Source organism: Argiope bruennichi, chromosome 8 (assembly GCF_947563725.1).
Source record: "Argiope bruennichi chromosome 8, qqArgBrue1.1, whole genome shotgun sequence".
In the NCBI taxonomy this organism is placed as follows: Eukaryota; Metazoa; Arthropoda; class Arachnida; order Araneae; family Araneidae; genus Argiope; species Argiope bruennichi.
In genome coordinates this window covers 7316569-7388657 of record NC_079158.1, presented here as the reverse complement: position 1 = coordinate 7388657, position 72089 = coordinate 7316569, and the positions used below count along the sequence as shown (strand labels likewise).

Here is a 72089-nt window from a genome sequence, read left to right as displayed (position 1 = left end):
TATTTATTAGATTCTTTGGGTGCCTTCAATGAAGTTTTAGTTGACAATGTGATCAAAGATATCCTGCGTTTAGTATTTTTATTTGTAGTTTTCAGAGCAACTGATGTTGTTGGAGATTTAGAAAAACTTGAACTGGTGGAAGGCATTGGATCCGAGACTTCCATTGGAATTTCTTCATCCTGGGATAGCTCCAATTTCCAATCATTTTCAACTTCATGGATTTTTTCAGTATTTTCAATTTTAACTAATGAATCCTCAAAAGATAAAACAGCATTGCTATTATTCAAATCAACTTCAACAGTGGTTTGAATATCAGCAACATCTGAAGGTTTGATTTCATCAGATTTTGGGGTGTTTTTACCAAATAAATGAATTTTGTGATCTGTCTCTTCCTTTAAAGCAGTTGCACCTTTGGCATCAAAAACCACCTCAATGGAACATGAATTATCATTATCAATTTCCATTAGTTGTTCATTTTTGGAGACAAATGACTCAGTAGCAAGTTCTTGTGGTGAAATTACTTCTTTTATAGCAGTTTTATCATTCTGTTTAGCATCTTTATTGCTACTTGATATTTCTGTTGAATGTAAAACATTAGAAGCAGGTTTTGGTTTGGGAGATATAAAGAAATTCTTAATTGTGCATACCTTGGGTTTTTTGTTTGATTTGGAATTATCTACAGAACTTTCAGAAGTTTTAGAATGTGTAACATTTGAATCACTACCTATAGGAACATTCAATGTCTCAATTTTCTCAGCAGGTCTGCTTTCAAGTATATTGATTGGCATAGCCTTTTCTGCAAGAACAGATGTTACTTTATCACCAGTATTTTGATCTATTATCACTTCTTCTTTAGGTGGAATATATACCTCTCCTAATTCACCATCTCCAAACACCAAAAAGGAACAATATCCATCAGTTGAGGAAGCAACTAGAATCTTTCCATCTGGTGACCAAGTTAAATCAGTTAAATGTGTATAATGAATATTAGATATATAAGCAAATGGCAATAATTGCTCAGTATCATATAATAATACAGATTCACAGGCAGCAACAGCAAATATCATTCTATAAGGTAAATCGATCATAGATTTGGTCTTAGGTTGGTTTTCTTTATCATCACTCTCTTTATTGGAGCCACGTAGTTTATATAGAAAAGGATTACACCTCACAGCAACTGTATACTTATCTCCAGTAGGTAATTGAATCACAGGCTTGTTAAGGGCATGCCTAGAAAAAATGTAAGTAGTATTCTGAAATTTCTCTTCATCTCTCTCAAGGATGCCAGAAGGAACTATGAGAAACTCACCATCAGGAGTGAAAGATAGTCTTCGAAAATAAGACTTCAATGTATCATCAAAAAATAACCTAGCTTTCATAGTACCTTTTTCTGTCGTAACTGTCCAAGGAGCTCTTTGAATTCTATAAACAGTTTTTTTTGTGTTAATATTATATATTCTCAAAGCTCGATCAGAACTAAGTGAAGCTACATAAGAATTTAAGGGATCCCAAGAAACACCTTGAACATATCCTTTTGAATCAGACAAAATGTGAACTTTCTGAAACTTTTGCATGTCCCATATAATAGAAGTATTATCCATAGATGCTGAAACCAAAAAATTTCCATCTGCAGACCAGCTTACATCATAAATGTCTTCCAAATGACCTCTCAACAGCTTTAGTGGAAACCAGTCTTCTTGGTTAATATTTTCTTCGTCTTTTGGGGTATCTTGGACCTCACGTTCCTTGAGCTGCCAAATAAACATAGCTCCTTCATCATCCCCAGAAGCAAGTAACTCGCCATCAGGAGAGAAACGAACAACATTTACGGATTTATTATGTCGATACAAATCAGAAGCACATTCAATCTTGATCGATTTGTTCTCCTGATATGTAACATACCATATAAGAACATGGGAATCCGTACCTCCACTTGCCAATCTCAGAATATTTCGTTTCCCTGGCTGAAAATCAATGCTCAGAACAGGATCACGACTATGCCACGATATTTGGGGAACTTGGCACTTCATTTTTCACTCCAATCAATATCTCATACAGAAGAAAGAATAACTAAAAGAACCAAACAACATAAGGAACAAGTTAGAAAAACTAGGGGGGCACACACTCACCTTGCAAAATATTCAGCAACCTTCCCGCTCAAGATCTTCCACGTGTTGCCAACAGATTCGTCAGTAATTAAGATGCATACGTAGCTTTAAAATAGTATAATGAGGCCATTATCAGAGCTCCAATATTTATAACTTTCTTTCATTAAATATATATATATATTTAACTTTATCTCAATAAAAAATGTTGATTACAAAATGCTGACGTCTTACAAAATATTCTACAATAAAATATATCTGTCAATAACCTTTCGTCATAGAAGTCTCACTTCACCATATAATTATCAGTCAGATTAGACGTTTTGTTTACTATTCCGGGAGGAAGAGGGTTGTGTTTTTTTTTCGGCTCTCCATTCTGAATTATTTTTTGGTGCGTGGAAGGAAGGCGGCTTGAAGAGAAGGCTGGGCTTCTTCGTGTTGTTGTTTTTGCCATTGGTTTGTTTGCAGTTTTATGCTTTTTGTTTTCTCTAAAAAAAAAAAAGTGTAATGGCGTTTCTGTTGGGGGTGGGTCCCTAGTTTGCTTTGCAGATTTTGCGTTGACTTCAAAGAGTTTTTTTCTCTTTATTTTTGGGGTGTCAAGGTGGCTGGCACTGGATTTCTGAAAAATCAAGGTAGGATTTTTCTAGTTTTTCTTTTTAATTGTTTCGGTTTCTGCTATTTTTGATTCTGGCTGCATCTAATTAGGTTCTTCGTCAGTGATGACGAAGAGGAAACCAGAAGACTTTGAGTCTGAGGGGAAATATAAGGATAGGAAAATAAATTACATATTAACAAATGAGTTCTTGGAGCATGATAAAGCCAACATTGCAATTCAAAGGGGTTGCCCCAAAATAAAATTGTGCATTGATAGTAATAATGGTCCATCGCCATGGATTAAACCCACAACAATCAATGCCACGTTCGGACCACTTACCCATAAAGAAGACACCTTTTCCCTAAACAAATACAAAAAATTGGTTCTAGTTACTCGGCACTTAAGCTCAGTAGAGAAAGTAACTAATTTTGTAAAGAGTGTTCCGGAAGCAAGGATTCGTATCATTGACACGAATATTGTAACAAAATACATCATCCGTGATGTTGAGACGGATTTCAGCATAGTGGAAATTAATGAAGAACTATCTTCACAGGATATTATCGCAACAAAAATAGTTAGATTTAAAAAGAAATGGACGGCAGAACCTATCCCAATTGTTCGTATTGAAGAAATTGGGAAAACAAATCGCTCTGAAATAAAGATCGGCAGACTCATCTTCAAAGTGACCAAATTTATAGAAAATCCTAAGGTTTGTTATAAATGTTTAAGATTCAGTCATACACAGCTCCGGTGTCAACACGATAAAAGATGTAAAAATTGTGGGGGCTCATATGCCGATGATTGTAAGTTACCCACTAAGTGTTTTAGATGCGAAGAGGCTCACGATGCTCTCGACAAAAGATGTAGTTTTTACAGTCTAGAAAAAGAGATTATAAATCTGGTCAGAGAAAAAGACATATCATTTCTGGAAGCAAGGAGGATAGCAAAATCGCAATCTTTTGCACAAAAGGTGAAGGGCGATCCGCCGGTCCAGTGTACCGAAATCCCCCAAAAACAAATAACGGACCTCTACTCGGCTTTACAAGACTTAACAAAACTAATTTCTGCTCTACTGCCCCAAGGGAATGAACATGTAAAACTCCAAGAAGTCAACAGACAGTGCATTGCATGTATTGGGGAGACTCAGGGAAATTTAGAGAAATAAGTTGAAGAGAATATTACTCTCCGGAAACAAATCGAGACTCAAAGGGCAATGATTGACTCGCTACAATCTAAAATTGCCCTTCTGGAATCCAATCTTGAATATAGTCACGTACTGAGCCCAGGCGTTGTGCATGATCAACGGTCCCTTGCTGAAATAAATCATTTCAGTGTTGCGGAAGATTTCTCGGGTATCGGTTAATTTTTTAAAAAAAATTTAAAAAAAAAAGGGTTTTTTTTCTCCATGAGGTTTATTTAGTGGAATGTTAGGGGGATCAAAAATAAGATCCCTTGGCTGGAGGCTCCCCCTTTTTCGTCGGCCCAGTGTTTAATTTTGCAGGAAACATGGCTCAATGCGTCTGCATATTTTTCTCTCAAAACAAAAAAATCTTTCGAGCTAAAAGACAAAATTTTACTAGAGGTGGACTGTTAATTGCAGTAGAACAGAATATTCCAGCCCAGGTTATTTCATACTCACTTCCTCCGTCAACAGTGGAGGTCTTAGCGGTTAAAATATGGATTGGTCCAAATTCTGTCCCACTCACGGTTATCAATCTTTACTCTCCTGGAGGTAAATCTGATGACAACTGGTTGGAATCCTTATACTCGCAAATCTCTTCTCCTTTCGTTTTACTGGGGGATTTTAATATACACCATTCAGCACTTGGGAGCGATCATTCATCTTCCGATGCAAACCGGGTTCTGGATTGGATTAGCACCAAACATATGTGCTTGCTTAACATGAAACAATATACCAGATACCAGGGGACTCAAGCCCCTTCGTTATTAGATTTGTCCATCTGCTCCGCAGATATAATCAATAAGAGTACTATAGAGATCTCTCATGATATGTATGACAGCGATCACTGCCCCATCTTTAATTCCCTTTGCAATTTAGATGCAAAGTCTCTCTATACTCGAAAATACATCAATTGGGGCCAATTCTCAAAGAAGGTCAATTCTCTTCTTCAAAGTCATGGGGATGTCTCTTCCCTAGATAGACTTACTTTCCAGGTAAGCGCAAACTCATCATCGTACTCGTTCTCTAAATCAACGCACACGTACTGTCCTTGGTGGGATGCTAGATGTAACTACCTTAAGGCTCTTAAAAGGAAATTGTTAAGAAAGGCGAAATCATATCCCTCCATTTTAAACTGGACTGCATATAAAGAAATGGCGGTAGTTCTCAGAAAGTACGTCAAGTGTAAAAAATGCAGCTTTTGGGAGAAAACTTGTCAGGAGGTAGCTTCTTCCCATAAGGCTTTCAGAATCGTTAAAGCCCTACTAAACAAAGATGAGTCTCCCTGTGAATCCAATCTTGTTCTCTCTTCGGGTACTACTCTGATAGCACCGATTGCTCAAGCAAATGCAATTGCGGCACCAAATGTGCGTATTCCTTTAGATTTTTCAGCATATGATCCTGAAAATTATGATGATATGAATTTGAACCACCCGTTTTCTTTTAGGGAATTTCTAATAGCATTAAAAAGAACGAAAAACAAATCTCCTGGCATGGACAAGATAAATAAGAAAATGTTGTCTTGTCTTTCCGATGAAAATAAATATAAAATTCTAGACTTATTCAATAACTTATGGGCGAACACGATGGTTCCAGAACTCTGGAGAATAGCGAAGATTATTTAAAACCCAAGAAACCTATTTTAAAACCCAAGAAAAATGCAACAGAGATCACAACCTACAGACCCATCGCGTTAACATCAGTATTGGGAAAGATTTTCGAACGGATTATTCTGGACAGGCTGTTGCGGTATTATTTGGAAAAAAGATTTTTCTCTCTTTTCATGCTGGTTTCCTCCCGTTCAAAGGCTGTGACAGCCTATCCGCAGCCCTTCTCAATAAAATTTTAACAGCAAGAGCTAATAAAAAGCTTGTGTATGGTATATCTTTTGATATAAAGGCTGCGTATGACAACGTATGGCATGACGGCTTAATGATTAAAATTTTACAATCAGGGATTAAGGGTAATATTGCCCTGTGGATCTCACATTTCTTACAAGAAAGGAAAGCATTTGTACCATGGAGAGGAGTGACTTCCTCGCTTTTTAAACACGAAAGGGGCGTTCCGCAAGGAAGTGTTCTTTCCCCGTTGCTCTTCACAATTTTTATGAATGACATATATAGTATTTTACCCAATGATGTTTTTTGCTTTATATATGCAGATGACATTTTTATATTAGTTGAAGAAAATAATATCGAAGAGATCAAAAATAAGATGTGGTTCTGTGTTACTAAACTGGAAAGCTGGTGCGACGAATGGCATATGGATATTGCTCCTCAGAAAAGTAATATTATAAACCTCTCATTTCGAAAATCGCCAGTGGGGTTTGTAGTCCTTTTTCGCGGCTGTAGTATCCCTTGGTCCAATAATGTTCGTTATCTTGGCATTCAGTTTGCTTCAACCTTGTCTTTCCGTTCACATATTGACCAGATCAAAACTAAAGCCTTTAAAAAGTTAAATGTGATCAAAAGTTTGGCATCTCCCAGATGGGGTGCAAACGCATCTAATTTGATAAAAATTTGTAAGGCGTGCATCACACAATCCATTGAATTTGGAGCGCATACGGTTGGCATGACTAATAAAGCTGGCTTTGCAGCTTTGCAAACGATACAGAACAACATCCTTCGTTTTGCTCGTGATCTCCCACGGTGGACACCTATCCCAATTTTATATAAAATATCAAATGAAATAAATATGAGACTTAGGTTTGAAAAGAAAAACGTGTTATTCTTTGTTAATCAGTTCTCAGCCCGCGAATACACAGAAGTGTCGAGATCAATTACCGAGGTGAGATCTGTAATCTCTAACCGCATTTTCCAAAGACTTCCCTGCGCAGGCACTTTAGAAGAATATTGCAATAAAAAAACCTGTCCCTGGACCAAATAATCCCGATTATGGTTCCGGTTAGTTGGGATGATTGTGAGCACTTCGCCATCAAAACCTATGACTTCAGCTTCCAACAAAGGAGCTTGGATCCGACTACCATTAAACGTTTGTTCGCCGAGTTCAAATCACACCTACCCCCAAATCAAATTATCCTGGCCACAGATGCATCCAAGAATGAGAATTCTACTGCGGTGGCGGCTATAAATTGCTCCTCGAATGTTGTCATTAAGGGAACGGTTCACAGCATTTACTCTGTGTTTTCAGGGGAGGGCTTTGCCATAGCTCTGGCTGTAATGAACTTTGTCAAAGAACATAAAGATTATATTTTATTGACTGACAGTTTATCTAATTTGACAGCCCTGAGATGCCTAAACTTCCAATCTCCCAAAAGTGCCCTTTTTGTGGCCCGCATTATATTTGATGTCTTAAAGATATGTTCCTTATTAGTACTGATATACACTCCTACCCACGTGGGAATTGCAGAAAATGAACGGACTGATGATTTAGCTAAGCAAGCTTTAACTTCTTCTGTGACTGGATCTCGCCCTAAGACACTTGTTCGGTATACGCTAAAATCGTACGACATAAACAAAACTTAGAATGGGAAAATTCTAAATACTATGAAAAATACAAATGGCTTGATGCTTTCAATTTTAAAAAACTCAATTTATCTAGACGTAATGAGGTTTTAATTTTACGATTAATATCTAGGACTCTTCCAGTCAATGCAGTTCTTCATAAATGTAGGCCCATTGAATCACCAAATTGTGCCCATTGCTAGATTCCTGAAACTTGTGAACATTTTGTTCTTTCTTGCAGTAGATATGAGACAGCGAGAAATTCTCTCCGTGCTAAGTTGGGTTGTGTTCCACTGTCTTTTGACTGGATTTGGGATTTCTCCGTTCAAGGTTGTGATAAAGTGAAGGCTTTGTTGGCTTTCTTTGTGGCTTCAGGTAGATTTTAAAATTTATGTGATATTCGAGTTTTGATTTTTGTGAACCCGGCACAAGCTAAGAATCCGTTCAGGAGCATAAGCCGGAAAACAAACCTCATTCCTTACTTCCTATCAGTCAGATTGATGAGTTTGAGTTTGAGTCAGATTGATGAGATTAAGTTTGTTCTCAGTTACTACGCAACAATTCTTGAAAAATTGTATCAGATTTAAAAAAAAAATTTTTTCCTGAAATTTAATCTTTTTAAAATTTATAAACTTACAGGAGCAGAAGGAGCGGACAACCTTAAAGCAGCATATAGTTTCCAGGAATACAGTCTCCTACAAGCTCTACGCGTTTGTTAATGCCAGAAGAGTTTGCTATGATAAAGTCCTTATTTTGAAGGAATCAGTAATTTTATCCCTTTCCGATGGAATAATTTGAATTCAGAATTTTATTACAGACAGAATTATTATACATGGATATATAAATACTATAAACAAAAATATCCATAAAAATACATTACAATTCCTACAACAGCAAAAATATCCATCAAAATGTACCACAATAGAATAAAACAAAGTCTGAAAAAAAAGCCGAAGAAAAAATGTGCGCAAATGCGGCTCAATTCAAGTTCACTTAACAATTACCAAATAAATGGTAGGTAACATTTCTGCGAAATTCTCGATTATCTAATAAGATTTACTTATCTCACTCCAATTGCGAAGTCGATTTTTAAGAACATGATTGATATGATGTGTCGTACAATGCAATTTTTAACAAATTCGTCTGTGTGATATTTCTTTCTTTCATTAATTATGAGCTTCTAATATAGAAATAATGGTAATTAATATGGAAATAATTACATTAAGGAAACAATGGTTTGCTTTTTAAATATAAGTTTGCCTTGATTTATTAGCTAATTATATACATATATATATTCTAGTATTCTGAAAAAAAATCTTTATTTGGGGTCCTCACCCCTTGATAGTTTTATCAAAGGAGAGAACTATATTAAAATAGAAATAAAGTGTACTTTTTACCCCAATAATAAGAGCCTTAATGAACTATGAAAAGCCAAAGTATTATATGTTATAATTACACTGAAGAATGGGGTCAATTCACGGTCACGTACCAAACAAACCGTTTCTGTTCAATTTTCAACCGTTCTGCGCATGTTGGGATGTCTGCCGATAACGTTGATGAAACCACTGTTTACGGCCGTATTCACCAAACCGGTTGCTAAACATCGGATCGTTCAACCCATGATCAACGATTAATCAATCATCAACCAATGATCATTGGTATTCACGAACGGTAATTTCACGACTAAGCATCAAGGTTACGACAATCAGTAAATGTTACGCTAGCCGATCAATTATTAAAAACTTCTGATTTTTTTTTGAAAATATTATTTTGAATTATTTTCTCCAAATTTTCTTAGTTATATAATTTTATTTCTTAGATAAAAATTTTAATTAGTATTTTCAATGGAATTATTGTTTTTGCATAATTAATTAACGTCGTTTTTTAATTCGTTTGGTGCTGCTTTATTCTTTCCTTTCCCAAATCCTTTTTTTTATCCAAAGGATACATTTTGACAAATGACTATGGCAGTGTTTTTGAAAAATTACATATGTTATTTTTTTACATATTATTTAAATATTATTGAATGTTGAATCTTATAAATATAATTCTTTTTAAAAATAAATTATTACTCTTAGATAAATTAATATTTTAAAGCTTACTAATAAAATTATTACATTTTTTTTTCTTATGTAATGATTTTTATTAATATTGAGACTTTGATGTTTTCAGTTTGCTCAGAGGAAAGAATATGAAATTCAAACTAGTATATATTGAATAAATTATGTTTACAATTTCAAATTATGAAATATAAAAGGTATAGATACCTTTTTTTAAATCTATGCAACTTATGAATCAGTTATTTCATTTTAATTTGTAGAGATCATTAAAGGAAAACAAACAAAATTACACTTTCATATTTTTTATTTACACATTACAAAAAAATATATAGAGATAAAATATATATGATAATTATTTGAAAAAATATGATCAAATGGATGTTTCAATGTACTCACTAATTCAAAAAACTATTTATCGACATTTATTTTTCTAGACACTTAGAAAAAATATAAACACAGTATGACAAGAATGTCCATGTAAATGATGAAATCAATTTTATTCAACAGAAACATTCTAAATACTATATAACAGTTGTTTTTTTATCACGAATAAAAACATTATGTTGAACAATACACTTTTAAAGCAGAACATTTATGAATTTTTTTTAAATGTCAAAATTACATTGATAAAAATCACATTGAATGAATATCATAAAATAAAACATACAATACAGTAAATTTAATAAACAAGAATAAGGTCATGATATATATATATATATATATATATATATATATATATATATATATATATATATAGAGAGAGAGAGAGAGAGAGAAGTTAAATAGGATATAAAGATGAGTTGGAAGAAACACATTTATACTTTTACAGAATTTTTTAATTCAAAATTAATATGTTAAAAAAATAGGAAAAAAAAAAGAGTGAAACATGCATGTAACAATGAAGTTAGGAATAAAAATTATATAATAAATGCTGATATGGCAATTGATTTTCAATGAAAAGACCTGTATTTATTAAAATAGAAATCACTGAGGTGCACAATGGTATAACATGATATTATGATTTCAGTTAAATACAGTCAATTTCAGTTTAAATACAATAAACTATTGACATTTCATTTTTAACAATAGAAAGTTGTTTGATATAAATTCACTTTGAATCCATCACAAATCTGCAAATGTAATTAGAAAACTAGAAATAATGCTTTCTGGAGTCATCCATTTTGCTCTTTTGTTATTAGACATGATTACCCAGGAATAACTGAATAACATGAATTACTAAAAGATAAAGAAAGCTTTAAGATTAATAATAAAAAAGTAAAACCTCATAATGCATTTTATTATAATGCCAAAAACTAAAAATCAAATGCAAAAAATATTTGATGTTAATTAATGGTTTTTATACTTAACTAATTTATATACTTAATTAAATGACATGTATTTTCAAAACTTAAATATATATACATATTTCTTATATATAGCATTCAATTTATCAAATTAAGAGCACTTTTAATAAAATACATCAATTATATATATAACAATATTAATTATTTATGTAATATTAATTATATATATAACATATATAACAATTATATTATAACAGTCAATAAGAAAATTCAATTTTCAGTAGTTAGTAAAGATTTCACTTATTAAATAAATCTTAAAGAAATTTATTCACTTCCACCTAAGTTTAGCATTATAGCAGTTATTTTTGCAGCAGGAGTTTGTTTACTTACATTAATTAAATTTAGATAAGATTTTTTAGAAAATGCAATGTAATATTCATGTAAACATTTTAAAACCTTCTAAGCATATTCAAATTTTTCAGAAATTTCATCAAATGAGAATAAAGTAAATTAGAAATGCTGTCACGATTTTGTTTGATTGTTTTTGTTGGCAAATCGCTTACCAAATTCTTTTTTTCGAAGAATTTTTCTAAAAATTTACTGGAGCATTTTCGATTACTGGAATTCCATTTACGATTTAATAAATGGATACACACTGAATGAATTCTTCAAAATGATAGGAGCATATCACCGACTTCGAAGCCTTGAAAAAATCTATATCAAAGCTATTAACCCAAGTCAGGATTGTTGAAAGGAAAATAAGAAAACATTTTATCATGACAGTCACTCTTGTGTTTTGCATTAAAACATCCATCAGCACACCAGTATTTCCTCTTTTAACACATAATAAGAGGAAAGAAAATGACTCAAAAATTTAACTTCAAATGTAAACAAAAAAAAAAAAAAAAAAAATCCGCTTCATACTTGGCGGAGAACGTTAATGGCAGACTAATCGACGAAAGCGGTGCGGATGAAACTTAAATGCCATGCGCGGATAGCTCATGACATGTGACTTTTACGTCACATGAATTGACCCCATTATCATCAGATTATAATTTTACAATCTTTCATCTAGTATATGACTGTATTCTTGCAATAAATAAAACAGATTAGGGAATCACGTTTTAAACATGTTTATCTTATTCTCCCATATCATGCTATTAAACAGTTTTAAAGCTATCATGCTAGCAACTTGTTAAAAGGCCAGTTTCGTTCAGAACACGGCGAAAGAATCTTTCTAAAAGTGCACTTTCTTTCACATGGGATTCCATAAGACGAAATAGAATGAAATTCGTGAATATTTGTTTTTCCATCTTATTAAACAACTTGAAAGTTTTCTTCATAATGCAAGAATATAAAAAAAAGGGCAAATTCGAAGGTCGCAGGTTGTATGGGAAAATGAAGCTTTTGTTATCTGATAGTCTTTAAAACTATTTTGGAAGAAACTTGTTAAATATATGTTAACCTCCCATACCATAATATTAAGCTGTTTCAATTTTTATTGAGATTAGAAGTATATGAACCAAAAGACTAGTTTCGGCCAGAACTTGTAGATGTATATATATCTAAATATGCATCCTTATCTATCTTAGAGTTTATAAAAGCATATAAGCTAAAATTTCTGCAATAATTTTTATCTTTTAATCATATATTTAAGCTGTTTTAAAATTTTCTTAAAATTAGGGAAATATGAACTAAAAGGACAAATTCATTTAGATTGAGCAAGATATATTGAAGAATCAACCTTTCGTATCCAGCAATCTGCAGCGGCCAAACAGGCGATAAATGACTGTTTGTTTCGCCAACTGGCGATAAGCATCAATCATACCTTTGGAGATGAACTTTGCTCTCCAACGGATACAAGTGACTCACTTCCTGCCTTCGCCAGCTGGCTTAGAACTGCTGCCTTGTGCTGGTCGATGGAATTACGGCCAATGTATCATATTCTATATTTGTTAATTTAATTTGTAATTAAAATTTATTTTTGTTATTTACATGACTGGTAGTTTTCATTAAGTAAAAATGTTTTAATACTTTAATTTAAAGTAAATTTGGCAATGCGTGTTAAACCACGCACCAAAAATCTATGAAACTGATTAGATAAAAACTTGCTGAATTGCTTGCTTTGGAATTTATAACAGCAGAGAGGATTAAAACTACTTAAATATGCGTATTTCCATCTCTTCTGTCATCTAATAAAGTAATTTCAATCATTTTTTCAAAATGGATTTTTAACAAAAAGTGTAAAATATCTTCAATTATTACTATGGATGTGATATGAGAGAACACTTTATTTGCGATTATTTACATAGCAAAGTTTCGAACGCATATTTACATCGAGAAAGCGAAATCTGAATTAATTACATTTTGGAGTGGAGTTGAGTTGCAACTGGTATGACGCTTACATAATCTCCCACCTTGCAATTTTATGGAGTACCTAAAATTGCAACAAAAGTTATAAATCGAGTCTGTTAGGAATTTTAATACGCCTTCCAGCTTTAGTGACAACATCAGGAGTTACTTTGGTTATATAATCATCATCTTCACTGGAATCTTGATCTGAAACAGCTGGAGTTGCAGGAAGTTGAGTGTTTGTGTCTTTATCCTTTTGCTGAGCAATGAATGGTAATTTTTCAGAACTTCTGATTTCCAAGGAATAAAGTCTCTGGAATGGTCTTAATTTTTCCCCTTGAGCTGTTCTTACTCTGGCGACTCTTGAATGTCCATCTGCTCCAGGGAGGACTTCAGTTACAATTCCTAAGGGCCAGTGAAGGCGTTTTCCATCAGTTTCAAGGAGAATTATGTCTCCAACATTCAAAGATTCATCTCGGGTGTGACGATCTTTATGCACTAACATTGCTAAGTATTCGTTGCGAAATCTCGTTCTTAAATCATGCCGTAGTTTTTGAATAAAACGTAATCTTCTATTTAGGCTTTTACTGTCGATATTGTCTAAATCAGTTGTATCACTACTAGGAATGCCTTGCAAGAAACAAGCAGGTGTCAATGGCCTTAGACCTTCTGAATTATCTTCAATATACGTGAGAGGCCTGGAATTTATTGTAGCTTCACAGTCACATATAAGAGTTTCCAATTCTTCATAATCAATACTCTTTCGGCCCAAAATTCTCCTTAGCATTTCTTTTAGCATGCGAATCATCCGCTCCCACCATCCACCCCACCATGCAGCAGTTGGAGGGTTGAAATTCCATTTAATTTTCTTGATAGTGGAAAACGACATGATCTTCTCCCAATCTAGATTTTTCAAGGCATTACTTGTACCAACGAAGTTGGTGCCGTTATCAGTGTAGATTATATTAACTCGACCTCTCCTAGCAAAAAATCTTCTTAAAGCCATTATAAAGGCTTCCGTGGACAAGGAATTGACTAGCTCAAGATGAACAGCCCTATAAATAGCACAGGTAAAAAGGACAATCCATGTCTTTTCTCCAGAACGCAAAAACAATGGGCCTGCCAAATCAATCCCTGTGACTTCAAATGCTGCAGCAACTTTTATTCTATTTTTAGGAAGAGGTGCTAAAGGTGGCTCCGTAGGTTTGGCTTTAAATCTTTTGCAAGTAATACAATGAGAGCTTACTTGTTTTGCTATTTTATTGACAGAAATAATCCAGTAATTTTCCCTCAAATTGGAAATGAGAGTTCGAAGTCCGGCATGCTGCAATTCACAATGTTTCTGGTGTATCAATCGACGAATTATTTCATGGTTACCTGGCAACAATATAGGGCACTTAAAATTCTCTTCTTCATCTCCCAGTATGACGGAATCGTCTTTGAAAGTTTGCATATTTTTCAATGCTTTCATCTTGCTTCCTGCAAAACTTTCCTTTTGAATTAGCTTTAGCAAACAGTTTTCAGCTGATTGGACTTCTTCATAGGTTAGTTCGGTTTCCTTACATTTTTCTTTAAGACGACAGTTTTTAATAAAACGTAGTATCCAAGTCAGCATTCTTAAAATCTTTGTATATTTCGAGAAATAAAGTAGATTGTCAGTAAAGTTAACTGATTCATGCTCCACATTACTGACTATTGTTTTCCTTTTCTCTGATTCAACTAAATTTTCATCAATAATTTGTTTTTCATTCAAAGGCCAGTATTCTTGTGACTTTGATAACCATTCTGGACCTTCCCACCACTTGCTCTTCAATAAAATCTTTGCATCACAACCTCTTGAAGGAAGGTCTGCTGGATTCATATGACCTGGCACGAAATGCCAGTTATCAGAATTGGTATATTTTCTTATTTCAGTTATCCTATTTCTTACAAATGTATTCCAAGAACTATCCCGTTTAATCCAAGTTAAAACAACAGTCGAGTCAGTCCAAAAGTATACTTCATTAAAATTTACCTCAAGTCCATCTGTCACTTGGCAATATAATCGAGATAATATAAGAGCTCCCAACAGTTCTAATCGAGGAATTGTAATTTCCTTTGTTGGTGACACTCTTGACTTACTTGCCACTAATTGAACTGAAACTTTCCCGTTATATTCAGCACGTAAAAAAATACATGCAGCATAAGAGGCTTCACTGGCGTCACTGAAACAGTGAAGACTTATCTGACAATCTTTAAAGGGATTTGCAATTAGTCTTCTTGGAATTTTGCAATCTTTTAGCAGATTTATATGTTTGTACCAGGCTAAAAATTCATTACATATATCTGGTGGAAGCACATCATCCCAATTAATTTTTCTTTTCCATGTTTTTTGTAGAATGATCTTTGGAATTAGAGCAGTTGGACTTGTAAATCCTATTGGGTCGTAAATTCGTTGAGCAATGGATAATAATGTTCGTTTGGTTATATTTTCTTCTGAAATTTTTATAGCACTGTTACAAGAAAGTTCATCATTTTCAGTATCCCAAGAAAGTCCTAGTATTGGAATATATCTCTTTTTTGTTTCTTCTACAATTTCTTCAGAAGTAACCCAACCTCGTAAATCAAATTTGGCTGCAGCAGACATTAGTTCTTTAGCTTCAGAAATAAATTTGGCTGCCTCTTCTCTAGTTTCTAAACTAGTTATGCAGTTATCTACATAAAAGGATTTTTGAAGTTGACGAGCTGTTTCCTTCCTTCCATCTGAGACATTCTCTAGATGATGAGCTATCGTTGCCTCAAGTAAAAATGGACTAGGAGAAGCACCAAATACCACTCGACAATGTCTCAGGGTGATCAATTCCTCTCTTAATGAAAAATCTTTCCACCATAAAAACTTAAAATTATCTCTATCCTTTGGGTTCAAACTGATTTGTAAGAAGGCCTTTTTAATATCTGATGTTATTCCAATAGCATTTTTGCGAAATTGCATTATCAATTTTGGTACTAATTCTAATAAATTTGGACCCTTTTCTAAGCAATTATTCAAGCAATTTCCTTTAGAGTCTTTTGCTGAGGCATCGAAAACAGGGCGAATCTTTGTAGTTGTATCTCCAGTCTTTATTACAGGATGATGAGGTAAATAATGTCCTTTATTCTTATCTTCATTTACAATTTCGATAATTCCCTCTCGAATCCATTCATTAAACACATCATCATATTCGCTTAAATGTCCTGATCGAATAAGATTTTTTGTAGTTGACATCAAACGCTTAGTGGCTAATTCTTTGTTGCTTTCTAACTCTGGATATCCACTTTTCCATGGCAAACATACTTCATATCTCTTGTCTTCATTTCTCTTAATAGTTTTACGGAAAAATTCAACTGTTTCTTCATCGGCTACCTGCCTTGATTTAATTTCTACAGGATCTCGTATACCGATGGCATCTAGACTCCATAATTCCATCAAATCTAAATTGGCAACATAAATAATATTCTCCAAAGATTTTGACTGTTTCGTTTGTTTACCTTGAAGTGTCCATCCGAGTTTTGTTTTTATGGCTACTAAATTTTTATCAATGTGTTTAATGGATCCCGTCAGCAATACACCAAGGTAATCTGCTCCTATTAATAAATCTATTTCAGGAGTGTCTTCCCCTGTATCACTTAATTCTATATTTTTTCTCTTCAAAATGGGAAAAATGTCTGGATTACTTACACGAGGAATTGACCACATATTTTCTTTTCATCTAAAACGGAAATGTTGTGCCTGAAATTTGAAACAAGCTTTGCAATGTAATGTTATACACATTATGGGACTTTTGTTTAGTTTCACTGCCCCCCAAAAGTCCATGACTTAACATTTCTTGATCTACTGGTTCCAATCCCAGTTTATCCACAATATCCTTTTTTATGAAAGATCTCTGAGCACCGGTATCGAATAATCCTCGGATAATTAAAGATCTGTCTTTATTGATGATTTTCACCAATACCGTTAACAATAATGTAGATGAATTTCTTGGTGACAAGAGAATCTTGGCATCTAATTCAGGTGATGGATTCTGTTTTGTTTGATTTATATTTGGACACATAATACTATGATGTTTTTTCTTGCATATAATGCACTTCAAATAGGCCCTACAAATCTTCGAATTATGACCTGGCTTCAAACAAATAAAGCACGCACCTTTCTTCTTTAATATTTCTTTTTTCTCTTCCAGTGACATATCAGGAGCTTTAAAGCATTCTGTTGTATTATGAAATGACTTATTACAAAATATGCATTGCTTGTCATTTTTTTCAGCTCTCTTCTTTTCACTAGATACAATACAAGCTGCCGTTGGAATTTTATCTTTCGGTTTAATTCTTTGAAACTCTTGATCCTTCGCAAAACCGGATCGAGCAAGTTGTAATCTCTCATCACTCTCGACTTCCGATAGAAGAAATTCTAACAAGTTTCCCAAAATATTCGGCTTGACTTTATTTTCAACTCTGTTACGTGTTCGTTCCCACTCTTTTATAAGATCTTCTGGAAGAGCTGACTCTACTAATGGATACAGCATTGCTTCGTACTTTTCAGATGTCACTCCTAATGTCTCTAATGCTCTTAACTGGGTTTCTAATTTATCATAAAGAGCACGTAAAGTGAAATTTTCTCCATTCTTTGCTTGCGTTAAAACAAGATTCAAAAGTTCACGAACATAAATTTTGATCAACAACTCATCTTTAGCAAAACGCGATTTCAATTGTTCAATAGCTTTAGTATAATTCGCGCCCGACGGCGGAAAACTTTCTACTAAATCTCTTGCCGATGAACCAATTTCCGTCGCTTGCAAAAGATATTGAAATTTATCATCCGAATCAATAGTATCATCATCGTGAATTTTTTTGAATTGTCCCCAGAATCCGAGCCAGTTCTTTATATCGCCTTCAAAACGTTTTAATTCCAACTTGGGAAGGCGAAAAGTTCGTTTTGTTTCATTTAATACACAGGAAGTATCACTATTTTCTTCTTTCGTAGCCAAAACAAAATCGACTTTCGTTTTCAAAGCAATCCACTGATCGCGATAATTTTCCGCTATGTCAAGGTCATTAGAAAATTCTTCTTCGTCAATATTTTCCATTTCGGACCATTTTACTCTTATTTTTTCATCTAATACAAATAACCTTTCAGCTTTATCACTTAAAATATTAAATACCGGTATCAATTCAATTTTACTTACCGGTTCCGTTTTCACAGCATTTTCAACTTCTTTCAACGATTTGGTAAATAATCGCCTGAGTTGTGTTCTCTCCCGTTTTAGATAATCCATAATCCTGTCGCGGACGCCAATTTGTAAAATATCTTCAATAATTACTATGGATGTGATATGAGAGAACACTTTATTTGCGATTATTTACATAGCAAAGTTTCGAACGCATATTTACATCGAGAAAGCGAAATCTGAATTAATTACATTTTGGAGTGGAGTTGAGTTGCAACTGGTATGACGCTTACAAAAAGGTCATTTTGGTTAGAACGGCGCTACATATGTATCGGATAGTAATCATTTCGGTATTTTACATTTTATGAATCTGAAGCTATGTAGTGTTTCGAACCTTTAGAATGTGCATTACTTTTTGTCTTTACATAGAAAATGAAATGAAGTTCATTAAAAATTGGTACTTTATTTTTGAGTGAAGGGATATGGATGTCCACTTTTTCTTATTCTTGTTATGCACAACCGACTATACAGCCACAGCTAAACGAAACAGTACCGGTAGGATTTGTTGTGGCTAATTGCTGTCTTTATCATCATCCATCTACACCACTAGCCGATTCTCCGAACTGACATCCTCTTAAAGGACGTCCAACCCCTTCCAAGCTCAAGAGATGCGGTATGTTCAAAACAATTCCCTGCCCCTAGTCATTACGCTTGGCCAAAATCGTTTTCTTTTTCTCAGCGGTTGGCTCTTGGCTATAAAGTGGTCAGTATCTGACCTTCCTTCTCATCTTTTCCAAAACCTGTCGTCCTGTTTTACGAAGAGCAGATATGAATCTCAATTTATGGAGAAATCATCGAGAATTAGGATTCAACAAGATACTGATCTCCACCATATGATTAAATTGCAGCTTAATTCTAACTCTCTCTTGAATTCGGATAAGAAGATAGTGGTAAATTTAATTTTTAGAAAAATGAAGGAACAATTTCAATGTAGAGACTAGAATGCCAGGGTGGAGTAGTAATTTTCCTGTCATATGCCCAAAATAAGAAAATAAATGACAATAGTAAGTTTTTTTGTGTGGAAAATAATAAGATTTTCAAACTCATTCTTGCGTTCCAAAAGTCTTAATAGATTGAATTTTGTTTCATAAGTATCTATTAATATTCAATATGGACCTTTTTTTAGTATTTTCACGAAAGTTGGTGTAGTTCCATTCTTTTAAACTGGAAACCGGAAAATTCAGTTAAACTGGAGGAACTATTTGAGTGCCATATTGTGTTTCGAAAAATAAACTTTCCCGATCCTGGAATCCATAAAATCTATCAGGCTGCAATTTTATAAATATGTATGCTTTAATATTCTATATCTACTATCAAGTTGTTTTAGCTTTTTCTTTAATTTGGAAACATACTGAAGAAAAAATCAGTTTTGTTAAAACGCAGAAAGATGTATTAAAAAATTCAACCTTTTATTATCTTATAATCATTAAGATTGATTTGGTTGAAGCAAGATTATATATATATATATATATATATATATATATATATATATATATATATTAAAAATGTGGTCAATTTCCTTCAAAGGCGCCTTCGGTTTCCCTGCAGACTGCAAGCGGCAAGATTAGTGTGCACGGAAAACTCGAAGTAAACATCTCATTCGATTTCAAAATTTATCAGCATAGAGTGTATGTCGCCGACCCGTGAATACTCGGATTCGACTTCTTGAAGAACTATGATATTACGCTCGATTTGAAGAAACGTGAGCTCCAAGCTACAGGAGAGGAAGTGCCCCTGTTTGGATTGGACACGGAAGAACGTCACTAGTGTCGGATTTTGGCATCGCCGTGTCAGCTCGAGCGGAAGGCATTCACGAGGCAGGAAGGAACTTTAGGTTCGGGGTAACCGATTTTCCTGATACTCAGAAAATCCCGAGAGGAGTGCTAGTAGGAGTGGCACTTATAGAAGTCTCCAGGGAAGTTGTGCCTGTGAGTAGAGATGCGTAATCCACGATTTTTTGAATAACGAAATAATATTTCTACTGTTATTTTTAAATATGCGTTCCAAATATCCGTTATTTCAATCATATTATTAATTAAAAATTATTACTTAATATTAAATATAAAATTTATTAATTGTAATTAATACTTAATTTACTAATTTAAGTAACGTGTAATTGAATTAATTTATCTGTTTCAGCTTACTTCTTAAATTTTATTTTTTTCTCAAAAAAAAAAAAACTATTTATTAACTCAAAACTATTTATTTAATTTATTTATTAGAGTGAACCATTTTCTGGAAAAGGTGAGTTAAAAATATATGTCATTTCTTTAAAATGTTTACTTTAGTTCTATATTCTACCAATAGGTGGCGCCAGCAGTAAACAGAATACATGTAATCAAAGTCAATCATGTCACGAGCAATTAAAAATGATCTGTATGGAATAGTGCCTCATCAAATACGAATATCGGTCACTCCCGTAAAGTGGAGCGGTGACTTCGCACTTTCCAGTGAAGCCTCGCACTTTCCGGTGAAATCACCGCTCCGATAAATTTCAGTGATATGCAATTCAATGATACGATACGATAATTCCAATAACCGGTCCGTTCACTTTTCAATCCAATCACAGATTTCTTTCGAGAGCTTCCATTGGACAGATCGTATCGATTGTTACTTTCCAGTGAAGTCACCGCTCCGGCAAATTTCAGTGCTATCGTATCGATTGTTACTTTCTATCGTGATCTAAAACCTGTAATCGAAATATCACCAGTAAGATCATATCAAGGATTTGAATCACACCCCTCTTTGAAAAGTATTGATCACTTGTATTTGTGACTTTTTGATATTGGTTACGTAATAACCGCTCGCAAAATAATTGTCATCCCTATTAGAGGGTGCTGTCTCTGCGGTTAGTGTTACAAGAGCGATTACACATATTAATTGTTTAATGTGGTTTCTGTTATTCATGTGGGTAACATCCAAGCAATAATAAATGGTAAGTAATCCATTAGCAAGCAATAAGTAATTCAATTCAATATAAAGTATATTCCCAATAATTCAGTGGTTACTTGCATGTTCTAAGAGAAGTATTCAGTTCCATTTTCAATTCGGAAGCTGTATTTGAGATTTCACAAATGTAAATCCATTAAACTGACTCATTGAAAAATCATAGAAGTCATATTTAAATCGCTGCGAATTACGTCGATTGCATATTAAACGTTTAAAATGTTTTAAAAAATTGAATATCCCACTGCATGCGAATTTCGTTCTGCCATCCATTTTCTTAACACTAGAAACACAAAACCAATTAAAATTCACTGGTAAATTTGTGAATTTTGCGGGTAAAATGCGATGAGTGAATCGATAGTAAATAGGCGGGAGCGAAGTTCCAATGAAGGACAAGAAAATTCTCCTGGTAAAGAACGAAATATATGGCAGTATCTTATTGATGATGAATAGCTTACAGGAAGTTGGAGTGAAATTTGAGGAGAATCGCATTACAATACTGTCAATGCGTTGTCCTCAAATTTTCCGTTTACACCTTCATAATCACGGGTGGTAAGATTAACGCTACTTCAGCAATCAGCAAAAACAAGAGTTCCTGGCTGCCTTAACATCTGCAGGCATACCCTAAAAATTTAAAAGGGTTTCATTTTAGATACGGACGCCAGCAACGAAGGAATTGGAGCTGTGCTGTCACAGGTGATCGATGGTGAGGAGCGGGTCATCACATATTTCAGAAGACCTTGTCAAAGGCTGAGCGGAATTATTACGTCACCGAATTACGTTATATTATACGCCGAAAGGAGTTGCTGGCTATAGTAAAGATCGTCGAATATTTTCACCAGTGCATTGCCGGAAGTTCCTTCTTAGAACTGATCACGCGTCACTGGTCTGATTATTGAATTTCAGTAACCAGATGGATACAGTGACTACAGGAATATGACATGGACATCCAACATCGAAAAGGGACATCACATAGCAATGTGGACGCACTTCCAAAAAGATCTTGCCCTGAGAATTGCAAGCACTGTACCAAGGCGGAAGAAAAGTTCGGACTTACTGCACCTGCTATCCGACAAGTAACTTCGGTCCCTTCAACTTCGGGCGATGATCCTTGAAGTGATGCAAACGTCCGCAAAAGCCAAATCGGAGACAAAGACCTGAAACTCATTATAGATCTCATGGAGGCTTCCAATAGAGAACCGACGTGGCACATTACGGTCCTGAGGTAAAGAAATATTGGGCCATGTGGGATTCCCTATGTCACAGGAACGGATACGACGACGGTAAGAACTTTAGGTCGCAAATGGTGTTGCCATGTTCCCGAGTCTCCAGTGTCTTAGAGAAGCTTCATAGCAGCCCAACAGGTGGACACTTTGGGATCATAAAGACTCTTCTGGGTCGTAGAGAAGTGGTGCAGATCCTGTGGTTCCCGCTTTATACTTTTACGTACTTTTAATACTTTTCAGCTTAGGACGAAGCTTAAAAGTATTAATGAGGAGATCTTTGAGAACTTCGAAAGCATATAAATTTTCTCTTTTGAATAAAATCATCCAATACTAAAAACTTTTCCGATATTGTATTCTCATTTGATGCTGATTTTTATAAAAGCTATACATCAAACTTTATAAATAATTTAATATCATTGCATTTTTTTAAAAAAAATTAAGCATAAAAAAAGTAAAAAAATTTGTTAAAGGCTTGTTAAAATATTACTTTTAATTAAGAAACATAATTTTATTTTTGAAAAATTAAGCATTCAAAAACTTTTTTTTTAATGCAAAAATGAAATTTTTTTTTAGATCTTAACTATTAATGACTACTTATGAAAAAGATCCCTTAATTTTCCATAGAAAATTAATGGATTCCATGCAATATTAATTAAATAAAAAAATATTGATTTCAAATATAAAATGAAATAGACCATATTTTTAGTGCAATATTTAAAAATAGGAAAATATGTATATATTAGATTCGACTTAATATATTGACTAATAAGAAATGCAGGCGATTGTCATGTGTAGTGTTTGCAATTATTATCTCCAGTTCCTCTGTGTGTGTCCAAGTTGCTCACTTGCATCTTTAAGCATTAAAATTGAAGAATATTCATTGATGTATGATTTCTGTTACTTAAATTTATATTTCAGATTTGTAAGACAACATATTAGCTCTATTTCTGGCTTTAAAAAATATCTTTTGTTTATATGCATTCTTCATCTTTTTCCATTCTAGTATTTACATTTTTGAAGAAATATCTTGTAAAATTATTTTTCGTTTTGTATGTTGATGATGAATATTTGCATCTCATTTTACTCATATTATTAAACATTATCATGAAAGCATAACTTATATGCGTGTATGAAGTTTTATTTGCCTCTACAAAGTATAGTTATTGAATTAATTATATAGATATATAAAATGCCTACAGTGAACTTTATTCTGCACTTGTTTTTCTAGAAAACATATATATTTTTTTCATTTCGTACAGACGCATACTTAAAATTGCATTGTGTTAAATTTTTTAACTTATTCTTTTAATTTGAATTTTTGTTAACATGATGGCAATACATTGCTAAAATCTGAAGGGTGACGTTTTTTTTTTTTTTTTTTTTTTTTTATTTCATATGAAATATACAGCTGGAAAAGACACATAGAATATTTGAAAAAAAGAAAGAAAAAAAGATTAAAAATAGAAAAAAATTATGCAACAAAAAATTGGTATCATTGAATAGATATATTTTTTAAATGTAAACCAATGTAAAAACTGTTTTTGATTTTTTTTAAGTTTAAATTTTAATTAATTAAAAATTAAGCGAAATTTTAATGTTTTTCTCAGATAGTTTCAAAAAATATTACAGTACAAAAATGATATTTACATCATCTTTAAATTTAAAAAAAATATCTTTCCAATGATACTAATCTTTCTTATAAATTTCATATTAAATAAGTTTTATATTAGAGATAAATTTCATTTTATGCAAAAAAAAAAGGTTTATATTTTGTTTCAGGCATTTATTAAATACATTTAAGTTCCATGCTTCATAGTAATTTTTGTCTAGAAATTAAAATGTCTTGTATCTCTAGAAATTTAATGGGGATTTTTAAAAATGAAAATATTACAAAATAACTAAGTGAAAAGACATATATAGAAGAATCCACCCTATATATAAGGAGGCTGTAATTCAACACTTGGTATTTGTTTATGAACAGCAATTTGTTGTTTAAGAAAGAACTTAATAGGAAAAGTAAATTCTGTAAATGTTTCGTTTAAAAAAAATGTAATCTAGTAATTTTTACAGATATTTATGTAACATTGTAGTAACACTGTTATATTTGAAAATTTAATACAATATCTTATAAACTTTATTTTTAGAATACAGCTTGCAATAAAAATATGTTTGAAACACACATTTTATGCTAGTTGAAGAATGGTTTAAAATGCTTGAAGGAAATTTACATTTCACATCATTAGTAATTTCTCCCCCTTTACATTTAAAACTGTTATTTTAAATTGAATTACATCAATTTCAAAGTAAAAACTTTGTAATATTTGGCTTTTTATTTTTTGTTATATTATTATTATATAAATAATAAATATTATCATGCATTCCTAGATATGAGAATATACAGAAAAATACTATGTGAATTTTGAACAAAGGATAAAGATGTAATAATGGAATTCTATTCATGAAAAAAATATTTATTACAAATATGTTTTACAACCCATTTGAATATTTTCAGAAAGCAAATAAAATAAATTTTTTATTAAACAGCATTATACATTAATCAAATTTAAGAAAAGTATTTAAGCAAACAATGTTATTCCAACATTTTTTAACATGATAGTTAATAAAAAAATAGAAATGCACACTTTTAATTAAACATTAAAAAATAATAATATTCCAGGAATTGTTTTTGCTTTAAATTAATCCTATAATTTCTTGAAAGCATTCTTTAAATCATACAGCAATCAAATATTTTTTAATAAAATATTATGAATTATAGAAATATATATTCAATATAATGAATGAATCAAACATCATGAAAAACAAGTAAAAGTAATGGTAATTCCTCTTTAACTTTTTGAGAAAAAATGGAAAATGAATTAACAAATATATCTATACAAATGAATATTTTAAAAATTATATATCTTTATACCATTATACAAAAAGTATGTTTATCACATTGCATGTCATGGTCAAGTGGTATTATTTCCCAGGGGGCCGCAATATATATTTTTTTAATCCATTTCCATCTGATATCAAATACGTTGCCTGATACATGATTTGGTTAAACTGTTTTAGTTTTAATCAATTTTTAGCTTATTTTGATAACATCCACATATCTTAGTATTTTATTTATGTTTATAATGCTTAACATTTAATATTTATAATGCTTGACATTTCCTTACAAGCTAAAATATCAGACCTCCATATAAAATATATTGTAGTGTTAGTAAAATGCGATGTGATCCCCTGGGAAACATTATCATTAAACCCATGTCTGCAACATGGCATGCATGGTGTAAATAAGATTTCTAGACTATCATGTCAGCATATATTCAATATATGGCCAAATAGTTTCAATAACAGGGTATAATTTTCGTGAATAAAACACTGTAAAAACAATATTTTACAAATGGGACATCAATTCATAAAATTTAGATATAAAAAAAAGCAACACATACATGGAAGACAGATAAATTACAATGAACATAAGCATATTTGATATAAACACATTTCAATCATGAATTTTAAATAGAGTTTTGTTTGAAATCTACAATACTAGAAAGAAATACTCATGAAAAGCATAGGTGTTTTATAAATATAAACAAATGTACAGATCATTAATGTGTTATGTAAATAAAATACTCACAGAATAAATTTTGTTATTACTACATTTTAGATTTGTAGTAATTGTTTCGAAGTGAATTTTGTACTTCACAATAGATTTTTTCCAAACAATCCAGCCTGGGAAATGTATGCTAAAATAAAAGAGAAAGAAAAATTAGAACCTAAAATACCAAAAATTTAAATTTAGGAAAAATTTAAATAATTAAATATTTGATTCTGCAAAAACAATTTTAAAACAGAACAAAAATGAATAATATTTATACAAAATGCACATATATCAACTTTACAGTGTAAAAGCAAAAATTCAAAGTAAAAAAAAAAAAAAAAAAAAATAATAATCCAGACTTTGGAATTAAAAATAAAACAAAATATCTGATAGAAAATCATTCCATTCTCTCATAAATATTAGCATTATCAATTCTAGAGAAAATTTAGATACAATGATAGTAAAAAATGGCACCCAACGAAAAAAAAATATAGCAGATTCCAAGAACTATTTAAAATGTATACACCTTCCTACAAAGCCAGATTTAGTAAATTAAAAAAATGATTGTCTTATCATTATAGTACCACTCATTAGTATCATGCCAAGCTTACTGCAGAATAAAAATGCTCAAATTTTTGTTGATATAAATGGAATCGCATTTCAAACAATTATAGCATTATATTTTCTTTTATCACTAACTTTCAAATGCTCATTATATTGTAAAGCCAATTACTGAATGAATATTAATATTTTATATAATATTTTGCATACTAAAATGATGTGAATAATAAATAACTGAAATAAAAAAGCAGGTTAAAATAAAAGGTTTGGTTAAATCATTGAAAAAAATGAAGAAGAAGAAGCTTTAATTAGTGTTTATTTAAACTAGAAATATCTAAAAAACTATAATCAAATGATAGCTGAAAGATGCAATTATGTCACATAATTTCTCTTAAAATTGTATATTTATAATGGAAACTATTTCAAAGAAACATCTCTTTGAAATAATTTTCATTATAAATACACAATTTCCACACAGAAAATTGATTAATGAAATTTAAATCTGAATTCCATTTAAATATGTCAGCCATCTTAATCAACATATTAAAGAGCATTAACTAGACATGACAATATACATTATCAATATTAACTGTGCAATGTTATTTAGAAAATGCAGGTTGATTTATTTTACTTAGTGGGAGAAAAAAAATCTTTAAAACAAAAATAAAAACAAAAGTTGCACTAAATATTTCATACTAGCCGCCTTTGGCGACCAGCCGGTTCGCCAATCTTAATGCTCTTTAAAATTTTAATAATTAAATATTTTATGTAATTCCTACTTTAATAGCTTCTTCATTAAAATACTTCAAAACTTCAAATTTTGATAGTCATATAATTCACTCATAATATTATAAAGGCTTTCAGTCATAACATAATATGTATCTAATTTTCTGTTACCTCCCAAAGAATTTATGCTTTAAATTAAAGTGGAAATGATTAACCTGCAATTAATATAATAATATTTTTTACTGAAACAAAGCATTTTTTTAATAATATGATTACTGAGAACAGAGTCACTTAGAACCTTATGGGCACTAAAGAATATCTTTCTTAATTTATGAAATATCTCAATAATTTGTCAAAAAATGTTTTTCAGATTCATCATGAGCAGATCGATTAATTAACAATGTTTAATTTTTAATGCATCAAACACTACGAAAATAAACAGAAATGTTTGAAATAATCGGGCGAAAATATGTTAAGCCTATCCTTGTTAGAGTGGGGAAAAAAAAAACCTGAAGCCTTACTCATTTGGCTGTGGGGAAATGAAAAGATTTTTTTTGGCGGGAAAGTTAGTTTTTAATTAATCATTAAAATTCTAATTAAGAATTTAAAAAAAGGGACCCCAGGTGCGCATTCCCGACCTCCAAGGTATGCATGTGCCAAATTTGGTACTGCAGGTCTTTCTTTGATTTATCTTATCAAGAACCTCCCAGGATAATTTATAATTGCACATTTACAGATTTCTTAAAATAAATCATTTATTTGTAACCAAATAATGCAAAATAATGAAATGAGCAGAATTTGATTAATTTGAAGTCCCCCCCCACATACAATTTATGCAAGTATTTGAATTAAGAAAAAACTTTTATTAAAAATTGCAACCAGAGTAAACAATGAATTTTAATTTAAAATAGTCAAAGTTTGATTCGTTTATTATATTTAACAGTTTTAATAAATAGTAAATAGTGAATAAATAAATTATAACAATTGGAAAAATAATAAAATAATACTTACTGATAAAAAATCTAGTAGAAACTTTAGAAAACTTTTATTGCTAATTCAGAAAACTTTTATTGCTTTTTTGTCATTGGATACAATCAAATGCACCAAGAAATTAAGAGCCTTAAAGTTTTTCATTTGTGATTACTGTGGATATAAAGTACATTAATATTTATCAACTGAAAATAACTCTGAGATTACATTTATAAATTTTTAGGCTCACCTCTAAATTGAAAAAAAAAAAAAAAAAAATGTTTAGCAGGCACTAGTTAAACAATATAAGAAACTCAAGAGAATAGAGAAAAAAATTTGGAACTGCCAACGAATTAGAATAAAAAACATACAAATTTAGCTAAGTTTCTTAGTTCAACCATAAATTGCATGAGGCCATTTATTTCAAACCTCTTCTTTTACAAATCTTGCATTACGAAAGCATCATTGAATTACACCAGTTACAAATTGACCAATTTGGCCCCAAGGTAAGCCTCTCCTTATACAAAGGACAATATGGAAGCACCACCATCCCTTCCTTATGATGTATGTGTGATTAGAGAGAAAGGAAAAAACTTGCTCTTGCAGAGAATTTCTGGAATTTGTCTTTTCTCAAATAAATAACTTCACAATTACAAATTTTACATTGCAACCCCTTCTGTGCAAGGTCTGGCTGAAAGGACCATTCAGATTTATTTTTTTAATGGCTACTGAGGCTCACAATAAATTGGAAAGGAAATTTTTCTCTATGTAAGAAATGGTTCTTGTGAGAGGTGACTAAATAATGGGCTTTTTTTAATACTCTTACATAAAATTGATGGCGATTAAAAAAATAAAAGACCATATGTGTCAGCAAACAAATTTAAAAACACAAAGAAAAAATTTCAACTAAAACTAAATCAATATCTGATATAGTATTGAATAATCTTAAATGCAGTACTCTTGCATGGTGCCCTGTTGGAAGTAATTGACTCTATTGGTTAAATGCTAGTCCTATTACTAGAATTGCACATGAATATGGAAGTCTCTGATATAAACAATATAAAGCTGTTGCTTGTTAAAAACAAATTTTATTTACAGAAGCCAAAATATTCCATTTCAGTTATGCAATTAAGAACTAAACAAAATTCCAGGCTGATTTCTGAAAACAATACTTAAATGTATGAAGTATGTTATGTATGTTAAAATTGAAGTTTAATTTTTTGCATAATAGATTACAAACAATGACAAGATCGATTTAAAAAAAAAAAAAAACATATCATTAAGATTTTTTTCTATACTTCTTCTAAATGTTCATTCAGAAATCTATTTATAAATTCCTTTTGTTTTAGTTTTTTTTCATTCGTAAAAAGTATTTATGTATTAAAGATTAATAAATTGTCATGTGCATACAATATTGTTAAATAAATTTGATTGAAGTATGATTTTCTTAGATTTTTTAAACATTAATTCTCACATTTTTATTGTAAATATAGAGTTAAACATAGCTACAAAAGGATAAGTAAGTTATGAATAATCAAATAATTTTATTTACACATGAATCTGAGAAGAAAGAAATGCAAAATTGTTTACATCACAAAACTAAATAATATACTATTTTGATTTAAGAGAAGCAGAATAATATTTTTTTCTTAGACAGAATCTTACAGCAAGAGTCTTTATTTTTATCAGAAATGTAAGCATATGATAATGCCATCAAGAATTTTGAAATATTCAACCATTTAAAAAATGGGGCATATACCTGAAATAAAGGAATAATACTACAAATTTTAAGAGGTTCTTTGATGTCTCTCAAGAGAACAGCCAAATAAAATATTATTCTATGCTGGAAAATAAAACAAAAAAATGTATAAATAAATAGAAGGAACTCAAGGTATAATTCATGAAAACATATATAGTGGATACAGAAAACAGTAAAAGATTAAAGATTGATATTTAATATTATGAAAATGCTGCAAATATATTGTGTACAAACATTATACTGAAATTCAACAATGATAAGTTTAGCATTTTTTAAAGTAATATAAATATATACTTATTACATTAAAAATAATGTTATTTTTTATGTTATTAATATTTGAATTTAATAATATTAGACAAATACAAAAGTTTCCTCATCAAAAAATAAGCATACAAAGGTAAAGCTATTTAAGTATGACTAAAAGGGTGGAATTATTTTGAAATATTAAAGAAAGTATTAAAAATTGTCTCAGATCGGTTTGAAACTGAAACAAAATTGGTAAAATTCAAAGAAAATTTTCTAAATTATTTTTCTTAAATAATTTATTTTTTCTATGTGTATTATAGGATATAGTATATTAAGGATACTATATTCTGATTTTACTTTTCAATACATTGAATAACCTCAATTATATGACATTATCACAGATTACCAAAATTGATCAAGAGAAAATGTCAATAATAGGAGAGAGAGAGAGGGGGGGGGGGGGGGAGGGGTAGGGGAAAAAATTATATGGAACATTTTTATGTAAAAGACATTGATGTTGTATTGAAAATATTTTTCATTATATAATGTGTTTCAAGATAAAAATTAAAGTTATAATCATCCAACAAATTATCTTGGGCTATGCTAATAAAGAAAGTATTAAGGTAAATCTTCAAGCTATTTTATTATTTTTTAAAATTTAAGAAAGAAAGTTGTTCTTTTTAAACTATTGTTCTTTAGTTGCTGAATTGCCTTATCTCTGGAAGAACATCATATTCTCATATACTGCTTTCTGTTGTTAAAAATGTATTTATAAGATTATTTCAATATGTAAATCAAGCCTTTACTAGCCATTGTTAAAATTTCACATTTAGGAATTAGCTATAGAAGTACTTTTTCTCTACTGAAATTTTTAGGTTAGTGTGAAATTAACAATGACATCACTTCTGCAGCAGTTTAAATAGCTTAAATTCTCCAGCAACACTAATTAGATAGTCCTATGGGTGTTAAGAGTGCCTGTTTCTATGAACACACAAATTGCGGAATAAATTCCCATTGACACATCTAATTATAGAGAAAACAATAGTGCTTTTTCTGTTTAAAATTTTTAATTACTTCAGAATTAATGCTATACAAAATAGAAAGTCAATTAAGAAGGCGACTAGCGATGGCAATTGTTCAGCCATTTGAATATTGACACCAAATAATAATAATAATAATAATAAAAAAAAAAAAAAATGGATAATGAAATACATTGATCTTCATTGGATGTCACTATGTATTAAACCTTTAAAAGGCCATTTCTTTTCTAGTCATGGTATATTAAAATAATTTTAAGATTGAGATTGGCTTAAGAAAAGTTATTCATTTATTAGATACATTTAATTTGATTAATTAATAACCTAAGCAAAATATCAAAACATAGCATTTAGTGTGAGATATAGAACTGAAGCATCTAAGTTTCTGTCTTATTTAAAAATGCGACAGAACTTATCCCAATCTATATAACTTCATTCGAAGATTGATAAATTTGATGGGAAGCATACTTCCCACGGCCCTTGAAAAGGTTAATACTAAGTAATAAAAAAAAAAATTCCTACCTGCATTAAGGACATGTAATATTGGACCATTTTATATATCATAACAAATTAAAATGATATATTTAAAAATATCACAATTTTAATAAATTTTATAAAATTAATTCACCAATCGTCAATTACATCTAAAAAATTTTTTTTTTCTAAGCAAATTGCTTATACTGTATTTCCTTAAAGTTAGGACTTAAGAAGGAAAAAAATCAGCTTTAGCATGACTTTAAGATATTTGCAATTTAAGCTCAAATTAAGATTAGCCACATGATCAACACTAACTGCTGAATTATTAATTTCAGGTTTAAAGGGAATAATATTTTAATTCTTAGATAAGGTGAGTTTTAAATAAGAATAAAGAAAGAGAAATCTAAAAGGAATTGTGGAAGCCTCACGGGTAAAGAATTTTGTAGCTTTCACCAAAAACAAGAAGTTGATTCCTAAATGGTTTGATTTTAATGATTGGAATAGGCTATCGTGAATCAACAGGTTAACACAAAAAATATTAAGAGGAGTAAGTGAAGATGATACAGGCAGCCATTATTTCTTAAAATGGATTCTTGATATAAAATAATAGATATATGTGATTCCAATAAAATAGTAGACAGATGTGTGATAAAATAATAGACAGATGTGATGGAGCAGTTACAAGAACAAATATGAGAGGTGCAAGGTCAATGATCATAGAGGAAATTGTGCAACAGAAATTCAGAAATTTAAACGTAATGATGATGTTCCATATTTTGATTGTGTTTCAAAAAATAAGAAAATAAGCATATTATGCAGTGCATGAAAAAATAAGGCATTCTTGCAAAATCTCTAAAATATAAAATGAGTAGAAGTTTGGATCTTATTTTTTGAAGAAATATTATAATTTATAATTTTCTTTAACTATATATATATATATATATACATACACAGAGAGAGAGCTTATTATGATTACAAGATTACAAGTAAATATGAACAAATAGATGTTTCCAGTACAAATATGTGACATTTCAAAAAAAAATTACAAATATATTTATATATATATATAAAAGAACAGGTTGTATAACTCACCATGTATATTCCTTCATTTATAACAGCATCATATATATTTTGATTAAATATAAATTGGGATTCTTTTCTGCCAGTGACAAAAGTAGTTGTTAATTGAAGACCAAGTGAAGCAATCACTAATAATGATTCTGTAACAAAATTTTTTAAATTCATGTCACTATAGGAGCACCACAAAGAGGGATACATTTTTGATATCTACATTGAAAAGCAAAATGTTACGAGTCACTTTTCTGCAAAATTGAATTTCTAAAAAAAATTCTAGTTTTGTTCATTGATGGCAAAGGTATTAATGAATCAGGCAAAACATTGTATGCAACATTTGCATTGCATTAATTCACGTGAAACATTACTTAGTAATTTTTCATGAAACAATTTTAATCTTAAAACTGTTACTTATAAAATTAAAAAGTGACTTATAAAATTTTGAATTTGAGCAAAGATAAATTTTATTAATTTATGGTATATATAGAATAAAATTAGACATAAAAATAATGTAAAAATATAGCACAATATAAAGAATACTTAAAACTTTTAACTACTAGTTAGATGAAATTAGAAAAATAAGGAGTTTGTTATAAACAACAAAAGCACATGAAATTAACTTGCATTTATTTACGTTTCTATATAAATCTCAATAAAAGTATGCTTAATAATAATTTAAACTGAAAGTAATATTAGAAGAATAGTATTTCATTGATTATGGCAAAAGAACAACAACAATAGAGTAGCATAAGTTCTAAATAATAAATATTTCCATGAAAATACCTTGTTTCACCTTGAGATGTAATTTAAGAATCAGGACTACACATAAAATGAAAAGAAAAACACCCAAAAAGTTTGCATCCTGAAATATATATATATATATTAAATTAAAAGTGTGTGTAAGTATATTATATATATATATATATATATATATATATATATATATATATATATATATATATATAGAGAGAGAGAGAGAGAGAGATTACAAAATACATATGCAAATCATTGCATACAAAAATATTATTAAATGCATTTAAATTTCTCATTTATTATTATTTTGAAAAGTTATAAAAATACAATCTTAGTTTATCATAATTTGTAAGATAATGCAGGTATAAGTTTAAAAATTGCATAAAAATCAAAATTTTCTCAGGGATTTTAGGCAGTGAAATTCCTTCTTTGTCCATTGGATTTTGAGATCATGGACAGAAATATGGAGCAGATTTCAACAAAAATATAAATAGCATGTATCAATCATTGTACAACTAAATTTTATTATAAGAATGGAATAAATACAACATTTATTCTTAACTAAATAGTAATACTTAGCATACACAAATAAATATAAAATTAATATAGCCAGGGCCGGCCTTCTGGGGGGGGGCAGTGGATGCTATGCAATGGGGCCCTCCCCAACAATATCAAGAATTAAAATAATGTTCTGAATGGTAATAGGGCAATGGAAAGAAGAGAAGAACTTAATTTGTTTACTGTCACTTAATTCATTTATTGCTTGGAAAGAATTACTAAAACAACTAAATTTATATTCGACTATTAATAAAAAAAATCAAGTTTATATAAATAAGGAAACAGAATGATTTAAATTATTATTTCAAAGAATTGTAGATGTGATTCTATATTTATCATGTAATAATCTTCCACTTCAAGGAAACCATGAAATAATAGGAAGTCCTAATAATACAATTTCTTAAAAATTTAATCGAATTATTAAGTAAATACGACTCTGTGCTTATGAATCATATAAACTGAACAAAAAAAATTCCAAAAATAGAATTGTGCATGATTTAGCACATACATCACAAGAACAAATTATTCCTGCATTTAGAAATTAAGTTCTTAACAAAATTGAAAACGATACAAAAGTAGTCACACATTACAGTATTCAAATGGATTCTACTTTTGATATTTCCCATAAAAAACAAATTTCATTAGGTACGTAAATTTTGAAGAGAAAAGATTATGTAGAAATGAATCATTTATAGGGTTTATTGAAGTAATTAACTGATATGACTGGAGAAGAACTAGCAAAAGCTATATTAGAAATATTAAGTGAGCTTGATTTAGATATTATGGATTGTAGTGGACAGACACACGACAACGGAAGTAACATGAAAGGGAAATATAAAGGTAGTCAATCTCGTGGTTTTTTTTTTTTTTTTTTTTTCAGATGTTGCACTGTTTATATTGCTTATTTTCTGTATCTACAGAAAGATGGGAACTTCTACAAAAGCACTTAAACATTACTCTTAAACCATTATGCAACACTTATTGGGAGCCAAAATAGATACTGTTAAAGCAGTAAATATACAGTTTGAACAAACTTGTAATGCCCGAAAAGAATTTATTGATGTAAATAAGAATAATGTTGCGGTATCTGAAGCTAAGAGTCTCTTAGATTCAATACAAGAAATGACATTTATTTTATGTTTAATAGTATGGCTTATAATATTATTCAAAATTAACACTATCAATAAAATTAAAACTGAAATCCAAAATTTATGTACAAAATTTAACTCATTTTTAGATAAAGCAAAAGCGATAGCACATAATTTGAATCTTTCAGAACATTTTCCTGAAAAACGAATTTGAAAAAGAGAAAAATTATATTTTGAAACAGTAGAAGATAAAATTATAGAAATCCCAGTTGTGGAATTTGGATGTTATTTAATCTTAACTGATACTATTATATTTAACTCTTAACTGATACTGTTATTATACAGATAGACGATAGATTTAAAAGTAGTCAAATTAATTATTGATATAAAAACTTTAGATAAACATAAATTAGAAAAATGTTCCAAAAACTTTGTAATGTTTTAAAATAACAACATAGATGAAAACTTAATTCAAATAATTGTTTCATTATGGGATTTGATTTTGAATGAAAAAGGTGCAAATAATGCTCAACACATATTGCAATATTTACTAATTAATAATTATAATGATTTATATCTAAAGCTATTAACTGTGTTATAACTTTTCTTTACATTGCCAGATACTATAATAAACGCTGAGTGCTTTTTCAGCAAATTAAAATTAATAAACAATTGTCTTTGCTCAAGCATGTGTGCATAACATTTAAATACACTTGCTATACTAAGCATCGAAAAAGAGATTTCAAAAAATTGTAATTTTCCTGAACTAATTAATAGAAAAGACAAATCAACCATTAAATAAACATGCAATAGAAACATGTGTTCATATTTGTATTTTTTTTTTTACTTTGCCAAAAATTTAGGGTCTCAAATGGCTCCTTGCACCTAGGCCCTTTCATAGAGAAGGCCGGCTATATATATTCTGTATATAGCTGTATTCTCTTTATAGAAAAAAAAAAGTTAAAAACTATTTTACAAGTTAGATATACAAATCCATTTTACTCATCCCTTGATATGATGATATTTATCTACACTTAATAAGAGCAAATTTTTAAAAATCCATAAGAAAGCAAACATTTATAAGTCAAGTGGAAACTCGATGAACAAAAAAGATAAGTTGTTTATGTATAGATTTTTTTTTTTTTTATTTAAAAGTAACTTAACCAATAAACTACTTTACCTTTGCCATGTGTACACTGAATTTTTATATTTCTACAATTTTAAATTAAAATTCATATATATTATAATTCATAATAGTGATCAATTCATAAAATTTCCATGGTTTTTTAGCTGATATAAAATGACAAAGTATTTCAAAAATGAAAATTGGGATTTCACTTAATAATAAAGAAAATAAAGCAATGAAAATGCTGCTAGAGCAAATTTTTGTGTAATTTTCAGTGTTTTTTTTTTCTTAAGGTTTTGTGTGTTGTGTAAAATTTGAAAAGAAAAAAAATAATATTGAAAGAGAAAATAAAATTCACAGAACACATAAGTTAAACATTATTTTAAATAGATTTTTTTTTTTTTTTTTTTTTTTTTACATATCCAATTTAAAATGTAAAAAATATACTTACAGCATTATAAAATTCACAGTAAAATGCAAGTGAACTGAAGATGGTCATAAATATGAGCCACCTTTTAAAATTAAATGCTTCTTTAGCTATCACATATTCCTTACAATCAGTTAAATGTCCATGAGTTATTGCATAAAATGTAAGTGGATTGCCATAGATGTCTTGTGTTCGGCCTTCTATGGCATTTGATCTTGTTTTTTGGCACATACTAGCTCTTTATGATTTTCAATCATGTATGTCAGCTTATCTTTCTTGAAACTGTTGAAATTAAAAAAAAAAAAAAAGATAAATTAAGATTGAACCAGAGTTTTGTTTAGGAAAAATTTATACAATTATAATATAAAATGTATTCTTTATAGAAAAAAACCTTATAATATATATATAGATATATGAAACTGAATCATTTACTCAACATCATTCCCCAAATTTTGTTAAATATTTACATTTTTATTTTGACTGAATTTACAAATAAGATGGAGTTATTTAAATATAATTTGCAATGAATATAAGATAAAAAAAAGATTTTATATTTACATCATAACAGTATAGTAAAAAAAATGTACTTATTGATTATAAGAAACACGAAACCAAACACATAAAAATGACAAAACCAAATTCTGGGTACCATTTTTGAATATTAGCAATATTCAACATATAGCCAATTTTCTTTTTGGTAACTAATGCAAAAAAGAGTTAATTTCTTTATTTTAATTATCAACTTTTCTATTTAGATATTAAAATACAAAATGTGCCATAAAAAAGTCTTCATACATATGTTTCTTTCATTCTATATGTGTATAATGAGGGAAAAAATAAAAAAGAATAACACAATGAAACAATATTTGCTTGATCGCATTTTCAATTTTTATGTTAATATTTTTCTTATATAGAATGTAATGTATATATATTTCTGATTTGAATGTCTTTAATCTTGAACATTAATGCTTTCTAAATAGCATTTTGCCTTTTTTGTACAATTTATATTTTATAATCAAAAATTTTTTTAAAAATTCAAAATAAAAAGTCTAATTATATTCATCAAATAAATATACAACAAATTCAGCTAATTATAATAAAATAAACAGATTATAGAAACAGTAAAAAAAAAATAATAAGCAGGGGCATATTTTTACAATTAGAGAAGCTCCATAAAATATTTAAAATAAGTTAACAAACATTTAATCTATTAGTCTAAATTTAATTTTCGAGGAATAATCTAAATTTCAGTAGGGAAAAAGACTGACTAGATCATTGATTATAGCCAATTAAAATGCAAAATTAAAGAAGAATTAAATTCAAAATAATATTAGAAAATGATCCAATAAAACTTTGAACTTATCATATTCTTACATAAAAGTTTGTAATCCTAGATTCAAACATCATAAAGAACAGAAAATATGCAAATTTTGTAACACTTGCTAAATAAAATATTTAATCCACAAATCTTGAAAGAAACCCTTCTATAAAAAATTATGTAAATAAAAATTATTGTTCATAAAAAAAAAAAGCATTTAACAGCATTTTTAAAGCATTATTTAATATCTGTAAATATGTGCTTGGTTTAAAACTATTTTAACTTAATAATTTTGAACTGCAAAAATAAATATTTTATACAAAAATATATCAACTTCCCTTCCTTCTTTCATACTGCCCTCAACATTTTAATATATCAGAAGCATCAATGAAACTAGTTTTAATAAATGATTATGTAATAAATGTATTTTAAATAAAACTCTCAAGAACACATCAAAAATTAAATAAATGTGAAAATTTTTACAATGAGAAATTATGCATACTTAAAAACACACATACAGATTAATTATAAATCTTTAACTATCATTTTTGGATTACTAAGAAATAATAATGATCTTTATAAGTTAACTCTTTAAGTAATTTTTTGAAAATATGGGACAATTCTTGCTTCCAACTTTTATATGGATATGGATATCCTATAACATGTGCTCTTTAAGAATATCTTTTTGTATACATTACTGAAAATGAAATGTGGATATTCTGAGTTTTCTCTACGAATAGTATCAATTGAAAAAAAATTTAATATTTCAGTAAATAATACCACGAATATGCAGTCGGGCGTCGAACTACAGAAAATACAACTGCACTAATGAAAATTTCTGCTCACTAACGACTCAGAAACACTATAATAATAAATGACTAAATTAAATGTTACACATACATAAAATGTAATTTCATGGAAGTGCACTAAAACGGCAAATTGAGCTAGATATAAAAATAAACGTACTTCTCCACATTCTTGTTTCACTGTTCCCTAGGTAACAAGGTAACGGTTGTGTTGTTCCGCTCGACCAGATCCTCCAAAAGAAACTCTAGATTCAGTTTCATATTTGGCTAAAAGTAGGACTGGCTGGTACTACAGAGGCATGGCAGATGAACAACTGGAATGGGTTTTCGATTCTTTGGTAGAGTTTTTACGAGGGCCAATATGGAATATTCCTGTTTTAACGTTTATTGAGCAAAAGTCTGTAGGTAAGAATTTCTCTAGAATGCTTTAAAGTGATATAAAAAATTTCTATTCCCAAATCAAACCTCAGCTGTTAAAAAAAAAAGCGACATGCATGTAAATTCAAATAGTAATAATTTTGTTCAATGATAGTTTTTTTTTTTTTTTTAACTTTACCGTATTACATTTATGTTGCAGTTTTTATCTGCACAGAAATATCTTTTACAAAATTATTTAAGGAATTTCTTCTACATTTTCATTAATTAAAAAAGAAATTATTTTGGAAATTGAATAGAATTATAGAGCAAACCATTTAGATGTTATGTTCGAATCTAATAAAGACTACAGTGTTTACATATTGAGAAAGAGAAACTTTAAATTCCTATAAATTTTTATTTAAGATGAATTAATTATATTATTATTCCGTTATACTATTTTATCTATAAGAGTTTGATCCGCAAGAGCAGATTTAGAATATAGCTATCCCACATAGATACCGAATCTTTGGTAGAATCAAATTTCGAAGCAGGAACTTTCAGGTCAAATTTGGGATCCTATAATCCATCTCAAGACCCAACTCTTTTTTAAAAGCGGAATAGAATTAAATTAATGACTAATAAAAGTGAAGTGTATGTATAAATGTAGTTATATATCTCTATTTCCCTCTCTGTGTGTATATTTGTTTGTGTCTCCATTATAATGTGTGCGTGAGTGTATTTTCCGCTCTACGGAGCAGACCGTTAGGCCAAGTGCTGCCGAATTCATCATAGGGAAGTGGAAATATGCACCTTGGAGCACTTTTTATAAATTTTTAAATAATTAATGGAAAAAGAAACGAAATTTTAACGTATTTTCGCAATAACTTCCAACTGCATAAAACTGATTTTCATACTATTTAAAATTTTTCAAAGAATGTATTTTTTAAACTGTCGTACAACTCTTTTATCTTTTCCAAATTTCGGAATATATATAGTATAATTTTCGACAATGGATTTCAGTGTAACTAAAATTCAATCCGTTTTTTCATTATTCCATCAGATAGTTGATGACATAATTTTCTTCCATTGTTGGAAACTGAGGAAGGATTCTATTTACTATTTGTTCAGAGAGGGAAAAGAAAATGAATCTACAATAAAACTAATAGACAGATTATCCGGGCAGTTACATTTTTAATAATGTCACGGATGGTACCATTAGGTTGGTTCCTATATCAATGAAAAGAGCAGGTGTAAGGTTATAAATAGCACATCTTTGATTAATTTTCTATCTGATCTGAGTCAACAACACACATGCAAAATTTTAATTAATGTGAAATGTTGTGAGTAGATTAATCATAAAAACAAATTTTGCTTGAAATATTTCTCTGTTTAGAATTTACAAAAAGAAAGCTCCTTAAATTTTATGCCTTTAAACCGAAATATCTTTACATGATAATGCCTGAGACTTGAAAACATCAGCCGTTGCAATCTATGAATTAGCGATTTTTAAAGCATATAATTTAACAAAGAGCATCTATTTAAAAACATTATCATGGGAAAAGGGTAAGTAAAATTTTTTCCTTGGTTATAAAAAGTTTAAAAAATTAAAGTTATAAAAAGTTTTTAAAAAAAACTATGACTTTAATTCTGGAAGCGTAATTAAATGACAAATTTGATGAATGAATGAAATTAATTCGAATTGAATTATAGAGACAAAAAGCTTTGTAGCGAATTGTAACCAAAACATTTTTGAAAAACTTATTTATTCAGTACATTTTTTAAAATTATCACTAAGAAAGAACTAATCCTTAAAAAATGAAAGTAAAAATAGCTTTTTTATGATGATATACTCTAAAGTTGGTGAAGAAAAGCATTAAAATTTTAATTAATCGTTAAAAAAATTAATTCAATCAATTAAATTAATTTTTAAAGCAAATTCTCACGCATTCATAGAAAATTCTCAAAATATCTGTATCAGTGATTTGTGATACGATTGTTTTACGATTTGTGATGATTTGTTTTACGATTTTATTTTGGCGTCCATATTTTTGATTTGTAAAAATATTTTACTTTGTCATATGTAAAAAGAGCAGATTTACATTAAATTTCTATTTGAAAATCTAATTAAAATTTTTCTATTTATTAAGCATCTATCATATAAGAAGTAACTATGCTAAATGTCCTAAATTTAATGGTCTGCTTTGTAGAGCGTTACCTTCTGTGCTCTCTACATATCACGTTTTACTTTATTAATGCAGATTTTGCATCGTGCTATTAGCATTAAGTTTGTCAGCTTACAAACATTATTATGTTAAAAGTTACAACATAAACGTGCCATCCACAAGTCAAATGTGGAAATAGGATAGGAAAAAGAAAGGTTAAAATTTTTTTGAATTCCTATGTTTCATAGTTTTTAATTTTCGCTTTATGTTTTATGGACGTTTCTGAAAACACGCTTTTATTATTGTACTAAAATGTCGGATAATTTTTCAGTCAAAAATTTGGATGCCAAAACAAAACCTTAACCATACGAGATGGAGAAAACAAGACCTTAAAGAAATCAAATTGCAATCAATGTTATATTAAAGAAAACTCCCAAGCATTCATAGAAAATTAAAATATGTTCTAAATGCAATTAAAATTGCAGTTTTTTCAGAATATCTCTATCGAGGATTTACACTTTTACATTTTGTTTGACGTTCATATTTTAGATTTTTAAAAATTTCTTACATTGTAATATATATTAACAAATGCTAGCATTTAAAAACTGTTTTTAATTTTTTACTAATGCCGATAAAACAGACTTACCGTAAATTTCGATTTCAATTTCTTAAAAAAGTCTCATCTGATATTCATTTATGAAACTCGTCTTACTTTTGAGAATTTATATAGATCCTCACTTTAATTTTTTGATATATATTGCAGAAGCCTAAGGGATGAACAAATAAAATATTGAGCAATCCCTTTCTAAAACCTGATTATCGAAATTCACAAAACGCGATATTTGAATGTACTGAACTTTTGTATGGTTATCTTGAATGGGAATGTTTGTGCTCATTACATCTGTTCTTATTAACTCAATAACTTCGTTCAACATTTGATAAAAAAATATTAAAAATTAATGAAAATGAGGTGGTAATTTGATTCAAACAAAAAAAGTTTGAAACATGTTTTTATTACTAATATTTCTTATTTTGCAATTATTTTAAACTGTATAAATATGGAAAAAAATCAGAAGTCGATTTTAGCAGAAAATTGAGAATCGAAAAGAAATGTAGATTAGAATCTGAATATTGTGGCATGTTAATGTTGTAAGCATAAACAGTTGATTTTCCTTGATTGAAGTAATTGTTTTTTTTTGCCGAAAGATTTTCGTAGCCTGTCAGTTGCTAAATGAATGCCAGTCTAAAAACAATTTCGTGCTACCAAAATATGCCGCATTTTGAAATTTGTTGAAATATTATTTAGTAATAAGTAGAAAACTATGATATTTATTTTGTTAAATCGCAAGAATACTACTAAAATATTCACCATCTCATTAATTCGTTATACAAAGCTATATAAAGCAAACGCATTGTTGTAAAACCGCGTTTAAACCTGAATTTGAAAAAAAAAATAATAATATTAAAATTAAAGGAAGAAAAAGCATAGGATTAAGTTGCATCAATGAAAAGTCCATTCTTTGTATTTTAAAGAAATGTAAAGCTAATATTAATGCCATGTTATGTTCTGAAGTTATTGAGGGAAAATAATAGTTTCGATTAAAATTTAAATGTCCTCTGGTTGATCTGAATATAATAAATCTGCAGTTAACCTTTTAATATCCTTTTTTTAGTGAAAAATTACTACCGAAGAAATAAGCTGGTGGCAAATTTGAGGTGCTGTAGGTTCATCGGTCTGCCATGTCAAGAGTTGAATTCTGTACATAACGCGCACTATTACATTTCACATTTTACAGAATATATATCAATCTAAAATTATTTTCATGCTGAGATGATGGAATGATTTATGTGTTCAAATTTTTAATATTTGCCACAGCGGAATGATATTTCATAAATGGGTAATGTCAGGTTCCAGAAAGGCAATATACCTGAGCCCTGAAAATGGAACTTAAATTTCCATTCTTTATTTTCGCCACCAAAAAAGATTTGTGGTCTAAGCCTATTCTGTATTCATTTCTATGGAGCACTGAGTTTTAGAAGGGAATGGAATGAATATGCAGGAATGCAATGACATTTATTCTTTATCGACAGCAGATTTCATGATTGGATATTCGTGACTCTTTTATTTGTATGAGAGCATCTTATTTGTGTTAGATAAATGCGAAAGTCTTTATATCCAAGATTCCACGATTGAAATACATTACATGCGACCATGTATATTTATTATATTCATCATTGTGACTCAATACCGCTTTATTGCACTTTTTATCTTATCCGCCTTTTTGCTATTCCTCAATGGCGATATGAAATGGTACTGACATAGAATTTTCGATATACCACCTTTTGGATTGTAAGTGATAGTTTAGTAATCGGAAAAATGTACCAGAGATTATTTGAATAGTTTAAATGAACGATTATTAGTTTAATGTATTGCTACTTATTAAGGCCTAAATTATTGTTAGTTCGAACTCCTTTAGATTTTATTGATAAGATTAAAGATTCTTTTTAAAGTTTATCATTCCATTTGAAATGAACAAGTATTCGTTTCAAACTGATATGACGATACATTTGAATTGTGCTTCTGATACAATTTCCGTTAACTTCTACCTTTCACTTCTGAGTAGTAGTGCAGTGAGATGAACTCTCTCGCTATACACTTCAATTGCCGCACATCAGAGAAAGGAAAGAAAAGACGCCACAGCATAAGACAATGAACTGCCGCTGAAAAAAAGAAATAACCTGATTTTTTTCTGCTACCAATCATCATATATGAAGACCAAAAGTATTGCTCTAAAGCTAATAACGTGTATTAAAAGAATTTGTGAATAAGGGGATTGTTTTCATATTCAAAAATTGTATAAGTTCTGAATTTTCCTATGATAACACTCGCTTTTGTTGTCATGAATCGATTACTTATAGAAAAAAATGTCCAAAGTACAAATATTATTTAATATACCATGATTACATCGGAAGATACTTGCCATTATTTTAAGAGATTGTTTCCATAATCAAATGTACAAGATTTAGATATTCTCTGAAAATCGGTGAAGGCATTTTTTTTTTAAATTTTATTTTTATAGCACTTTAATAACTACTGTAAAGTTACTATCTACATGTTAAAATCGATTGTTACTTCAAATATGGCTAGACATCTTCAGTGGAAATTTCTGGGGGAAGTTTGATTCCTTTCCGCAAAGGAATATTCCAGAGCATTATAAGTTTTCGTTTAAATTGCAACTGATCCTGAATCACCCTCATGCTGAAAGCATCAAAATGGAAAATTTATTGTTTAAACAAAATAAATAAAATTAAAGATATTTTTTTATTGTTAAAAAGAAATATTAATTTTAGTGTTAAACGTTTAATAATTTATTCCACATATCTAATTTCCATTATTGTTGCACTTTTTAAAGCTATTATTTATCATATATGTCTTGCCGCTTCTCCTATGAATAGAAAGTTGAAATCAGGTGTAATTATTAGAAAAATTATACATAGTCATGGAATAATTATGAGGATTTATTTTATAGGATATCTTTAAGAAGTATCCAGTCTAAAGATCAAAAATTTATATTAGAAATTTTTTAATGAAATACAATAAAATCAATTAGATAGTATTTATCAACCAAATATATTAAATAGAATAATAAAATCAATCCAAAAGAGTTACAAATCGTAACAATACATCTAAATGCAGTTTATCAAAAACAAAACAATTATACTTATAAGTTCGAGGATGGATAAATGCTTTAATTGCATTCATTTATGGAAGTTTAAAGCTCTTATCAAAAGAGCATAAGAACTGCGCCTTAATGCACTTCAAAATATAATTATTTTATAAATCATAATTTTTCAGATGATTGAGGTCATGTAAAAAATAACCGCATATATTTTATAAAAAAAGTCATTTACAATCTCTTTTTTCTTTCTAATTATCAATTTTTTAAAAATAAGTAATAATTTAAAGATTAATTTCATACAAAATTTCATGTCATTTTTTTTGTTATAGAATAGTTTTGCTTATCAAGAGAACTTTTTACACAGCTATATTTTCCAAGAAGTTTATTTACTTCGATATTAAATTAAATTGAAATTTAATGCTTAAAAATTTATTTCATCTGCTTCTGCTTTTCATTTAAATATTATGTAAAAAATACATACTTTTGTATTGACAAAAGTAGTGGTAAACTAAAATATTAATCCAAAATTCGTGAATCATTAAAATTATTTGAAATTCTTTGTCTTGCTATGAGAGGGAAAAAACTAAGATGTATTTTGTGTACAGAAAATTAATACAAAATGAGGTATCTAATAAACGTTGCCTGAATTCCATTTATGATTATATACAATATTATAATAAGTAGAATCGTGGCATTTTATAAAATATGAAACTTTCGAAAAAAATATTAAACGCGTAAACAAACATCAACAAGTTTAAACAAACAGAAATCTCGTTTTCCTTGTTACAAAATATGGACTTCGTTATACATTAATTATAAAGAGAAATAATTTGATCCGAATGTTTGTAAAATTAAATAGATATAATAGTACAAACTGTTTATTAGAAAATAAAATTTCCATTTTCAAGTCTTTTTGATATTCTATAAATGATTTTATATCAGTTGAGTAAAAATTCTATTTTGACACAAGGAATTAAACACCGGGTGTTTCAAAATGACCTGTATATTTGAAAAATCAATAAAAGCTAAACGGGCAGCGATATAAATACACCGCATGTTGCAATATGCTTGGGATAACAGTAAATTTTCAGGCAGACAAACTTGCAAAATTAGTTACAATTTTCAACAACAGATGGCGCTGCAATCTGGAAAAAAATCTAAACTACGATATTTTCCAAATATCCACCATGCGCAGCAATAACATGGCGTAATAAAATCAGCAGAAACCCGTGTATACGTCTCAGGCGGGATGGCTTCACATGCAGAGCAGATATATTGCTTTAGTTGTTCAATTGTTTCTGGATTGTGGCGGTTCACCTGGTCTTTCAAGTGTCCCCACAGAAAAAAGTTCCAGGGGTTCATGTCTGGCGAATAGAGAGGCCAATCCTCACCGCTTCCTGTATGTGTGGGATAGTCCAAAGCAATCACACGATCATCGAAATATTCGTTCAGGAAATTAAAGACGTCGGTCGTGCGATGTGGCCGGGCACCATCTTGCATAAACCACGAGGTGATCGCAGTGCCCTTTAAGACAATTTTGCACCGCCACAAATTCACGAAGAATGTCCAGATAGTGTGGTGCAGTAATCATTGCGGATCACGAAAAATGGGCCAATCAGTCCTTTGGAAGAAATGGTGGCCCAAACCATTACTTTTTTCGGATGCAGGGACTATGGGACTGGAACATGGGGTTTTTCGGTTCCCCATAGTTCTGTTTATTGACGGAACCATCCAGGTAAAAATAAGCTTCGTAAGTAAACCAAATGCTGCCCGCATGGTTATCGCCGTCATCAATCCTTTGCATCATATCGTTAGCGAAAGTCTCTCGTGCATTCATGGAAGCAGCTCTGAGGGGTTGCCGAGTTTTAATTCTGTATGGATTGAGGTGTAAACTCTGGCGCATGAGACGATACGTGGACGTTGGCTTTATTTGGACCGCAGCTGCAACACAGCGAATGGAAACCCGAGGCCACTGTTAGATCACCTGTTGCACAAGCTGAGCATTGCCCTCTGTGGTTGCCGTACGCGGTCGCCCTATCTTTCCAGCACGTTCATCCTTCACGTTCCCAGTCCGTTGACATTTTTCGAACAGATCCTTTATTGTATCGCTTTTTCAGTCCTTTGATTACATTAAACTTTCGTTGAAAACTTCGTCTTGTTGCAACAATACTGCGTTCTAGGCGGTGGAATTCCAACACCAGAAAAATCCTCTGTTCTAAGGAATAAACCATATTTTCACAACAAACTTTCAATATGTGAACAGCACAAGCTTAAAGCAGAAAGACGATTTACAGAATGGCGAACTCACAGACTGCGTTTTCTTCTATATCTTTCACATCGCCTGCAGCGCCATCTGTTGTTGTAAATTGTAACTAATTTTGCAAGTTTGTCTGATTCAAAATTTACTGTTGTCCCAAGCATATTGTAACAAACGGTGTATTTCTATCGCTGCCCGTTTAGTTTTTATTGATTTTTGAAATATACCGGTCATTTTTGAAACACCCGGTATCAAGGCAATGGAAAACCTCTTTTATTTTTTATTTCATATTTTTTGCCGATAAATGAGATGTTTTACACATATTCTTATATTATTACAAAATGGAAAATGATATTTGATTCAAGAAATGCAAGATCAGTAGCAGTCAAAATTTTGAAATTTATGAATGCGCCTCTAAATGAACTCTTACAGAAAACTTAATGAAACGGAAAAACTAGAACTAGTTGCAGGAAATAGCGGACATTTTGCATGTTACCATAAAATGGCCTTTCCCTTCAATTTATGCTCAAACTTACATGCGTTGCCATTTAAAAATTTGTAAAATCTAATTTTGGAAATTTTTCCGTTTGTTAAACATTTTGTAAGAATAAATATACTTGCAAGATGTGTATAATATCTTATACTTTCATAACAACAAGAGTTAGACAATGACTATTTTCTAAAATGTGAATTAAGTTTAAAATTTAATTTTAAAATTAGAAAGTCAACATTTTGTTAGCTCATAATTTTGAAAAGAATAAACTAAACTCAATGGTACGACAGCCAATGTGGGCCAAGGCCTACAGTGCCCATATCTGCTTTCTTGACCGCGGGCCCTGGGGTGCAAGGCATATGTCCTTTTAGGTGGTCAACCTGAAGCGGAATCCCCAGTGCTTAGTTCCCAAGCATGCTTGATACTCATTATATCGACCCACTAAAGGGATGAAAGGCTGAGTCGCCCTTGTCCAGCTCGGGGATCGAACCTAGGACCTGTGCGTTGGAAGCCACCAAGCTTCTGTTTTGAAAAGAATAGACCTATAAAATTTGGTTTCCGGAAAAATTTTTTGATGCAGTTTTGAAATTTGGTCTGAAAAATTTGAGTTGCCATTGGAAATTTTGAAATTTACTCTTATTTCAATATATAGATGGCTCCTTACGGAAGTTTTAATTCAAAAAGCTTTATGTTTATGTTAATTCCTTTTAAACGATACCTTTTCTTTGTAATAGTTTGATGAATAATGTCAGAATAAAACTGAATGCTCCTCCCCCTCCTTTGATCGCACAAAATTATCATATGACTTGTAATACGCCTTTGAACGTATTATAGTTATGACACGCGCCTCAATATTACAAAATGATCCCGAAAAGAAAATTACCTGCGCAGTTTTTAAAGTGGTAAGTGTACTTCAGTATATTTAAATAGATATTTAAAGAATTATTAAATAAAACTTTGGTTTTTTATATTCTTAAACACTATAGACTTCAAAACTAAGTCCTGCTTTTCGACCATTATACCATTTTCATGAATTTGAAAAATAGTTTACAGACTGTTGTAGACTCTAAGAGGGCTGGCAGCCGCCTCTGAAATCCTCAAGACTTGATCGATCATGATTGCCTTTTTTTAAAATAAATATTGTGGCTGTCACGAAGTCACCTTTACTTATTATTCGATCAATGTCCATTTCAGCTGAAATTTCGACTTTTCTATGGTTTTCTGTTCATATCCTTTTTTCAATATCCTTCTGTTTATGATCATATTCCCATTTCACTATTCTCATCGGAAAAAAACTCATCGAGGCATTTTTTTTATTTTTTTTTCACTTGAAAAGTGTTCTAATCTTTTCCATGAAAATATTTTTATATTCTTGATGATATAACATTAATTTGATACATTTCTTAACATTTAATTTTTTTTTCGCTAGAAAAGGAATACTAAGAATAAATACAAAAGAAAACGCAAAATTTTTTAGACTCAGTTCAGCGTAAAATCCTATTGTGTTAAAAATTTTGGACATGTAGCAGGAAGTCTTGTGTTAGATTTTTAAGAAATTTAATTTATAAGAGTGAAACTGAGTCGAACTGAAATAATTAATCGTGATAAAATGCAATCCATATTTTTTTCCATTTTAGTTTTTGAACCTGGTGCAGAAAATGAGGAAGAATTGAAAAAAATCCACGAAGCATATAAGAACTTGGTAAGTCGATATATAAAAAAAATCTTTCCAAATCTTTTATGGGTCTGAACCTGACAAAAAAGATATGAAGTTTTTCTAAAAAAGCTGTGATGTGCGTAAAATAGTAAACTATTTGATTTGTTGATTTAGTCATGTTGGAATGATGAAATGTGTTTTGGTAGCACTTACATCCTTTTTTTTTTTTTTCAAATTTTTACTCATTGTGAATTTTAGTTTTTGCAGAGTTTATACTGTGAAGCCAAAAATGAAAGATATTTAGAAGAATTATGATTCCATTTTATTTACGAAGTCTGTTTTCTGCACATCGCATGATAGGTGTTAAATGAAACTATAACATTAATAAAGCAATGTCTGAGAAATGTTTCAACCAAGTTTAATAAACAAGAGGGGGGGGGTAGAATTTGGTTCTTTGTCTTTTAACCCCCTCACCGCGCTTGCTTTTGAATGAATCGTTAAATGAACGCTGAATAATATTTAAACGCTGGAATGCTATCTGTAAATTGCTTGTGTTGAACCATCCAATAGGAAAACAAATTTTTCCAAATACTTTACAAGCAATATTGGAACTATAGATACAAAATTTAGCATTCTGCAAAAAACTTCTTAAGTAATAGGACCTTACAAAGAAAGCTATTTACAAAAATAAACTTTAATTAGATTTTAAACTGAAAAATAATGAAAATGTTAACATTTTTTAGCTTCTATGGATATTATTGCACACAAACCATTCTTTCATCGCTTTACAAATTAAAAAAAAAAGCTTTTTTACTAATATTAATTTTATTTTTTATAATTTTTTTTAATTTTCTGAAATTGAAAAGATTTTTAAGCATATTTTAAAACAATACTTTTCATCGATTGAGTTGCGCTTATTGCGATGTTGTTAAATACTTTAAAATTAAGAATGTTAAAATAAATGGGTCAAGCCTAAAATATTTTTATGGCACTTTGTTTTGAACTTAAAACATCTGACTTTGTTCGGAAACGAATTTTTAAATTAACGATATATAAAAAAATCCTTATAGTACCAAACAACAGAAATATTCTTAAAAAGTCACAATTGGAAGAAAAACAGTATATACTGCCATTAGGTTCTGAAAAAACCTCTGATGAATTAATGAAATTTTAGCAACTCGTTATGGTTAAGAAAAACAGCAAAAGCAATATATATATATATATATATATATATATATATATATATATATATATATATTTCGACCTAATTTTCCTAATTTTTCGACCTTTTCCTGATTTGTTTTTTATTGAATTTGTCTTTTGATGTCGTAAACAAAACTTTCGGACTTCGTATGTAGTCACTGAACCACCTACTTACCTGTCTTGCAATTTCATCTTAGAAAAGACAACATTCTTGTAACTCAATAAGACAGTTCCCTTTCTAGGTGTCCAATCTATTCTTTTTGTTAATGTGATTGCTTCTTGACTAAATATTAGAAATATTTACAAAAAGTTTTAATAATTATTAAAAAGTTTAACAAAATTTCTCACGTATTTTGATTACATAAAAAAAATGTTCATTCTTCAGAACAAAGCAGAATAATGACTTTTTCCAGTTTTAAACATTGATGTCAGCTTCTGCTGATTTGATTGGTTCCCAGAATAAGAAAAGTGATTGGTCAGGAAAGATAGAAATCACAATATTCTATATCACTGAATGAAACTCTCTTAAAATCAATGTATCTAACTCTCAAAGGCTTTTGACAGATGCATACCAAGATTCAGATTAAATTAAATATAACTTTTTTTTATATTTCAAATATTTGAATTTTGCTTTTAGTATTTAAATTAGCATTGAAATCTCTTAAAATTATGTGCAAAAGTTTGCATTTTGTGAAACGTAACATTTTCTATAAGCATACAAAGTTAGAAAACAAAAAATTTCAAAAGTGACCACAATGCCAATACTGTATATATATATATATATATATATATATATATATATATATATATATATATATATATATATATATATATATATATATATATATATATATATATATATATATATATATATAATCTTTATTTCCCATACACACTTCTTAAACTATCTAGAATGTTACATATTAATAGTTAGAAATTATTTTAATAAATAAATATTTTATAAAAATTTCAATTATCCTGAATAATTTTTTGTCAGAATTTCTCTATAGCTTGAAATGAAAATGACTGTAAAATATAACTGAATGAAACTATCTTAAAATCAACGTATCTATCTCTCAAAGGCTTTTGATAGATGCATACCAAATTTCATTAAATTAGCTTTAAGAAATCATTCTTTCAGTGAACAAATTTCGTAAAGTACTCTTTTTTCAAAAAATGCATTTGCATATCATTTCATCTAAATACACAAGAAACACATTCTATTTCCAAGTTTTTTTCTTTTTAACATAATTGCCTGAAATAAGCAAGATGTGGCTGACTAGGTACAGATTTTATATAAACCTTTCAAATTTCTTTTTTTGTGAATTTGTTGGTAAAAATAAAATAAATCATTTATTTCCATTTTAAAATATCATTATTTCTGCTTAATTTTTAATTGTGTTTAATCGAAACTACTGTAACTATAATTCTATCTTACAGAGAATAAAAATGAAGATTGTTTTTAAATTTACAAGCTTTGGGTTGTTTTTAAATTTACGAGCTATGGACTACGTTTTTATACCATACAATAAAATTCTCAGAGCGAAGCAACTGTATAACCTATTCCTATAATTCCTATGTATAACCTATTTTTGACCTTTTTTTGATTTGTTTATTATTTTAATAGGTAGATTTCATGTTGGGTAGCTATATGGAAGATCTCCGAATTACACCTGAAGAATTTGAGAAGTCATGTTCCGTAGCATCTAAAAAAGCATTGAATCAGTTTCATCAGGTTCGAATAATTAATATTCGTATCATTAATTGTATGTCACTGATTACAACATATCATTGTGAAATTTTATTAATAAATGCGTTAATAGTTTTCTGTATCTATAGCTTAGAATGTTATATGCAGTAACAGCTTTGCCAGTTTTTGAAAAAAAAAAAAAATGTTAGGATTCTATTAAATTCCTAAACCAAGCAATAAAGGTGCCAATGATTTCATCACACAGAGAAGACATTTAAAAGTAACTTTTCTCCGCATGTTAAATCCGAATCAGCTTTTAACCATTTTTAATCTGTGCTTTTATTTTGTTGATGATTAGGTGTTTCGAAAAGGCCATTTATTCAATGATAAATAACAAACTATTTTTTTCGCTTAAATCAGTATATTTTATTTCAAAATTTCTTTTAGATTTAAATTTTATTTTCCATTTCGGTTTAAGAATATAATTTGACGAAACTGCATCAGAAATCCGAATAAAATTGTGATAATTTTGCCAAAACTAAAACTTTTTCAAAACGTTGTGCATTATTTCAAATCAAGTGTTTTTCGCGACGGTTTTGTAAGTAATTCAGATAGCAGGAAACATTAGGACAAAGTTGGGGAGCTGAAAATATCAACATTATGATAATACTATTTTTTTATTTGCTGTCTCTATTATGATTAATAAGGAAATGACCAGTGGAAAAAGTATCGGGGTGTTATAATATCCCACGAAGAATCATTGAGAATAAAAGTAAAGTGTCTCCGCTTGAAAAAGCCAAGAAACTTTATTGAGCATTGATGAGGAAGATCTGGTCCTTGAAATATTCCTTTCAAGAGAAGTCTGGAAAGTGCGTTTTAATGTTCTTGATCCATGGCTCATTATAAAAGTATCTTATACTTTTGGGAGAGGGACAGATTCACCAATTTTACTACTGACGGGAAAAGACCAAGCCCTTTCAAGTACATCTACCAAAACTCAGACTGGGAAGGCGAGAATTCATAAATGGACGAAAAATCAGAGGAAGAACTTTAACAGCCAGGATGAATTCAGTGGCGCACATCTGAGGAATATCATGAAAAGTTGAAAATAAACATGATATGAGAAATTTATAGCACAGCTCTTCAAAATGAAGGATTAGAAAGTGGTTGCAATAAAGTGTTTGGGGAAAAGTGTCCAACAGTTTGTTGATAAACTCATTCAATTGTTTGGAAATTGGAGTTTGAAGTATCATATCTTCTTTTGAATGGCAAAAGGAAAATTTTTTATTTCCAAAATAGGCATGAAAAAATTTTATTAAAGGTAAAGTTTGTCCACAAACAAGTATCCCAACATTGCTGTTTTTTCAGAAATTAGTTATCGCGCAGTAAAACTGTAGAAGCCTGTCGTTGTAGAAATAAATATATTCTCCATAGGGTCATTTTCATAAATAAATTACATCAAACTCAATTTTTTTTCAAACAGTAACACCCAAAATCGAATACGCATCTAGATTCTCTTAATTAAAAATATATCAGATACATATAATATTTTATAATTTTGGTTAAAATATTAATAAATTGTTAGCAATTGAAAGCATGAATTCCTGATGTTAAACGGGGGGATATTACAGTTTTTCCAATATTTTACAACATAGAATAAGTACTTGACAATAATTCTTATTATACATTAAAATACTTAATAAATAAGACAAAAGTTATGTATTTTTTAAGAATTTGAAGGTATTTTTCGTATTTTTAATTAATTTTTAAATTTGAAAGTTAAAACATTTTGTATAGGAATTCACAAAAGTTTTGAAACCAATCAAAGATATAAGACCTAAAATATTACTATTCGAAATTTTATTCATTGCTAGTAAATATATTTGAAGAATAGTCAAAAACCTCTAGGAAAGAGGATTTTCGCATTTTTTTGGAGGGGAAGCATCTGAATTCCGTAAAAGAATTCTTTGATAGGAATAACAAAACCACTTAAAGTAAAACGGAAAAGAAGTCTTCTTTTCAAAATGCATTAAATTAAGTTTTTTTCTTTTTAAAATAAATGGTAAAAGAAAAGAAAAAAAAAATAGATGCCTGTAACAGTCCAAATTGCAATTTGTTTGGGACAAATAAAAGACATTACAATTGCAAAAAGTATTTGTGAGATTTTTAATTAATGAATACAGGGGCAAAATTCTGTTGAAGTACGAATTTGAATTACGTGAAATACTTAAATAAATATTCTTCAATAAAATACAAAAACCACTCCTTGTCTGTGGACAATACAGTGGCAGGAGATTTTTTACAAATACCTTTAAAAATGAATCAAAATAATTTAAAAGCTTCGATAAATTATTTTTACTTCCAGGTACACGAAGCATATTGTAATTGTCAAAAAATTCGAACTCGAGATTTTGGCAAATCTTCAGATTTTCGAACTTCCGAGTTAAAAAAAAAATGGCATTATGTCTGTCTGTTTGTGAAAAAGGTGACTCAAAAATGCCTTGATCTGGACTGATAAAATTTGGTAAATAGCAAAATAAGAATATTTAATGGTGGATTATTTTCAAAGGAGCTGATATCAGTATATTAGTATCTATATTTTAAATTTCAAATGCGCCAAAAAAGGCACATTTAAGTGCGAAAGTTTTTTTTTTAAAACAAAACTGTAAAAAACACGATTTTTTTAACACAATCTAATTTATTCTTTTTTACAATTATAAAACACCATTCATTTAAGGATTATAAGATAATATAAGGCTTGCAATATATAGAAGCTCCAATAATAATTAGTTGGAAATTTAGCTAGAATAGTGTTCCAAAATAATAATAATAATTGATTTCAATTTGGAAAAAATGCAATTACACGGCCTTTGCAATTATAAGCGTTTTTTTATTATATATAAAAGCAAAAATTGGTCCGAATTTATAAAAAATATTTATATGAAAGTACATGATCAAACAAAATGAGAATATCTCAAATAAAGATTTAAAGGGGTCGAATATACTTAAAGTAGAAGGGGTTATTGGTTAATTTGTCTATTTAATAACCTAGCTCTGATCACAAGAAAAGTAAACCACCAAAGATACTGTAAAATGCAGTGAAGTAAGAAATGTGTGAAAGTTATTTAATTCCATTTTCATTAGTAATAGTATCACTGGTTTTAAGTTATAAGCTATTTTACTATTCCATAAGAGAAATTGATAAGTAGTTAGCCTCATAGAACAATTCAAAAATTTGTTTTAGAGTCTTTTCCAACAAGTGTGGGCTGCAGATGACTATGAAATATTCAAAAGGATGATGACTCAGAAGAATTTAGAACTGCAATTGCAAGCACTCGAGTTCTTAACCCAGAAGAGAGGATCGGTACCAAACTGCATGGAGCCAGATAACGAAATAAAAGACGAAGAAAAAGCCATGGAGGAAATAATAAAGTAAGTAAAATAATATCAATAAGGAAATTATAAACACATAATTATAAAATTTGAAATTATCTCGATAAATTTCTTGATATTGCCGCATTGAAAAGAGTCAGTCGACTCTCCATGGCCGAATGGTCATAGCACTGATCCCATAATCAAGGGATTGTGAGTTCGAATCCCGCGATTCACAGTTTGTGTAAATATTTAATTAATTGATTTTATGTTTCTCTTTATGTCATGTTCCAGAAGATTCTGGACATTTCTTTAGTTCACCAGATAAGTGTTCTGGTCTTTTCTTACTGTCTCCAGAAAAGTATTCTGGAACTTTCCCTGCTATTATAAAAGCAGAAGATTTGTCAGTCACTGTGTTCTGAGTTGAGTTAATAAATTGGTTTACCTCTACTTCTTGTGTGTAGAGGTAAACCAACCATACTAAAGTACTTACGTGACAACATTTTTTAATGAATAACATTGAAATTACGGAATAAAAAATTTTTCATTCTGTCAGTGAAGTATGTCTGATCGTTAGAAAGAGACTAATAAATGAAGGCAGTGTACTTAAATTAATGAACAAAACGTCATTGTTTTTATAAATGATCAATGGAATTGTCTCAAAATAGAATCGGATGCTTGATAGCAGTACGATTAAATACTATTCTGAAATTAGTACGTTTCTTTCGATTCTTGGCAATAGGGTCCTGGAATAAATAAATAAAACAAAAAACTTAAATTTCTCATTATTGTAAGCATCGTAAGTAATTTTGACTTTTTTAGTCAATTTCTGAGGTAATTTGGGGTAAAATTAAAGCATTGCTTTGGAAACTTTTTGAAGCATATTATGAAACATTTTCAGCATTAAAAGGTTACTATTTACCATCATTTTATGTTGTCATATAATTGATAGAATTTTCAGTCAGCTCTACAGAAAACGATGGTAGTTGATATGCTAATAAAATTAAGGATGTAAAATAATGAAGAAAGGAAAATAAAATTATGTAATTACAAAATATAATATTCAGGTGAATTGTTGATATGCTGAAAATTTAGGCTCTTTTCATGTTGTAATTATAATTTCGTTATAATTGAACAGAAGATTTTAATTAATATAATACTGAAGTTTATTTGCACAATAGTTTAAGCTCAGTTTCTTTATAGAACTAAATTTGTATTTTTTAAAATTACTTTTATAGTTATTCTTCAGCTAAATATTTTTTAGAACTTTAAGTATTATTTAATAAATCAGATTCAGTCTAAATATTTAGTGTTTAATAGCTTTAATCACATTCACTCAATTCTTTATATTTTAATATAAATGACAAGCAGAGGTTCGTTTTTAAATTCACATTTCTTCAAATTTTGAAAAAAATTGAAATTTCTAGAAAAGCGATAGAAGAAGTATCAGAAAATGCAGCTGAACCAAAATCGAATAAAATCACGCCGACAGATGCAGCGCTACAGGAGAAGATGAAGCAAGAAGCAGAAAAAGAGAAAGAACTTCTTGAACAGGTTTGAATTCCTCCGTATTTACATATTGCTAGCCGCTGCGTCCATGGTTCCGCCTGCTTTTATTTGTTCTCTTTTTCCCTCCCTCCCCCCTCTCTATATGCAATATAATTTGGCAAATGCGAGTGGAAAGATAGACAATTAAATTAAATTTATTTTTCCTTGGCTAGTGTAATATGTACACAGGGACAAAGCAGGAACGACTTCGTTAGCACTAGAACACAAGAGCAAAGTGTTTGAAAGTTTTCCCTCCATGTTTTTACTAAGAGATTTTGATAAGACTTTCTTATCTTAGAATCTTAGATATTTTTAAAAGAAAAGCTTGAGAGTTAGGGATTTTAATCCTTTCACTCGGAGCTTGAGAAACTGCAATGGGCAGCCATCTTTTAGAGAGCATATTGGATATAATTAAATTAAAAAGTGGGGTTTAGCTCAGGAAATAAGAGAACATTCTAGAATAAAGTAATATGGGCTGATTTAAGATAGATTATTATACAGATTTTGGAGTTTTATATTAATGATACTTCTTAAGGTGGTCGTTCGAAAAGTTGCAGTTAACAGTTGTTACGCTCTATTCATGTCTAAAATTTTCTGGTCCGATGGATGACTGCAATCACTGTGTGAATTGTCCAAATCTCAAAATGATGTTAATATTTTTAAATGTCTTAGAAACCCCATTAGTCATTCGTTTGATAAGTGATTTAATTGGCTAATGCCATCTATTTAAATGGTATTTCTGACTTAATATAATTGGTGCCATATATCTGTTACGAGATCACATATCCGACATGATCTGTACTTAAAAAAATAAAGAATGTAATTTTTCTCTTTTTATCAGGATAATAAATTTAAATGAAGAGTCCTAGTGCTGATTTTTTAGGAAAAAAAAAACATTTTTGTCATGAAAACCAGCAGGAGAAGTCTCCGCAAAACTTTCTCGAATATTAAAATAAAGGTATTATCCTCCTGCATAAAAGTGTGAGCCTTGGATAAGGTTGCGAATGTTTGGATACCACTGATGAATAATAATTTCAAAATAGTGATCTTTGGTGAGAATTCAGTATTTTTAATGAATCTATCATGTAATCTCCGAAGAATTTTTCCGCGATTCTTCCCTGGCATTTAGAAATAAGTACTCAAAAATTGAATATGCATTTTAGATGCGTTTTTTCCCAATTGACTGAAAATAGTCCCAGTGTTGCTTTAAAATGGCATTAATATTATTAAACAAACAAACCCAACTGATTGAAACAAATTTTACACATGTGTTTTTCCCAACCCCAAAATTTGACACAGAACTCACAAAATTATCTTCCATATTTCACATATTTGTCATTGAGTTTTTGAGTCATTGCGTTCATATATTTGTGATAATACAGGCTGACAGAAAATCAACCCCTGCGTGGATTTAGTTCCAAATTTGATAAGTATCTACAATGTAAATGTTCAATCTGTGTGGTTTGGTACACATTTATAGTTAATATTTTCATTCTTGTCGCTCTCTTCATTTTGTAGTTACTGTGGCAGCCCGACAAACATATTTCTTCTAAATGGATTTCGCTCAAAATCTGCTAGAAAACTATAAATTTGGTGCAAAGATCATATATCAAATCTTATCAATCTAACTAAAAGAACTTTGAGTTGTCTTTGTCACAGACAAACAGACATTTTCAAAAAAGGTATTTTCCGAACTAATAAGGTCTAAAACGTGGTGATTATAAAAATCTAGATTTCGAATCTTTTGATGATTACAATATTTTTTCTGTACTTCGTATACGAGAAAGTAAAAACGGCTAAATTCATTAAAAACGGCAATTTTATCTCTAGTATTTCATCAACTCTATAACGATTCCTACAAGTTGAAAAAACGTAGAGTTTATCCTCCCTCTTTTCCCGTCTGATAAATACAATCCTTTGTCAGAAATCGACGGCATGGGAGTCGGAATTCAGCTGCAAAAACAGGGAAGGTTTAGAACCGGATTCGAATAACACCTAAATTTTTGACTTGATTGAGCCTTGTAAATTTTCACCGATATCTTACCTTTGCATGGATTCGTAAAGATAGTGAATACTAAATATCGAATTAAATTGAATTGATTTATTATAATTAATTTTTAAAAATTAATAGCAATTATTTTTGATAGTTATTTTAGTAGTTTTGGATAATTACATGAGTTATTTTCTTTATGAAAGTTAAAATTCACATTCTTATTTTAAGTTGTGAAGAAATAATGGAAAGCAAAGACTTCACTTATTCAACTTATCACTTATTCAATGTGCAAAGCAGTGATTTTTTTTAATCACTAAAAATTTATTTTAGTGAGCTCATTTTTCACTTTTCACTAACTAAATAAATACGATTATATATCAATAATCGTTGACATATTTTATTTATAGTGAACTGAATGTTAGACGAATTATTTATAAGTTTTTCAGATAAGTCTATAGTGGGTTTTTCGGTTAATAAAATGTAGTATTTTATTGTTAAAACAAACATAAAGAATTCTAATAATAAATATTTTTTAATTTTTTGCAAGTTTCTAAGGTAATACGCAGATTATTTAGGTAAAGTAAGAAATTATTCCTACATCTTAAACGAATTGGTCTATTCATTACTTAATTTTTATATCTTATACATACATAGAGAGAGATAGCATATACACAATTGGTATTACTTACAGAGTAACCATTTCTGAATATTTACTTTGCAACAGGCAATAAAACAGTCCGTAAAAGAAAAAGAAGAAAAGGACATCGATGAAACTGAAGAGTCAAAGTCAGATGCAGAACAATACCAGACAGATGAGTCACCGATAGAAGAAAATGTCATCGATGGTGTTACAGAGGATGTACTAGACAAATCTAAACCAGAGGAAACCGCAGAACAAATAGAAGGCACAGAAACTAAAGAAGATCAAGAAAATAACCAGCCACTCACTAGAGAAACAGAAGAAAATGATGGAAAACAAGCAGAACTGCCTAAGCTCAACACTCAAGGCAGTTTTCCGCCAATCGAACAAGGTAAAAGCGTGGCCAAAACTCTACCTCCTTTGAAAACTCCTGAACCACCCACTCAACAAGAACGACCATGGTCAGAAGGAGATTCCAAAGTTTACGAGCCATCTCAGGTAAAGTATTGAGATCTTTGATTCATTTCTGATTGCAGGAATAGTGAACCACACAGCCATGTAATCTAATAATTCATTAAATCTAATAGAGGCCTTATTTCTTAGCTTTTGAATCATTGTAGATTTCTCTTTGAAAACAAAGAGGACTGATTTTTCAATAATAAAAAAAAAAAGACTTTATAATTGAAAAAGGTTTAAATAAAAGTGTTCTGAACCTTAATATGACATTAATCTTATAAACAGTATGCCAATATTAATTGTAGTTCCATATTTAGTTTCTAAATCATTATAGTTAAGCAAATAATTCCCGTTGCTCACAATGTCGTAAGGAATTACATTTTATTTTGTTTAAATTGAGAAATGAATTGCTGAAAAAAATTAGTAATCTAAATATATATCACATTGTCTAAACATATATTGCAATCAAAATTGACCGAAATATGAAGCATAGAATATTTACTATCTTAGATAGTTTAAACTGCCGTCTCTAGGAAAATTTACCAAAACAATTCAAGACTTTTCGAGGAGAAGACTGTTGATCGACCTAAAATAATAAAGTTAAAAGTCTCATAACTCAGTTGATTTTAGCAGCAGAAGAAAGATTTTTGTTGTTGTTGAGGAAATGAGTGCATAAAGAATTTGTACTTCATTGATTAACAGGTCCGAATAAATGAAAATTATGAATTCAAGTAACATAAAACGAATTATACATGTCTTTTAAAGAATTATTCCAAGTATAATCGCTGAAAATTTAGAAGTTCATTTTAGGGCAACAATCAGAGAAGATGTAATCGTAGCTTAAAATACTTTTAAAGGAAGCCTACATTAGTTTAAACCGCGATTCATAATTAGTTTAGTGAGCAATCAAGTATAGTTTCATTATATCTAGATTTCAAATTTTCAGCAAATCATAATTCTTATTCTTATTCTTTTCCAAAATTAAATGTCGTTTCGGAAAAAATATCTAAAAAATAAATACATTCTTCGAGGTAATATTACCCCATAATAAGGTAATAATACCAATGAATAGTACCTTATCGGAATGGGGAAAAAGAAGTGGAGACTAGTTTTAATTCACAATAGTTTCAATCTGACATTTTTATGTCCCATAGGGAGTGCAGAATTTAATATACAAAATAAAAAGTTAGCATAAAGCTATAGATTACAATAAACGTTATTAATTTTCGAAATCTTCTTTCATCAAATGTATTCATATAGGGATCTCAAACAAGATATAATTGGGAAAAAGGAAGTACTCTTAAAAGTTGATAGATGCTTATATGCAGAATCAACTTTCAACTTGACTGTCACCATTCTGAGAAGAATTTAACTTTTAAGACAGATATAGAAAATTTTTCAAATAAACACACAGAGCTTTGTAATTAAATTTCTATCAAAAATTCCTGGTAGCACAAGTTTGCCCGGGATATGCACCTGCTTGTTCCAATTATGTTCCTCTTTCTTTTGATAAAGAATAATCTGCAAGTTATTTTGAATTTGCTGTCGTTGGTTTTAACATCTCAACTCAAATGTATTTTTAGGTTGAAGTGACACCCTTGGAACTGGAGCGTCGTCAGAATTATTTGCGGCAGCAAAGGGATCGCATTTTAGCCATGAAGAAACAAGAACGGGCGAGAAGACTGTCCAACACCGAAGAAGTAATCACTCAAGCCAGACCCAAAAGTGCAAGGGCAGCCAGGAAAGTGTTGAGGGAAGAAAGTACCGACGTCGACCCTCAAACTTTAGCGTTTAGGAAAACGTTGGCTGCGAAACTGAGAAGCGAAGTGATTGGTTAGAATTTTTGTATTTTATGTGTTGCTTTCTCTTAAATCTAATGAGATAATTATTTCTATTTTAGGAATGTGCTATCACATCGATTCATTTGGGAGCCCATAGAGCACTTGAGATATAATGAATTATTATAATCTTTGTAAGGAATTATAACATCGTTTAATGATTTAATTTTACCCTGCAAGTTTAACAATTCAATAATATTTGGGAATCATAGGTGAAGAATTAATCACCATAATTAAATTTGTATAATGATTTATTTACATGAATTTGATAAATTTTAGTGTGGGATAGCTTAAAGTGCTTGGGGTTAAATATACACACTCTGACTCTTAGAATTCTTTTGAGCATTCTCAGGATTCATTGAGAACAACCTTCCACGAAATTTGCTCCATTAAAAGAAATTCGCATTAAATTCTGTGGTATGATTTCTCTTCTCAGTAGTGGTACAATAGGAAATTCTTCAATGGACCACTCCATGTCTTCTAAATAGAAATCCCTACGGACTGCATTCTTAGCAAGTGGTCTCTATTTTTATGGCAAAGAGAAAGGAACTTTTCTCTGTTGTACAAAATAGAAATGCAATTTCTCTCTCTATCTCTTTTTTGCATCGTACCAGATTCTCCTTTGAATAATCTGTAGCAGATTCTTTGTTATTTTCAAATAATTCTTGATGGGAAAACAGAAAAAAAACCCCCGATGTTATCGGAAAAGATGGTTATATGGTTTATTGATCAGTACCATCTTCATTCTGGCCACCTCATATTTACATAAAAAACATTGCTGCACACAGCATCTGAACATGCATCTACAATACCGCGGATGCATCGATCTTTCACATCTTGTATATGTTTTTGCTCAAGGTTTTGTGAGTGGAAAATAATGAATTAAGATTTTAGCATTTAATAGCTGGGATATAATTTGAAAAATAAAAATAATTGCCCTGTTAGAAATTTTTATGTCAAGTTTCTATTTTACAATGTTGAGTTATTAAAAATGCATTGTACGAAAATTTAGAAAAAGAATATTTAAGCCACAACATTCATTTTATACTCGGTATACTTTCAGTTCTATATTTAATAATGATAACCTGTACTCTGATATGCATATTTATTAACTATTTCGCAAAAAATTAGAAGAACAATTGGTTCAAATTATAAGAAAATTAATTCATTATATAACACATTATAAAAATAAATGAAATGATTTTTTTGTAATAATGTTATCAATTTCAACGTAAGCATAAAATGTTATCGAATAAATAAGATATTCTTCAAAAACTAATTTTTTTAAAAACAAGCTAATTTTTCTAATATCTATAAAATAAAATTATACATTCATAGAAAATACAAAACAAAACAAAAAAAAATCAATCAACGGAAGGATTTTTATTACTTTAGTTAGTTGCAGCTGAATAGAGATGTGGGTCACTTTACATTTATCTCTTTATTCAAGTGAACAAGTCTCGTGTTTTGTATAGTTAAAAATGTAAACAAAATTTCCGACCAGGGTAACATTTTTTAACCCTTTATTTGTAATTTATTTTCTTATATTTAATTTTTCTCTTTTACAGATAAAAATGACTGAAACCTTGGCCGCGTGAAGATGGATTTTCTCTCGACTTCTTCCAATTAGTTTCATGTGCATTGATGCATCTTCCACTTAAGTCTTCGATTTAGGAAATTTTTTTAAATAAATATTTAACCTTTCTATGACTAAACTACAAGCATTAATAGATCTTTTCAAAGCCTTCAATTTTTAAATAAAAAAAAAAGATGTTTTGCCTTTAAGAAAATTTAGACGTAAATTAGAATTACCTTGCTTTGTTGAAAATACCTTTATAAAACTTGTTTTTGGTTAATTAAAATATAGACATTTTCTTGACCTTAAATATAAAGCAAATGATTTTAATTTCATTAATGTGTTATTCGGTATTATAATAAATCTTGGAAAAATCTTGGAATTTGTGTTCATTTGCTTCCGTAAGTTTCCATAAAACTTTATTGCATTTTAATACTTATAAAGGCAATTAATATTTTAAACAATAAATGATGTATTTGATTGCTCTAGAAAAAGTTAATGTTGGAATAAAACAGTTCCTCTGTTTTAATATGTTAGAATTACAGTTTGTAGAAATCTGTGGGAAATATAAGTTAGCTACAATTATAATCATTGTTTCTATACAATAAAGGGTTTTTCACTTGGTTAAATGAAAACTCTTTCGGAAATTGGATGCAATTTGTAATCTTATAAAAGTATTTATATAGCAATTTATATTAAATCGTAATCATAAGATTTTTATATTAAGAATATAAAATTAGAGAATTAAACTACCAAAAAGTTACAGTTGGTGATAATTCAAGTTCATGGCATGTAAAAGGATTACAGGATACAGCATCACAACTTGATACAGGAACATATGAGTTTCATTTTCCCGGTATCGATTACTGAATAAAGCAATTCAAAATATTTCACGAAGAAACTCAACTAGTTTTGTTTTAAACATGCAATTTTATTCTTCATAAATGTTCAGATTTTTTATATTAATTTCTGATATAAATACTAAATTTTAATGAAACCAAATGTCAATTATTTCAGAAGAATTGGAATCCTACTCAGAGCTACTCAATGGGCGTAATCATCTCCCGCTTTTCTGGAGGGACCATTTTAATTGTTGTTAATTACTAATTGTCAATGAAATCTATAAACATCTTACAATTTAACTAATAATTTCATTTTATCAAAAAATTGATTTTTTTTTCACAAAAACTTTGTCCAATTAAAATTGAGCAAAGAGTTTTGAGCTCTGCACTAAAAAAAAATTATCTCTTCACGAAATCTGTCGACACTGTAAGAACCAGCATTCTAAAATTGTTTTAGTGATAGCTTAGAAAAGATCAAAAATAGCAATAATTTATTTCAGATTTCTGGCATCGAAATGTATTTGCCATACTTTTGCTCACTATGTATTTTTGACCATTAAAATTATTTTGCCAAAGACAGTTTGCCTGTTTCATTTTCTTCTTCAAGTTCTTGAATAACAGAAACATTCGAAAAAGAGAACATTTTTCGGTTGTTTCGTGTTCTCTACTTTTGAAAATGGTTTTATTTAAATTGTTTTGCTACATGTTTGGAAAAATAAAATTCTGTAACTGATTTTTCTCTCACTTCCCGATATGCTAGAGGCTGTGAAATTTTGTTCATCTGCATATTCCGCTTGAAAACATTTTATATTAATGCATTGATCTTTATAATAAGTTAAATGATTAAATCACTAGAAATTTGAAAAACTATTTATCCGATATTATCTAAAAGTGCATTTCAAAAAAAAAAAAAAAAAAAAAAACACACGCACACCTTATTTTAAGATATTATGATATTTGACATGACAAGTTATTAATTAAAGATTAAAAAGTAACCAATAATTAAAATAATAAATAGTTTATTTATGATAATTTATATAAATGTGTTTTTAATTCGCTTTTCAATAAATTTGTATACATTTTCAGATGCGAACCCTATAAAGTATTGTAATCGTCAAGAAATTCAACTTCGAGATTTTGATAACTTCCGCGTTTTAAATCTTTCCGAATATGAAAAAAAAAATCATTTTTCAAATTATGTCTGTTTGTTTGTGAATATAACTATAAAAAAATCAAGCAAAGAAAAAGAAATTTGTTGTACGGTCCATATCAAAATTATGATGTAGCAGATTCTGGTGTCCGTTAAAGAAAATGAATCAAAGATGCAAATTCGATTCTACAAAACTAGATGCAAACCATACTATATAATGTAACTGTTTGAGAAAACAGGCATCGTAACGTTACCTCTGGTTATTAAGATTATTTTAATCTCCCCAATGGTATTGATTCCTAATTTTAAAATCGTATTAATTCTAACATTTGTAAACGAAATTCGTCATACTTAATTCGCTAACTACTAAACTAAATTCGTTGATCAATCTTTTCAAAACCATCAAGTCATTTATGCTCATGACACATTCAACCTTTAATTTTACAGAGCTTTTTTTTAAAATTTACTACGTAAAGTTTCTTTCATTCAGGCTGAATTTTGATAAACGCTTTTCAAAATTCCAGTGAGAATTCGAAGTGCTTCCATCACGAAATTATCTCCTCTCAATAATTTTAACTTGTATCTAACTTTCTTTTGGAATTTACAGTGTAAATTAAAACCATGTTTTGATTTTTTTGTTCATTTTCTCCCAATTTCTCTTATTCTAAGAGAAATGATTGGACGTAAAAAATTCGTCCCCGATATTTAAAATTGTGTTTAATTACCTATCTATGATCAATTCAAATTTCCAATTCAAAAACTCAACAAGTCACTACCAACATTTGGCATGCGACCTTTTCATCAAATTTGCCGACTTCCGCCAAATGTTGAAGGAAATTCATTGACAGGAAGTCTTCTGTCGTTCATCATTGTTCATGTGATACGATAACTGAAAAAGAAAATGCAAACAAACAGATGGCCGATGTTAAGTATATGGATTTATTTTTAGAATTGTGTTGAAATTTTGAAGCCAATTCATCAAAATATTGAGCTTTTGTCATTCTATCATTTTGAGAGTTTGTGAATGCGAATCAATATCATTTTCAAACTTAGAATTTTTCAGTTTGATATTTAGAAATGATGTTATCCTCGGGAGTCAATAATATTGTTCCGTTCTGTATTATTAAATGCATTTAAATATAAAATGAAAGAGATAGTGTTATTTTTAACATTTTTATAGTCAATATGTTTAGAAAATCATTGCTCTTTTCATAAAATATTTATTAATACCAAAAATAATTGTATTTAAATGAAATATAAATATATATTTAAATAAAATATAAATATTTATATTTAAATAAAGTATTTAAATAAAATACAAATCGAAAAACTCATCTTGAAACAAAAGTTTCTAGAAAAACAAATAAAAATAGATTAAAAACATCTATACAAGATTATTAATCACAAAATTTTTTTATATGAAGTGAAACTGTGGTGTAAAAAGCAGTTTTAAATTCTACGTAGTTGAAACTAAGATGTTCTAGGAAACATTCACAGAGTCATTCATTTTGGTTCTAAGGAATTCTGCACTTAAATGCAGAACCGTATTTGACATTATTTCGCTTGAAAAATTTGACTTGCGTGCCTTTCATCTCTTACCGTACGTATTAAAACAATACATCTTTCAGTTAACTCGCAGCATAACGAAATCTTTCTAAATAAAAGTAATCAGTAAATTGTGCTAGAAATTTGAAAATTCTTGTCTTTTCAAAAATGGTCTAAGCTGAAAACACCGAAATGAACATAGAGAGACTTGTGACATAATCAAGATTACAAACTGACAATGAATAAAAATAGAGTTTCAAAAAATATTTTGCTTTACTTCAATATATATAAAAAAAATGATGGTCTATTAGTAAAAGCCTAGAATAAAATCGTCGAAGGGGTTGTAGACCTTTATAACGTGTCCACAAAATAATTTCGTATATCGCAAAACATTTATCTAAACTTTTTTAACAGACGATTCAATCAAAAGCAGATTCAAAGGTAATTGTAAACTCAAAATTCAAAAATCGACATTTCTATCGATCTTAAGGTACTAAGATGCCAAAATGAATGAAAAATAAAAACTTTTCTTTTCTAATCGTGCATCGCGAGTAACATTAAATTAACAGGGCCAGTACGAAACGCGGTTGTCACAAAATGAAATTCTATAATTTTTCGTAAACTGTCCTTCAATGTTGTGGTATAATTATCACCATATATATGCATTTATATTTCTCCAAAAATCGCTGCATTGGCTCTAATCATTCTATAAAAACGAGTCAAAAGTATCAGATTTTACAGTATCAGATAAGAAATTTGCCTAGTTATTATGCTTAACAGTCGCAAATTTTCTAGTATACATTAGCTTCATTTTTGAAGATAAGTTTTTTCCCTCATATTTGGGTGATAAATCGATTGAAATCATCTAAAAGCTCTGACTTTCTTTTACAGACTTTACAGCGTTCCACCATTTTTCCATTTTATGATTTCTCTATTTAAAATGGACGGAATTAAAAATTTTTATTTAGCTTAAAATGCTTAATAAAATCAACACTGTGATTTTGAGTAAATTTGAATCATATCATTTAAGTGGACAAAATAATTCCTAATACATAAGTGAACTGATGCATAAATTTAGTTGGTGAATACATCTTTTTTGTTAAATGTTTCTTGTGAAATTTGAAGTTCTATGATATTGATAAGCCACTTGAGTTTTATTCTGTCAGCAACTTCTGAGTATATAACCTAAGCTATCCGACAGCTTTGAAAAATGTTTTGAGCCTTTGTCATTGATTATTAAATCATGATTCTTGACCATTTTAATAATTAAATTTTCTCTCAGATCAATGCCTAAACACTCGATTTCTCTTTGAAATATCAGCAAACTATCATTTTTCTGATCAAATAGTTATTATAAAATTGTGCGTTCAAATTTTATTTCTTTAAATAGAAATGAAGACCAAGAGATCCTTCAGCATTATTATATAATTTGAATTATGTATGGCTCAGGACTTTTACGCATTTGAAGACAAAGTGCACCTTCTGTGTATTTAATCATCATGTTAAATTTAACGATGTATTACGATGCTGTGACACCCTTGAGGGGAACTAATGTTGAATCCTGCTGTCACCGGCTCTGGTACAACTCCTCACGCAGAAGGCACTTTCCCTCATTGGTAGAGGGGTAGCTACTCCACACCATTTCCGTAACTTCCAAGATGACGAGAATCAACCACCCTTCCAGAAGCTTCTAATCGCCACATTTCAGATGCTCCCTAGGGAGATTGATTTACAACATAAATTCAAAGAGCGAAATAAATCCAAAGATTTTGGTTTCGTGTCCTTTCATACACTTCGAAATAAATAAGTAATATTTTTTTTTCCTTTTCTGAAAGTCAAACTTCCAATTTGGGTTACGAAGAAATGACTCGATCTACTAAAATCGGATATAAGACGCATTAATATCATCAAAATATGCTGAACATATACTGTATATTAACTATGTATATTATGTAGCATATTAGTGATGAATTAATATATATATAATTTTCATTCACGCATGAGTCATTCACGATTTCATTCACGCTCTAAGGAATTCGGAATATATTTCGGTAATCGAAGCTAACTAATTTGCTTTCCAACACAACCGAACCGACCCTCGAAAAGAGCGACAATGCACTAATAAATGTTGTCGCCACATGCCTGCAAAATTATATTTTACAATCAGGACCAAATGAACGACCAAGAGTTTAAAATTCAAATTTCATCCAGGAATAAATTAAACAAATTGCTCGGCATCCACTAAGTTGATTTCATGCGGAACTTCGACTCATGGCAATTTCCCATCCCTCTACTTTATGCGAAAGGGGGCCATTGTCTACAGCGTTTAGTGAATCAGAAATGATACTTGTACCCACTTATTACGAGAGGCTAATAAGGGCAGGCGAGCTGTGAATCCCATTGACATACTGATGTCTACCGAAACCGTGGTTCGATCAGTCCTTTCAGCTAGCGCGGAGACAGAGACGGTGGGAGCTGACGTGACATTCCGGGAAGGACATGCATTGTGTCCGTTGATATTGGGGCGCTCGCATTGTCAGCTTAACATATTGCGTTCCAGCCTCAAGATGAAAGCCCTTGCATTCGATCTGGGCGTTCAAGAGATTCTCAAACTAGATGGTGTTTCATCAGATTATCTAATAGTCTATATGAATTATTATATTTTATCTTATATGAAGCATCCAAAAATAATATCGTCAAAAAAAATCTGCCTTGGTGAATAATGATGAATTTACACATTTCAAAGCTCTCCGAGCTGCCAATTAAAAATTTTGGCATTATGATCGTGTGCGAACACGATAATCATAAATATATCAAGTTAGATAAATGAAATCAATCTTGTTTTGATTCCAAAATCACAGAAGTATCAAATTTTTGATCCAACAGTTTAAAGTGGCCCAAAATGCGTATCGATTCGACGAATACGCATTTTGAATAGTATAGTGAAATGCAAAAAATGAAATAAGTGTTGAAAACATTCCAGATGACTATCAATATGAACCAAGTTCTAATTTTAAACTCGTATTAATTCCAACAGCTTATAAACAGAATTCCGTTGTGAATTTTACTTTTGTATGCAACCATAAAACTTTTCAAAATCAAAAAGTGGTTTATGACTGTGTAATATTTAGATACAAATTTTTACAGATATTTTTTTAGTTTCCTTTGTAACGTTTTATTCATTAGAACATATTTTGAAATATTTCTTGTAGTAAATTAAATATACTTAACTAGTGCAATTATCGTTCATTGGCATTAAAATAACTCCAGAGTTAGGAAAATAAAATTTCAATTGAGGTTTTTTTTTTCCATCAAAATTAAAAATATGATCAAATTTTCAAAAGAATACGTCTACATCCAGAATGCCAGTCGATCTGTCGTTTCGTGCTCATATGAAAACGATAACTTAATCATACAAAGACAAATGAATAATTTTTTATGTTGACTTGATAGCAAATTAGTAGATTGGTTGCAGATTTTGAGCACTATTAGCCAAAAGAAAATATTGCAAAATGCACTTTCTATTCGTCTAACTAACAATGAAGCTAAACACAAAATTTGCGGAAAATCTGAAAGCCCGATTTGATCTTGACCTTCCTATCTATCTACATCTTTTCCGTAGAAGTAGATCTTATAACGCACATGTTAATACGGACTTTCGTAATTTAGAATAAAGATTCAAATTGAAGAATTACAGCTGACTGCCAAAGAGCTTAGCCGATCTGGTTTGATAGAGTAAAAAATGTTCTGTCCTGAAATAATAGTTTTGCAATGAATTTTTCTTTAAAGGTAAAATAATTCTTTGCTGTTATATTTTATAATGCACAAAAAACAAATTTATTTTCATATCGTAAATGATTTATTTGATTAACCTTAAACTCACAGTTTGAACAATATTGTAAGATAAGTGGGATTATTCTTATGTTTGAAATCTGAAAGCATTTTAACCATGACTGGTAAAAAATTACAAATGAAAAAAAATATTTAAAAGACGGAAAGTCAAAGAAAGTGTGCTATTTTTTCAAGACTTTAAAGTATTTCGAACCATTTAAAGTTAAGGGAAGGAGGAGATAAAAAAGAAAAATAATATAGAAACTATTATTTACATAGGATTGTTCAAATTTATTAATATTTTATCATAAGAGTAATCGATTTATTTGAAAAATATTTTTCTCACATTTTTTTGAAAATATGAAATATTTTTAACCTATTTTTTTGTTTTGGCAATAAGTTTTTTTCTAGCATTACTAACTAAAAATTAACAAAAATGAAATAAAAAAAAGTATTGTTGAATATTTATTTATATTATATAACTATTATTTAAACTTAAATCATCCAGAGTTAAAAGGATTTAATTTTCCATGACAAAATCTATAAATTAAAAAAAATCAAAAGAATCATAGAATTTATTAGAGTTTTAAGCAAAAGAATAAGAATAAGCATACTTTGAGATAAATAATATACACAAAAAGTAATGTTTTCAGAAAATCTGGAGTTTATACGTAAATTAACACCTACATTATTAACAAAATATTCTAACAACTACATTATTAACAAAATATTCTAACTACATTATTAAAATATTCTAACTACATTATTAAAATATTCTAACAACTACAT

The 72089-nt window shown here is 29.7% G+C and overlaps 4 protein-coding genes across 7 annotated transcripts in view; 1 reads left to right on the top strand and 3 right to left on the bottom strand.

The window, feature by feature from the left end:
- Positions 1 to 2158, bottom strand: part of LOC129981668 (chromatin assembly factor 1 subunit B-like) — a 3667-nt gene extending 1509 nt beyond the window's left edge. Inside the window, exon 1 of the mRNA XM_056092601.1 lies at positions 1 to 2158. This exon is cut by the window's left edge and continues 1509 nt beyond it. Within this exon, the coding sequence (XP_055948576.1) occupies positions 1 to 2030 (2030 nt within the window). The 5' untranslated portion in view covers positions 2031 to 2158.
- The window catches only part of LOC129981669 (mitoferrin-1-like), a 13085-nt gene extending 10923 nt beyond the window's left edge, over positions 1 to 2162 (bottom strand). Inside the window, exon 1 of the mRNA XM_056092602.1 lies at positions 2130 to 2162. The gene's annotated coding sequence lies outside the window, so the exon portion shown is untranslated. The remainder of the gene's footprint in view (positions 1 to 2129) is intronic.
- Positions 2163 to 25049: 22887 nt separating this feature from the next.
- On the bottom strand, positions 25050 to 39284 carry LOC129981672 (phosphatidylinositol N-acetylglucosaminyltransferase subunit H-like). Of its 4 annotated transcripts, XR_008785345.1 has the most exons (7): positions 39171 to 39284; positions 36911 to 37168; positions 33718 to 33796; positions 32953 to 33080; positions 30101 to 30184; positions 28384 to 28515; positions 26173 to 26230 (listed from the first exon to the last, which is right to left on the bottom strand). XR_008785345.1 is itself a non-coding variant. In XM_056092606.1 (6 exons), the coding sequence occupies exons 2-6, from the start codon at positions 37115 to 37117 to the stop codon at positions 26141 to 26143; spliced, it is 588 nt and encodes a 195-aa protein (XP_055948581.1). In that variant the 5' UTR covers positions 37118 to 37168; positions 39105 to 39185; the 3' UTR covers positions 25050 to 26140. The 4 variants fall into 4 exon arrangements, 3 of the variants coding, with proteins under 3 accessions (XP_055948581.1, XP_055948580.1, XP_055948582.1); XM_056092606.1 differs by lacking the exon at positions 28384 to 28515 and having other exon boundaries at positions 25050 to 26230; positions 39105 to 39185; XM_056092605.1 differs by lacking the exon at positions 28384 to 28515 and having other exon boundaries at positions 25051 to 26230.
- Positions 39181 to 65314, top strand: LOC129981671 (cilia- and flagella-associated protein 36-like). The gene is made up of 8 exons (XM_056092604.1): positions 39181 to 39415; positions 49597 to 49661; positions 52447 to 52554; positions 55754 to 55941; positions 57309 to 57435; positions 60147 to 60560; positions 62102 to 62351; positions 63925 to 65314. Exons 1-8 carry the CDS (start codon positions 39310 to 39312, stop codon positions 63936 to 63938), a joined length of 1272 nt encoding a protein of 423 aa, XP_055948579.1. The 5' UTR covers positions 39181 to 39309; the 3' UTR covers positions 63939 to 65314.
- Positions 65315 to 72089: the final 6775 nt, after the last annotated feature.

What these genes read in the sequence shown, in the direction of transcription:
- LOC129981672 (XM_056092605.1), bottom strand. Translation starts at nt 37,117, where the DNA reads ATGTGCCAAAAAACAAGATCAAATGCCATAGAAGGCCGAACACAAGAC. An exon ending in ACTGTGAATTTTATAATGCT is followed by an intron (nt 33,797 to 36,910) that starts GTAAGTATATTT and finishes TATATATTTCAG; the next exon opens with GATGCAAACTTTTTGGGTGT. An exon ending in TAAATGAAGGAATATACATG is followed by an intron (nt 30,185 to 32,952) that starts GTGAGTTATACA and finishes TTTATTTTCCAG; the next exon opens with CATAGAATAATATTTTATTT.
- LOC129981671 (XM_056092604.1), top strand. Translation starts at nt 39,310, where the DNA reads ATGGCAGATGAACAACTGGAATGGGTTTTCGATTCTTTGGTAGAGTTT. An exon ending in AGAAAGAACTTCTTGAACAG is followed by an intron (nt 57,436 to 60,146) that starts GTTTGAATTCCT and finishes ACTTTGCAACAG; the next exon opens with GCAATAAAACAGTCCGTAAA. An exon ending in AAGTTTACGAGCCATCTCAG is followed by an intron (nt 60,561 to 62,101) that starts GTAAAGTATTGA and finishes ATGTATTTTTAG; the next exon opens with GTTGAAGTGACACCCTTGGA.